This window comes from Condylura cristata, unplaced genomic scaffold (genome assembly GCF_000260355.1).
Source record: "Condylura cristata isolate star-nosed mole 26May11 unplaced genomic scaffold, ConCri1.0 scaffold00001, whole genome shotgun sequence".
Lineage (NCBI taxonomy): Eukaryota > Metazoa > Chordata > Mammalia > Eulipotyphla > Talpidae > Condylura > Condylura cristata.
The window spans coordinates 22,262,304-22,334,392 of record NW_004567102.1 but is presented as its reverse complement, the minus strand read 5'-3'; the positions used below and the strand labels follow the sequence as shown (position 1 = coordinate 22,334,392).

Below are 72,089 nucleotides of genomic sequence, written 5' to 3'. Positions count from 1 at the left end.
GTACCCTAGTTCCATATGCATAAATAAATAAATCTTTTTTAAAACCAAACAAAGGAACGGTCTCAAGTTTGATAGAAAAAAGATAGATTTGCAGCTAGAGTTTCCTCCATAGAAACGAAAGTAGAAACACACAAATGATCACAAATATATGAAAGCAAAGTAATATATATAACAGCTGAACTGAGTTTTGTTGTTGAGTGAAGCACTGAAATGGAGCAGAAACAGGATACATTGTGTGAGTTTCCTGTGTGTCCATTAATGATGAGTCTTCAGCCAGAGACCCTGTGAAAGGAACAGTGGAGCCCGCCAAGCCAGTGAGTGGTCCTCTTAGCCAACTTGATAAAGGATGGAGCTTCCAAACTCAAGTTCGGACTCTCAAAAAGGGGACTGCTGGGAAGTAGGTGCAGAGCCCAGCTTTCAGGTTGACCCTACAATGACTGAATACAGGTGGGTCACTTTCCTTCCACTTGGACCCTGCCTCTGCTTAGCTGTATACTGGGAGGACAGACAGCACCCTGCCATGTGTTGGCCAATACATTTTCTTCTCCTTCTCTCTCTTAGCTCTCCCTTTTCTCAATCCTGATGTATGTAAATCTACTTCTGTGTCTTGGCCTGTGTTTTAAGAGTGTGGGTGAAGACTCACAAACCTGGTCATTTCCTTTTTCCCTAGGTTTGCCCCATAGCAACATCACATAGGTATCAGGACAGTCTCACTATTTTAACAAGAGGGAAGGGCGAAGATGCAAGTAAACTTACTGGTTTGTTTTTGTGAGGTGATGGGGAAGTTCTTTGTAATGATCAAGTGATAGCAAAGTAGACATATTAGATTATATGCAGAGAATCAATGACGTTTATGTCTCTGAGTGTAAAAGCAAGTTTTGCAAGGGAAATGGATGAGATACTCTGGGTTATGTTGGATGCCTATTTAATGTTTGTGATTATAGCTTAAAATGAGACAAAGTAGCCTGGTTGATTTCCCCCAGCAAATCAGCTGCTCAGGCACAGGCTCTGAAAACATGGGTAATAGGATTCAATTTGAGTTGAGATTTGCTAGACAAGTGTAGTGGAAAGAGAGAAACAATGAATTGAAGAGTTGTTAGGAAGTAATAATAATGTATATTAGAATACAACTTGGTAACACAGGAAATAATGATAGGAAGGAGATAATATGTAAAGAGAAAGGGGTTCAAGAGGTTAGCATCTGAATGAATTAGAAAAATTACAGTACTGTGAATGGTAAAATAAGAGTGCTAGAAGGTGAGGCTGGTGACTAGATTTTAGGATTTCTGAAACTGCCAGAACAATATTCAGAGAAGATCAAGTGAGCAAGTGATATCCTAAATGGACTCCACCATGCGGGCAAGATCTCAGGTGTGAAGACTACGACCTCTTATTCTGACAGTGCAAGAAAAAAACTTGTTATTCAGCACTTTATTGCCCTTATAGTCACTTTACGTGTCATAAGTGTCAAAGTGGTGTTTTCATGATGATTTACTATCAACTGATAAAATGTTAGAGGCGCTACATGATTTTGTGACTTGGTCTGTCAAGTACCCCTGAGGGCCCTCTCTAGTGGTGCTTTGAGTTAAAATCCTAATGTAGGAGGTTGGCAGCAGCTGCTTGAGCATGAGTCTGATCCCTAGCCCTGGAGCTGACCCACATGGCACAGCAGACCTTTCCTGTCTCACCCACTGCTCCCCTCAGCAGTGTATTCAGTCAATCCATCTGTTCTGCTCCCCACTGTCTCTGCTGAATCCTCTCACCACCCTTGCATCTCTGGCCTGTACCCCAGTTCTGTAATGCATAAATAAATAACTCTCAAAAAAAAAGTACCCCTAATAGTGATGTACTAAAGGAATTAAGTTTTCCATCTTCTCAGGTAATAATTAACTAAAGTAAAGATTTATTTTTACTTCTGGACTTGAAGTTTTAGTTCATGTGTTTGATATGTATCTATTTTAAGACAATCCTTTTATATAAAGCATTGTTTACTACTAACAAAGTTTCTGATTGTTTTCAAAAGCAATTTTAAAATTGTTGTTTCCTTCACTATGAAGACATAATCAAGCAAATCCAGAATGTGGTAAATTCCACAAGTTAAATGTTTTCCTAACAAGTCAATAACATTTTTTTTAAAGATTTATTTATTTGTGCATACAGAACTGGGGTACAGGCCAGAGGCTCAGGGGCGGTGAGAGGCTTCACCAGAGACAGAGTGGGGAGCAGAACAGGCAGATCTACGAAGTACACTGCTGAGGGAAGCAGTGGGCGGGTCAGGAGAGGTCTGCCACGCCATGTGGTCTCCTCCGGGGCAGGCGGCAGGCGGGAATCGAACTCATGCGGAGGTGGCTTCAGATTCTCAGTGCTGTGCTTTAACCCGCTGCGCCACCAGGGAGGGCCAGTAACATTTTAATAAGAACCAAAAAGGAGGGAAGAATATCGTTGATTAAAGAAAACATAAAGGACACATGAAGCAAGGACAATGTGAGGTTACTCTTTGGATTTGAATTTTGACCCTGAGCAAAGGGACTTGTGCTCAATACATATAAAGCCAATGTTATGAATTTGGGAATTTGAGAAAAGAAAAGATTTAAATGTGAGTTGACTTGCAAGAAGACAGGAGACAACTCAAATCATTCTTTTCACTTTCAAACAGAATGAGTTTTATAACAATTTCTTGGGAGTTGGGTTGGGAACAAAGGAGTTAAATTCTTTTAGCTAAAATTTGGGGCAAGGTCAAGATATGTGGACAATCCAAAGTCCATTGGATTGTTACAAATTAACACATTTGGGGAGAGGTCCTTTTTAATGACCAGCTCTTCCACAAGGATAGAGACCTTGATTTTGGAATATGGACCTGTGGTCCTTCACAGAGTGGATAGACACCCCCGCCCCTTCTGAATGTGGTTGGAATGGTCCTTTTCCCCTGTCTTTTCAGCCTCGTCATCAGTCTTTAGATTCCAATTTACTTTAAATCAGTTACTTCTGCACATACAAGCCCTGATTTCAGAATAAGATGGAATAACCTGTATTGTTCATCATCAGAAATAACTAGCTTTTGGGGGCCTCCCTGTTGGCAGGGTTAGGTCTTGCCATTATGAAGCTGTCAGCAGCCACTGCAGCACAGGTTCGATCCCCAGCCAGGGAGCTGACCTACATGGTACAGCAGACCTCTCCTGTCTTACCACTGTTCTCCTCAGCAGTGTATTTCAGATAATCTTCCTGTTCAGCTCCTTACTCTGTCTCTGGTGAATCCTCTCACCTCCCACACCTCTGGCCTATACCCCAGCTATTGTATGCATAAATAAATAAGTCTTAAAAAAAAAAAAAAAAGCCCAGCTTATAGCAAGCGCTATTTTCCAGAAAACAAGGGAAAAGTGTCTTTCAGTCTTGAAGAAAAATCCAAAATTTTCAAACACAGATTAAGAAACAAACCTGAGATTCATAAGGAAAAATCAAATATAGTGGGCCTGCTAATCTAGGTGGCTTATCCAGCCTCCATTATATTACCTACAGTTCTGTATTCCTAAAGCAATGTCAGGATGGCTGCAGACCCTTCCCAGGGTGATCTAGCTTATGCTCTTTTTTTTTTTTTTTAAAGATTTATTTATTTATTCATATAGAACTGGGGTGCAGGCCAGAGATGCGGAGAGTGAGAGGATTCACCAGAGACAGAGTGGGGAGCAGAACAGGGAGATCGACGAAGTACACTGCTGAGGGGAGCAGCGGGCGGGGCAGGAGAGGTCAGCCTCGCCATGTGGACTCCTCCCTGGCAGGCGGGAATATGCGGAATTGGCTTAAGCTTCCTAGTGCAGTGCTTTAACCCGCTGTGCCACCAGGGAGGGCCCTCTAGCTCTATGCTCTTAGTTGATGTGAAAGGTAACTCATAGGGGTTTGGCAGTTCTGACCTTGCTTTACAGAACTGTAGATAATAAAATGGAGGCTAGCTAAGCCATCTAGGATTAGCAGACCCACAAAATATCTCTCAGCAAAACAGGTTTTGACTACATTTTGGAGAAAAGGCAGAGTAACAAGAGTCCTGTGTTTAATTCCCACCAGGTGATTACAAAAGGGTACAGAATCACCATCATTTGTAGTCACCATCCAGGCATACTTTTCCCAGCTAGCACAGCCAGAGAACAAAGCCCTGGGTCCCCTTGCATGGTGTATCCAATCAGAGAACCAGATGGAAAAGGAAAGATTCAAGAAAAGAAAGTAGGAGGTAACAGTTAAAAATATGGAGAAGTACATCCAGCCTAAATCCAGATCTGAGAAGACACTAAGACAGGAAACACTACCTGTGCCCTGTCAGGATAACAATGATACTCCCCTGAGGATGGAGAAGTGTGGTCACCTGAGGACCAGGACTTCCTTCAAAGCCCACAGAAAAGGGAGAAAAGGAAAAGAATACTAACACCAACCCCAGCAACTGTGGAGACTCACTAGATAAAACCATGGTGAAAAAGAGGAAGAGAAAGAAGAAATGTTCCTGATAAATTTTCTCAAGCCAGTTCCTTTCCAGCCACTCAGCTGGCCAGGCACTGCTGCAAAGCCCTTGGCCTGAAGTAAAAGCAGGTTCATGTGTGAAGGACTCCTGCATCCCTTTTAAATATGCCTGCAAGTTGCTTAGTCTCTCCCTCTCATTATAATTTTTTCCAAATCAAACTTTCAGAAGTTTTTTTTTAAGAATTTTTTTATTTATGTATACAAGAACTGGGGTTAAAAGCCAAAGGTATGGGGGGCAGAGGGTTCACCAGAGACAGAGTGGGGAGCATAAGAGGCAGACTGACTGAAATGCACTGCTGTGGGGAGCAGAGGGCTGGACAGGAGAGGTCTGTTGTGTGTCAGCTCCCTGGTTGTGGATCAAACTCATGCTGCAGAGGCTGTGGACAGGCTCATAGTGTTGTGCTTTAACACAGTGCACCAGCAAGGAGGGCCCCAGAAGTTTTTAATGCTCCAAAGCATGACTCTCATTAGAAAAATGTTTTTAGTGGTGTCCATGGTAGCTCAGGAGTTAAAAAACAGTGCTATCAAGCTATGGCCAGGCACTGCAGCACAAGTTCTAGACCCAGCTGTCCAGGGGCCTCTCCTGTCTTACCCGCTGCTGTCTGTTCTGCTACAGCACTCTGTCTCTGGGGAACCCTCTCACCTCCCCACACCCCTCACCTACACCTCAGTTCTTGTATTCATGAATAAATCTCACAAATCTTTTAAAACAACAATATTTTTAGGACTCAAAAAAATTATGTCCTTGTATTTATTGTGCCTACTACAGAATATTTTTCTAATAAATAATTATAAAAATTATATATAATGCATATATTTCTAGTGAATAAGTTAAACAGTGGAGGACTAAATCAAAAGGCAAATCTAAAGCTGGGATATTAATCTATTAGATAAGTGGAATGATTAAGCCTAAATTATAATTGTAAATATCACTATTAGGCCCTTCTAATTTGCCAACTACTGTGTTAACCACTTCATACATTTCATATAGTTCTTATAATAGCTTTTCCATCCAGGTAAATACTATCAAAAGTACTATCAAAAGTACTATCAAAAGTAATAACCCCATGGTTCAGGTAAGTAAGAGAAAAACTAAAGTAAAGGTTAAAAAAAAAAAGAAAATACAAAATCTAAAGTTCTACAACTAATGAGGCATATATATATATATATATATATATATACACACTATATATAGTGTATGTGTGTATATATATATATATACACACTACATATAGTATATATCTTAAGGTTGGTTCCCCTCCTTAATAGGATTTTTGTTTGTTTGAGAACCTTTAGATGTACGAAAATTGAGCAGAGTAGAGAAAATCTCCATATAATGCCTTATCCTGGATCATAGTTTCCCTGTTATTAGCTTTTTGCATCAATGTGATGTTTATTATGATTGCTAAACCAACACTAACACATCATTAGCTGCAATTCATAGATTACATTAAAGTTATGTTTTATATTGTTCCCTTTTATGGGCATTGGCATACCCATAGCTCAAGATTTTAATCCCAAGTTACAGTAAGAAGATACTTAAGAGTCATTAGAAAGCTGTTCAAACCAATTCTAAGATATTGTGATCACAGAGTTAGTGATACTTCAACTCAATCTATGAAGTTGTTGTCATTTTTATTGTACTCACATTAAGATTTTCTTGGAAACTGGAAAAAATACTTTAAAACTCAAATTGTAAGACAAGGAAGAGCCAGGATAATTTTGATGAAAATTATCCCTATCAGATATTAAGTTCTATAATAAAAATATGCCTTTATGTCACAATTAAATGCAAATTAAAAGAAATAAGTCTAGAAACAGACTTCTGCATACAGATTTTGAATTATGAAGTGATATTCCAAATCAGTGGGGAAAGTATAGTTTTCAATAAATAATGCTCTAATAATTGACGCTCCATATAATAAAGGAAAATTTTCCCATTCCCCCAAATTCAAATGGACGATATAATAAACTAGAAAAATAAATTATAAAATTTTCAGAAGTTAACAGGGTAAAATATCACATTACATATGAGCTCGAAGGATTTCTTTCTCTTTTTTAGATCCACTTTAATTTTCTTTTGCATACAAGAACTTGGGTGTAGACTAGAGGTGGTGGGGTGGGGGGAAGACAGGCATGTGAAAGTATTCACCAGAGACAGAGTAAGAAGCAGAATAAGCAGATCTACTGAAACATACTGCTGAGGAGAACAGCAGATGTGATAGTAGATGTTTGCTGTGCCATGTAAGTTAGCTCCTTGGTGGGAGCAAAATCATCCTGCAGTGGCTGGTGACAGCCTGTCACCACCAAGACTTTTAACCCCTGGGCTACCAGGGAGGCCCAAGGAAGAATTTTTTAAAGCACAAACAGCATAATCTACAAAAGAAAACTGATAAATTAGGTACAGCAATACTTGAAACTTTGTACGGCAACATGCACAATAATAAAAAAAGAAAACTAGAAGAATTTAAAATTCATAGAATCAGGACCCTTCCTGATGGTGCAGCGGGTTAAAGCACAGAACTAAGAAGCTAAAGCCACTTCAGCATGAGTTCAATCCATGCCCCAGAGGTGATCCACATGGCACGGTAGACCTCTCCTGACCCGCCCGCTGCTTCCCTCGGCAGTGTACTTCATCAGTCGGCCTATTCTGCTCCCCATTCTGTCTCTGGTGAATCCTCTCACCACCTGCACCTCTGGCCTATACCCCACTTCTGTATGCATAAATAAATACTTCTTTAAAAAAATTCATAGAATCAAAATACATACAAGTAGAATTCATGAACTACTAGATCAATAAACAGAACAAAGGGGAAAAGAATGGAGTAATTGAACAGAGGAGGAAAAAATTGAATGGCAAAAGAAACATGTAGAGATGCCAAATTTAGTATCAGAGAAATAGAAAATAAAAGCAAAATGCAAGGCTATTCACAGCTATTAGTTTGAGAAAAACTGAAGTTTGACATTGTAATGTCTTAGTGAAGATGTGAAAGAATAGAAAATCTTACACACTTCTGGGGGGAAATCTAAATCACTTCCATTATGGGAAATGATAGAGGCAGAGATTGCTAACTCTTTATTAAATCCATTTTCCTCTTTTCCTGGGCACTCAGCTCCACTACCTTCCACAGCATTCTTTGCAGTGAGCCGTGGTCATATAATTGAGAGTTACCAATTAATTGGATTTTAAAGTGATGTGCTTCTCGAGGGACAGTTGTCTTTCTAACATGGCAGTATCCAAGAAAACATAGAAAGCGTGTGTTAAAAATAGCAGAATCTCTCACAGTCTGGTAATTTGAATAGTTGTGTAGAGCAGAATTCCCCTTTCTTAACCTAATCTGCCACTTAGGTCTCTATGAAGATCTGATTACATCCCATTCTGAATTTATCTTTTTAAAAATATTGGGGCCTACTATGAAGCTATCCACAGCCACTGCAGCACAAGTTTGAACTCTGGCCAGGGAGGTTACCCACATGGTGTGTCAAACCTCTCCTGACTTGTCCACTGCTCCCCTCAGCAGTGTATTTCAGTAGATCTACCTGTTCTGCTACCCACTCTGTCTCTGGTGGGACACACCTATCCCAACCCCCAAACCTCCCCAGCCCCCACACCTATGACCTGTACCCCAGTTCTGTATACATAAATAAATAGATCTTTTAAAAAATTTTTAAAGGACAGGTTTGGAATAAACGATGAGGAAAAAAGACAAAACTTGAAGACAAACTATAAATCTGAGGCATGCAGTAGGGAAGGAGGAGGGAAAGGTCAAAATAGGGGAAGGAAGAACAAAAGGGATTATGGTGACAGTTCATGGACAATGTGGTAGTGGGAGATTTATGGGGAGTACACCAGAAATAAAATATTGTACAAAAATGAACAATGATGTAAGAAAATAAAGTTTACAAAAATAAATAAGTAACGGGTTTATTAGGAAAAGAAGACAGAAAAAGAGAGCTAGCTGCATGATCACAGTGGGCAGAAGAGCTGCTCCATCCAAGGCTTTGGGGTGAATGAAAAATAGCTCGCTATTGATCTGAGGCTCTAAAATGATGGACCAATCTGTCACTGCACTTTCACCTACCCTAAAAATGCATATGGCTGTTTATAATAACTACATATTCTAGTAATCAAAAATTCTGTTTCGAGGTATATTTAATCCCTAAGGACATGTAGAGTTGTGTGACTGGAGGAAAATGTTCAAGGATGTCATCGAAGCACTGATGATATTAAGAAAAAATTAGGGAAGAAATTAACTACCAGTATAGAGGAATGAATAAATTGTGGTTTGTACATAAAATGGAGTACTATAGAGCAGCCATAATTAATGGTTTGGACACATTTTAAAAGCAAAAGTAAAGGGATAAATTAAGCCAAATTCAAATTATAAAATAATTTCACTATACTATGTAAAAATTTAATAATTAGCATGTGAAGAACATTTAAATGTAAAACCTGATTTGCAGTGAAAGTAGGAAAGTGAAATGACAATTACAATGAAAATCACCAATTTCATACAGTAAACTAGAACTGCCATGCATAACTATGTTCCACATTACACACCTCTCTGGGGCACCACTGATGTAAATGACAATGTTTACATACTCTGCACAGTTTTGTACGGCAAACTCAGGATGGGAGGGTAAGTCTGCAGCTGATAGTTTAATTATGTTTATAATTTAAAAAAAGGAGAGAGATGGGAGGGAAAATGAAAAATTTTATAATTTAAAGTAAAAGGCAACTAAAGAAGCCTATTCAGAAGCAGATGTGGGAAAAATATGAAATTTTTAATAAAAAATATAGTATAGTCAGTGAAAATTTAGTGCTTGTTTGTTAAATATGTCTATTCACTTAATGTCTTTTTATGGTTCATCTACAACATATGTGCCATAAAATAGGAACATCAGCATGTAATGTAAAATGACTGCTCTGGTTTATAAGACTTTCTACCAAAACAAAATTCACTTCCAGCTATTTTCAAATAAAAACAGAGAGGGGATTGGTGGGAGTTAACTGATATTTTACTATAGTCATGGCTACCTCTGGTGGGATGTAGAACTTAAGACCAAATACACTGAATCTTTCATTTGCCTTATTATTTGCCCATCAATATTAAAAGAGTAAAATGAAATATGACTTAAATAGACAGAAACTTGGCTCAATTAAAGACAACCCCAAAACACAAAAAACAAAGTTCTTATCAAGAAGTAGATATAGTATGGCAGATTTTTCCAAAAATAGGAACAGCAATATCTCTCATCCTACCTACTTACAATATGATTTTTTCCTTTCCTTTCATTGATAGATGGTGTCTAGGTTGTGACACCATCCACAACCTGTTCTCTCCTCCAATCTGGACAGGACTTTGTTGTTGTTGTTGTTTTTAAAGATTTTATTTTTGTGTGGAAGAACTGGAGCATATGCCACAGGTGGATGGGTGAGAAAATTTACCAGACAGAGTGGGGAGCAGAATACGGAGATTTACTGAGATACTCTGCTGAGGGGAGCAGCAGGCAAGACAGGAGAGGTCTGCTGTGCCATGTGGGTCACCTCCCTGGCCAGAGATCGAACTCATGCCTAGGTGGTGGGCTGTTGTGGAAGCATTGAGACTTAACCACTAAGCCACCAGTGTGGCCCTTGGACAGGACTTTGTGACTGCCTAGGTTGAAATTTATGGTAGAGGAACCAAGGATAGATGATAAATGTGCCACACACATGTTCATTTTGGTTCCTTGGGACACTGTATAAGCAGTCTGAACACTCTGGGTTTGCGGTGCTGTAAGGAAGGCTAAGCTAGGCCACGTGAAGACATACAGAGAAACTCTGAGGCCACTTGGAAAGAGACATGCCTGGTCTGACCCCACTTCTTCAGAAATCACTGTTCCAGATCTCTAGCTACAATTACATATTAGGGGCCCTGGAGATGACCAACTAGCTAAGCCCTTGCTGAATTCCTTATCCACACTAACACTCAGACAACTGTTTTAAGACAGCAAATTTGGATGACTTTTTATACTGCAATAAATAAATGGAAGTGAGGAGAGGACTAGTTGCTGACCCCTGGTTTCTAAGTTTTACAAGTAATAATGAAAGCTCCCACTTTCCTCTTTCTGCTTGCATAGTGTCTTACTCTGGTCCTTGACAATATTTTGTCCATCAAGAAAGAACAAGCAATGTTTATTAAATGCAGAAATAGTATAGAGCAGCTGAGCACTCTTATCCCATCATTAAAACACTGCTTTTGGGGAAAAAGTGATATTCCCTACTCTTGCATTCTTTCCACAAAAAGGAAATTCACCACTTTTGTATATCAGTCCAGTAAACTGCCCTCCTAGAGTGTTTGCTTAAAAAGTCAAACTAACTTCATTTTTTGTGTTGTGGTGGCTTGCTTTCTTTCATACATGTGTGTGTACACACATATCTATGTAAAAAAATGTACTGACTTCAGTCTTCAAAATACTCAGTGATTTACCGGAACATTTTAGTTACTGTCTATGAAGAACAAGCATGTGTAGTCCTTATGTTCCTAAGATTCCTTCCTAAGCATTATTATTTCTCTTTCTTCATGTTTCATTCATGAAGGAATAACAACCTTCATAGAAAGGTTAGAAAACATGATTCACAAGGATGAAAGATTAAAAAATAATTAAAAAATTACCAAATCAAACATTAAAAAGATCATTAGTTTAACTGAGATTAAGAAAGTTAGTACCTGAATAATTTTCCAAAGAGTACCTCTGTAATCAGATTCACTATAACACTTGTTTGCCAATTAAAACCTCCAGTTTAAGAAACTAATTTAGTTCAAAAATGAATTTGTTGGTTTATAAAAACAAGTCCTGTTAAGCAGTATAATAACTCTCCTTAGAGATACATGGAACTTGTGACTCAAATGTCAGTAGGGTCACTTTTTACTATTCTCTCTCACTTTTTACTTCTCTCTCCCTATTTCTTGGTTTATTTTCCTTTGCTTGTTGTCACCACATACTCCCAAGGTTGACTTTCTCCTCTCCTGTTAGCGTTCAACGGAGATGTTGGCATGATAATAATTTCTCAGAAATGTTATCTACCTTTGTTGGACTGGGGTCAAGTTAACTTTATCTAAGTGTTAGTTACCCCTTGGATTTAATTATAATTTATTCCAATTATGACTTAATCCTGCTCAAGTTACCCTCACACTATTTTAGTTAATACATCTTATTCAAATTTATGCCACTTTTTTCCTTTTGTATTCCTCTATTTTGCCATCTAACTTTAAAAGTAGAAAACTCTTTTTTAATTTCCTGCCTCCTTCTACTTTTCCCCGAGTGTTTTAATTCCTATCAATCTTCATTTTCTAACATCACTCTGCTTCTTTAACTTTTTATTTATTCCATTAAATTTTTTCTTATTATTCTTTTCATTTTTATCCCTTCATCTTTATTGTTTCTAGTCACTGATTTACCTGGATCGGAGAGAAGTACCAGAAATCAGCTAAGTCATGGACCTACAAATGAAAGGAATTTGATTTTCATTTATAAGAACACAGAAAAATAACGTTGTGAGGGATGGGCACCTGGTATCATCTCCAAATTTGTCTTATTATCACGAAATGTAGATATCCCTGCAGGATACAGCTTGTTTGCTTATCCCCTATGGCTTGGCTAAGGACAGGAACTCCATTTCCCAGAATCCCTTTTTCCATATGATCCCAGTTAAGAACTGCATAAAAGAAACACACTGTATGAGATTTGAAAAACTGAATAAAGAGTGACGCCATTACGCATGGAATGTCATTGCTATCACACTGGGTAGTAACAGCAGAGGGAGCCACGCCCCTTGAGTGCTGCCTTGTCCTTTCTCTTCTCCTTTCTGTTTTGTCTCTATTGCCATCTGCTGGTACTGCTGACCAATGGCAGCCCCTGACCCACCACTGAAAGAGGATAAGGCTGTTGTCTCCAGGGAAATTACTTACACAAAGGCACTAACTGTTTCCTTAGAGCTAACAACTAGAAAAGATCTCTCCTCCAGTATTCCCTTGGAGACCCGCTTGAGCCAGTTACACTTGGTTTCTTGACTTCCTCTGCTAGCTTCAATTTATTCTCTTTCGCTGTAGATTTAGGTGAGATGTTTGATGGTGACTTCTCTGATCCTCTGGTTCCCTTTCTAGTTGTTCAGTTTTGCAACTCTCTCCCCACCTCTCCTGGAAAGCTTTTAAAATATATTTTCACCTGCACCCTACCTGCAGGAATTTTGATTTAATTGCTCTGGGAATGGTGCCTTAGCATCAATACTTTATAAAATTAAAATTGTCTCCCACAGTGCTATTATGGTTGGGAATCACTGCTTGGATCAAATGTCATTCATTTCCCAGAGCTACTGCACAATATGCAAAATCAAGGATGAAGACAGAAGTCACTATACAGACAGCAGTCAAGAGTATCTTTAAAAAAAAACTGTATTACTCCATCTAAAGATGATCTAGGATGTGAGGGCGATCTGGCTGCGACATCTGTCACCCCGTTGTTCTCCAGGGTTGATTCAGCTGATCTGGCTGGCTAGGCGAGTGTCTCCTTCCTCCTTCACCGCTCCATGTGTGTCCCTCCCAAAGCTGCACATTTGGTAGAAGAGGACAGACGGCCTTCCCCAAATAGAGATGGACCGGTCTTCTGTCCAGGGTATAAGAATAGCTGCCCTCCCCTGCTATAATCTCAAAACAAGCTCTCAAGATGATCTATAGAATGACTAGGAATATGACTACAATTCCCACTTAGTTTGCATAAAGTAAACACAACGATGTTTTATATGTTATTTAATGTATATGTTCCATTTTGATTAAATGAATCATTTAATCAAATGTTTTTATAGGTTCTCTCTCAATTACTTTTTTGACAATTTGCTAAAGACTTTGGGTTATTTGTTCTATAGAGTATATTTCAGTTGATCTGCCTATTCTACTCCTCACTTATTTTAGGATTTAAAGTAAATCTTAAAAAAAAAAAGAATATTAGTCACAGGAAGGCATACACCAAGATCTAGTAAATATCAAGCATTTGTTTATAGAATAACAATAGGTCACCTATTCTCCTTGACATTTTGACTAGTGGTACAACCATACTGAATACACTATCAAATCATATTGCACAGAAATCAAGAAATAACTAGTCCTTAGTGGGGCACATAAATTTTCAAAAAGTTAAATAAACAAACAAATCCCTTATCAGGAGCAATCTATGTCCTTTCCAGAAATTTCTCCTAAACTTACCTGGGTTTGATAAAAGATGCTCTCATTAAATAATTCACAGAATTATAATGTTCTAAGGATGACAGGATGACAGAAATCAGAATATACCAAATCAGTTATATCTTTGCCAAAGCGTTTTTTGCTAAGATCTTCAGAAAGGAAAAAAAAAATGCAACTTTAAATGTAAGAAATTATGTGTTCCAATTAGCAGGTTTCTTGAAGAAAAAGACACACGGCAAAGTCTTTGACTTTAATATCAAATTCAGCTTTAATAATATTAGTCATAGGGACACAAGGGTTTAAGTCTCAGTACTATGAAGCCACTGCAGCACGAGTATTTATCCCTGGCCAGGGAGAACCACATGGCACAGCAGACCTCTCCTGTTGCACCTGCTGCTCCCCTCAGCAGTATATTTCAGTTGATCTGCCTATTCTACTCCACACTTATTTTAGGATTTAAAGTAAATCTTAAAAAAAAAAAAGAATATTAGTCACAGGAAGGCATACACCAAGATCTAGTAAATATCAAGCATTTGTTTATAATCTCTGGGACTCATAGACCAGTTCATTATGGTTTGGCAAGCAATGTTCACCATTTTAATTTTTTTTAAGATTTGTTTTATTTATGTATACAACAGCTGGAGTATAGGCCAGAGGTGTGAGGGTGAGAAGGTTCAATAGAGACAGAGTGGGGAACAGAACAGCTAAATTGACTGAAATACACTGCTGCGGGGAGCAGTGGGAGAGACAGGAAAGGTCTGCTGCACCATGTGAGTCACCTCCCTGGTGGGGATCGAACTCATGTTGCAGTGGCTGTCAATAGCTAACTATGGGCCCTCCCTGGTGTTGCAGTGGGTTAGGACGCAGCACTGCAAGCTGGCCACAGCCACCTCAGTGTGAGTTCAATCCCCCCCTGGAGGTGATCAACATGGCGCAGCAAACCTCTTCTGAGAAGCCCACTGCTCTCCTCAGCAGTGTACTTTGTTGATCTGCCTGTTCCGTTCCCCACTCTGTCCCTGGTAAAGCCTCTCACCGCCCCTGCACCTCTGGCTTGTACCCCAGTTCTGTATGACTAAAAAATCAATCTTTAAAAAATAAAATGGATAACTTCTTTACCACCCGGGAAACCCCAAGTTTACCTTTTTAAAATAAAACCATACTCAATTAGTGCCTGACAATAGGAGAATCTTCAGGCTATTCTTTAACTGAGCAACAAGTTATCTTACAGAAAGAACATTGTTTTAAAACTTTATGTTTAAAATAGTCAATCTAGTCACATAAATGAAAATTTAAAAGGAACACCTATGATGTCTTCTTCCCAAAAAAGAATCAAAACTTAATTTGAACAAATCTGTATTTATTGCAAATTTATAGAAAATATGAAAATCAGAGGGAGGAAAATGTTAAGAGATACCATATAAATGTAATCAAGAACATTCAGATTATGGGGAATTCTATAGAACAAATAACCCAAAGTCTTTAGCAAATTGTCAAAAAAAAGTAATTGAGAGAGAAGCTATAAAATGTTTTTTAATTAGGCAGCATGGATTTACATTTTTTGTTTATGCTTTGGAGGCATAGTTCCCTCCAGGCTTGTACTGCACCAGACCCACCACCAAAAGACCCTCACTCCAGTTGCTGTGCTCTCTGCAAAAGAACCTGTAAATTAAAAACAATATGCTGGGCCCACCTTGGTGGTGCCCAGCATCATCATGCTAGCGGTAGCCACTTCAGCACAAGTTCCATCCCTGGTCAGGGAGCTGACCTACATGATGCCTCAGATCTCAGCTGTTGTGCCTGCTGCTCCCCTCAGCAGTGTGCTTTAGTTGGTCTGCCTATTCTGCAACCCATTCCATCTCTGGTTAATCCTCTCACAGCCCCTGCACCGCCAGTCTGTACCCCAGTTTTGTATGCATAAATAAATAATTTTTTTAAAAAAAGCAATATGCTAACAAATTGTACCACATGGAGTTTATATGCATCCTTAGTTGAACATATTATTAAAAATGCATGAGACAATCATAAATTTGAAGTGATTGGATAATTGATATTAAGAACATTGTTAATTTTTAGGTATGATTAGTGATATTATGGTATTGATTGAGGATAAGGATAGAAAATTTGGGAAGGAGGAGACACAGGACTGGAAACTTGGCTCACACAATGCAGCGAGCTGGAGGTAGGGGTAGAAATGATTAGTCATAACTATAGAAACTAAAAATCCTTAGATGCCAAGGCATAAACCCAAGCACAAAGTGTCAGACGGCTGTTAGTGTTATAGGTCAAAGACTGGAGGTAAAGATATGGAGGTTGAGGCCCACTGAAGAGTCTCAGGTCCCTTTCAAATTCTAGTTATCCAAAATCAACAGCAAACAGACCACTCCACAAGGGAGTGAGCCTCTCCCCCCAAAGAAGACTATATCAGTAGAGTCTCTGCATTTGCCCGGGGCGCAGTCTTTCCGCCCACCTGTGCCTATGCAGATGCTCCTTTTTGCAAACTCTCTCTCCCTCTCCCATGGAAGCAGCCTTCTGCCTGTGGGCATGTGACCTGTCCCATGCCGGGGTATCTCCTCAGTGACCTCCATCAGCAGAGGCTGCTCTCCTCAGGGCTGTCTGCCTGCAATCATGCAGGCCTCTCTCAGAAAATCAATGCCTTAAGGGGCAGCTATTTCTGCCACTTGTGTCTGTCTATGCAAATGTCCTTTATTCTTCTCCCTTTTTTATAATAAACCTGCCCCTGTGTCATGGAGAAAGTCACCTGGGAAACTCACTGGTGCAGCGGAAAGGGAGGTCTGGCGAAACTTTTCCCAGAGCACCAATAAGGACCCCACTCTCTTAGGCCAATATTTTCATAAACGATTTCAGTATGTCTAGAGTAAAGATAAACTATCTTTTAAAAACACACACCAAAGGATATTCAGGTGAAATTATACCTGATAGTTACTTAAAACAATCCAATGTGGTAGGTAGGTACATAATATTAGCGCCTTTGCCGCATAGCAAGTTACCCCACTTAGTGTCTTAAAAAATCAAATATTTATGGGCCCTCCATGGTGGCGCAGTGGGTTAAAGCACAGCACTGAGAATCTAAAGCCGCTTCGGCATGAGTTCGATTCCCGCCTGCCCCGGAGGTGACCACATGGCGCGGCAGACCTCTCCTGACCAGTCCGCTGCTCCCCTCAGGAGTGTACTTCCTCGATCTGCCTGTTCTGCTCCTCACTCTGTCTCTGGTGAATCCTCTTACTCTCCGCATCTCTGGCCTGTACCCCAGTTCTATATGAATAAATAAATCTTTAAAAAAAATCAAATATTTATCTCACAGTTTCTGTGGGTCAAAATCCAGAAGGTGCTTAACTGACATTTCTGGCTCAGGATCTCTGTCGTCATCTGGAGGCTGGAGGATCTATTTCTAAGATTAGTCTTAGAGATGGTGGCTGATTGTTGACTGGCCTATTTTCCGTATTGTCTGCCATGAGAGGCCTTATTTTCTCTCTTTTCTATAGGCTGCTTAGATATCCTCAAGTAGTGGCAGCTGTTTTTCCCCCAGCAGAATTGAGTTGGAAGATGCATTCTTTTATAACCTAGTCTCAGAAATGACATACCATCTTTTCTGCTGTATTCTATTGGTCACGTAGACAAATTCTGGAACAATATAGAGAAGGACTTTTGGTGGAGATAATAGCACGATATAAAGATGATTAGGAGTCAATTTAAAAACTGGCTACCACATTGACCCAATGGCTTATGCCAGGACTCCATCCACCCTTAGACTTCCATAACGCCAGACACTACCTGGTGGAACATAATTCAGAGGAAAGAAACATTTATTTGTGGTAAAAATCTAAAAATAAGAAAATTGTGAAGTGCTGAATGAAATAAAAAGTTGGAAGGGCTACAATGATAGTGAATGATGGTACTTTCTACTGAGCTTGGGGATTTATTTTTGTATATTTCATCTAGGATAAGATCCTGCAGGACCCTAATTTCTTTTTTCAGATTTATTTGTTTATGTATAAATAAAGCTGGGATACAGGCAGGAGATGCAGGGGAGAGGTGTGAGAGGATTCATCAAAGACAGAGTGGGGAGCACTGAAATACACTGAAATACACTGCTGAGGGGAGCAGTGGGCAAAACAGGAGAGGTCTGCCCCGCCATGTGAGTCAACTCTCTGAGTCATCTCCCTGACAGGGGAGAGAACTCATGCAGCAGTAGTCTTGGATAGCTTCATAGTACTGCATCTTAACCCCTTGCATAATCAGGTAGGCCCCTTAAATCAAAGGGACAAGTTACCATTTAGTTTTGAGAATAGATCTCTGCTAGTCATTCTCATAGCTTCCATGTGTGAGGGAACGGATTAGCTTTTCCAAGTGCACATATTTGGGAGAAGTAAGTGAAACAAGTTCAAAAGTGAGTGAAGCAGTTTTCCAACTGAATAGCACTGCAAAACAAGTTGCATCAAAAATGAGAGTACTAGGCCCTCCCTGGTGGCGCAATGGGTTAATACACAGCACAAAGAAGCTAAAGCCACTTCAGCATGAGTTTTATCCCCACCCGGCAGGTGATCCACATGGCTCTGCAGACCTCTCTTGAGCTGCCCTTCACTCCCCTCAGCAGTTTATTTGGTCAGTCGGCCTGTTCTGCTCCCCACTTTGTCTCTGGTGAATCCTCTCACTGCCCCTGCACCTCTGGCCTGTAACCCAGTTCTGTATGCATAAATAAATAAATCTTTTAAAAAAATGAGAGTACCAAGAAATACTCCAATAAAGTAAGTTAGAATGTGAAGAATTTTTCTCCTCTAAAATATAAAATGGCTTCACCTTTAGGAGGAATATAGGAAAAACATATAAGGGATCAGAACAAAATAAAGAGACAAAAATTAGCAGGCAACCTATAAATCAGACATTCAGCAGGAGAAAGGGAAGAAGGTGGGGTGGGGCAGTCAAATAGGAGGAGAGCACAAGAGTCGGTGGTGACAGTTTATAGGTGTCTTGACTGGTGTAATTTTGTGGGGACAACACTGAGAGGAGAAATCAAACGTTGCGCAAAAATGAACAATGATGTAAAAATACACAACAATGAAAAAAAAGAATTTTTCTCAGGTTGAATTTATAAGCAATATTTAACTAATATGTTAATGCTTTGGATTGATATGACACCATATTTTGTCAATAAATGAAAAGTTAGTAGTTTTAGTAATAAAAGATGAAAATTTCAAAGAAAAAACCAGTAAGTCAGAGATTCAGCCTCAGCCTTCATTGATAGAATTGTCAGGGTTATTATAACTAAATCACAATAGCCTCGTTTTTAAAAAAAAAATAAGTTTTTTTTACATCATTTTATGCCTTTTTCCATCTCAGTTTTAATCCCTATGGGCTTCCTATCATCAAATCACCCATGTGCCATTACCATAGTCCAGTGCACACCCCCAAACCCCCCCCCCCATTTTTGATCCCATTCCCCACTCCACTACCATAAAATGTCTCTGGTATAGTTGTTCATCATTATTACTTTTCCCCCTGGTCCTTTATGCTCCTGCACAATAGCCTCTTTTTATGCATCAAGAGGGAGAGTTTGTGATTTTTAGATCCTCCTCAAGGAGGATCCTCCTTAGATTTGTATATCTACGTAGTTAAGTAACTCAAAGCTAAGGTTATAATTGAAAGTTCATCCTGTCAAGTTTTTGCTATGTGAACTACACTCCTGTGATGGGTTTGAGGATTTTGGCACTGATGAGCCCTATCAAACCTGGCGGTATTAATTCTCATGAACAGCATCTCTAGTAGGCACTCCAACTACCATTTAATTAGTATCTAAGTATTTGCTTTATTTAAAGCTGTTTTAATGTCGTTTACCTAATAGCTAACTATAAAAATTAGTTGAATATATTTTGAGGAATTTGAAAACACTACTTTTGCAATCCAGAACCTTAGGGAAACCATTTTTTTTTTTTTTTTGCCTTAGATACACTTGTTTTTAATATGCCATAACCAGCAGTTTAAGTTTAAATTTTGATGTGTTACTCTAAATTCCATTAAGGCAGTTCATTTTGTCTAAAGCGCATCATGATGTTCACTCAATGTGCATTTGTGGAATTAATGTACTACTTTGTGATTCCAGTAAGTTTAAAAACTGAATAGCTTTCTCAGAGTTAGAATTTTCCCTCTTATTTCTAGTCCTACCAACAAACCACAGAAACTCAACTCCAAAAGAAAAAAAAATGCCTTTTGAAGAATATATATGTATTGAATTGATAGAAAGAAAACTAACAATCACATTTGGCATTCAATAATTGAATAAATTCTAAACATAATTTAGTCATGTAAATATAAAAAGCTACCAAAAAACAACAGAATAGAGTGTCTTACAGGGCTGATTTCTTAATACATTGTCTGATTTCCTTATGATTAAATTTAAATTAGGGACATAGTTGGCAGAGATTTCTCTAAAACAGGAAGTAAGTACTTAAATATGTTGAAACTAGGGACAAACCTAGTTGCAGGTATTATCATGTTGCAGGTTTTGCATTATGAGAATTAGAGAAACCAACTGATGACTGGTTTCCCTCAGGCTGCACTTTTGGTTGACAAGAAATGGCAGTTATCAGTTAAATTCTGTGAGATTATTTTAACCTCATTGGGGACTAGTAGCAGGGCAGGCTTTCAATGAACAAAAACAACTGAATACAGGAATTACACTAAGTTACACCTATCTAAGTCCCACTAACTTATATGTGATATGAACTCATGTTGCCTATTCCTAGAGATGATGGCTTTTTTTTTTTAAACTGTATACACATTGATTCCTTATGCAAATTAAGTTTGGGAAGGCAAAAGTTTTTCATGAACATCCAATTGGAAACTTTGACTTTTATTATTACTATTTTTCCCCAATTAACATGATTAACATCCAAAGGCATTTGTGGGTCATTTTTTTTATCAACCAGTATAGTCAATAGAACAATGAAAACATATGTAGCTGAAATTTAGGTTTTAGGACCAAAGAAGTGATTTTAGAAAACAAATCACAAAAAAAGCTATCTGATGAGTACCTAGTGGAGTTAAATCAATTAAAATTTGAAAAAAGGTAAATTTATATGAATACCATAGTAGATACTTCAAAACAAAATTATCTGAATGGTGGTTAATCAAGGCTGTCAGAAAAATTAAAGTTTTAAAATATTTTTGCAAAAATTACTAATTTTATTTCAGTTGTACATTATCAAATTGGACATTGCATTACTATTTTGTTGGAGAAATCATACTCTATTTCACCCCAAATCAACATGTGATTAAATTGAATTTGAATATAGGTTCTTCCATTATATTGCCTCTTAAAAAGAGTATATAGTTGTGCATATCAGTTTAGTTATTTCATAGATAATGCCAACTCTTCCCAGTGTTTTCTGCAAAATACTCTGGTCCCAGTCACCTGTGGACAAAGTGTTCACAGTTGTTCAGTATATTTTGCTTGCTATTGCTTCTGCTACTTTCCCAATGCACTGATGCATACAGACTACAGATTCCTATGTCAATTGTCTTCCTCTTGAGTTGGTTAACAAGGGAGAATGGAAAGGGAGACTTGTAGGACATTAAATGGCTTTGGAGGTTAGGTATTATTCTTACTCTTATTGGATCGCCACTGGTTGGTGGCGACCCTCTTTCTAAGGGTCAGTTTCTAGAGGTAGTTCTTTCCATTTGTTTGTTTTTCCCTTCCGTTAACTGCTCCCTTACTTTGCTGTTTACCTGGAGATGGTAATAGTACTACCTTTAGTTGGCTTTTCTTTATCAATTGTTTCTCAATGACCCACTCTGTATGTATCATTTCTTCCCTTCTTGGAGGCTAACCTATGTAATGGTTAAATAGTACATTGTACTCTTGGATTAAAATCCTTATTAGCATATATGTCTACCAATAAATAACAGGAATAACTTGTAGCCCAGCATTTGCTAAACATTTACTCATGATGACATTTTCCTAATATATGTATAAGAACTAACCTAGAACACATGGTATTATAAAATTCCTCACCCTAAAATATATAAAACAAAATTTGATTTATAATTTTGTTGACTAAGGGTAATTATTATAGTTGTTCTGTGTGAGACAAACATGCACTGAAGGTCTACTAAGGTATGTAAACCTGCAGCTGTTAAGTCGTTGCAGCTGGCAGTCATTATTCTGTAATAATGACATGTCCCAAATGGCTGTACTTTTTGAATTTGGTTTCTCTAATCCAAGTCTTCAACAGCAGACAATTATGCATCATCACTACCCTTGTGCTTCTTCCCCCTGGACTCCATATCGTATTTACTATCTTTGGTCTTGAAGAAAACCAAATAACCAACACCTGATTTTGGACCTCAATACCTCTTTCCTTAAAAAGCACTTTAGTGCCGGCCTTCCCTGGTGTGTGGATTAAAGCACAGCACTAAGAAGCTAAAAAGCCACTTCAGCTTGAGTTGGACCTCTGCCCCATGGTGACACCTCCTGTGCCGCTGACCTCTACTGACCCACAGTGCCAAAATTTTGTAAGATTTACTTTGGTTACTTAGAAACTTTATCCTCTTATAGTTGATAATAGTTACGTAGGGGGTGTTGCTGAGGTTATATGTATGTGTGTGTGTATATATATGTATATACATATATATGTGTGTGTACATAAATATGCAAACCCATTTCACAAACTCTACTGTTGTAATAATTAACACTGCACTTTTGATTTTCTTAGCCATACTGTGCTGGATGGCTATACGATCAGTTTTGTCTAATGAGCTGAATACAAGTGTTTTGCATGATTTTAGTCAAGCATTTACTTGTGCAACACTTGAAAGCCTTTTTTGCCGTTGGTCAAAAAACTGTTTCACAGTTGATGCTCCATCAGCTGAATACAAAGAGTGAGAAATCTTTTAAATTTTAGGTTGTTTCTGCAGTATATTTTAGCCTATCCAGAAAATATTCAAAATATTTTCTGTAAAATTAGAAAAATTTTTCAAAAAAAAAAATTAATGTATGCATACAAGAACATAGTCTAGGCAAGGAGTGGGTGGGGAGCAATTCACCAGAGACATGGTGAAGCAGTGGGGAGACAATGGGGAGCAGAATGGGTAGATCCACTGAAATAAATTGTTGAGAGGAAGAGCTGGAGGACAGGAAAGGTCCATCTTGCCATGTGAACAAGCTCCCTGGTCAGATATGGAGCTCATGCCACAGTGGCCAGTAACAAACAGCCTGTCAGCTGTGACACCTCAACCCCCTGTGCCATCAGGGAGGCCTCCAGAGATTTTAACCTAACTGAATAATTTACAAATCACAGTATTTATGAAGAGCACTTTAAGGAAGTGCATGAATAAGCAGTTCAATTCGTATGAAAGCTTTAACATTGGGGCTCCCTGGTGGCACAGGGGTTGAAGTCTCAATGCTGTCTTGCTATCTCTATACCCACATGGTCAGCAGACCTCTTTGTCTCACCTGCTGCTCTCTACTCTGCCTCTGGTGACTCCTCTTACCCTACCCTCCCCACATCTGGCCTACACCCCAGTTATATGCATAAGTAAATAAATACAAATTTTAAAAATACTTAATCATCTTGCAGTATGATGCCTAAAAATGGTAACTTTTGAAATGGCTGTATTTCAATAATTAGCTTAGCAATATATATCAAAGTGCTTAATGGGGGACAAATGTGTATTTTCCTGCAGATTCTTAGTTATTCAAACAAAATGCAGCAACAGTAAGTGTCAGACACTTTAACACTGGTCTTTAATTTTCAATTAAGGTGTAAGGAGGCATACACACACATTTATCCAAGGAATTAGAAAAACACATATTATAAAACATGTATGGCAAACAATACTTCATGTACTTTTTCAAATCTGTACTTTAAAAGAACCTCATTGTCTATGTAAAAAATGTTACTTCAAAACTCCAATTTTGATATCTCTATGGAAAAAGCTCTGTACTTGGTTAAAAAAATCTGGGGATAACATCTTTTTGGTTGACCACCATTAATACCTAGCAAGCAAATTTGTTAAATGAACAGAATGGCATTTTGAAAGAGATTGAGATTCTGAAGTCAAATTGGGGACTGACATATAGAAAGGGAATAAACCAGAACTGCCCTAGAAAAGGGGGGGCACAAAAGTAGGAATAATGAAGTCAGTCTCAAAGTGAGACAGACTCATTTCCAAACTTTTCCGTTATAAAACAAGATTGTACTACCTGGTTATGACTTAGTAATCACATTAAGTTACATGTCAGCAACATTATGGTTCCTTAGACATGCCTCCTCAAGTAAGTCACATCAGCCTACTGAGATTTGTTACACAAACACCAAATTTTAGAACACCCATCTGGTAGCCTCTTATAATCAAGACTTTAGCTCTACATAAAATTCTATTTCAACTTAAATTCTACGAAATATTACAGATATCCCTACCCATATCTGAAGTCACTTAAGTATTTGGATAAAAAGAAAATCTTATCAAGTTGTATATTACACAGGTAGTCTATAATTTTTAGCATTGTATATACAATTAAACACTGTAAATACACTTTAATATTTCAAACTGAAAGATGTTTTACTTTAATCAGGATGGTACCTTCTCTAATTTTATGGGCTATGTGATAATTGTCATTTAGTATTCAGTTACACAAAATCATCTTTGCATAAACTATATTCAATTAAAAAAAAACCAATTATGGTGGAGAAATGTGGGTATTTTGGTGGTAAGGTGTGGTGTAACACCTGAAGGAGAATCTCTAAATCAATGTTGTAAAACATTGTTACTTCAAAAACATTAACAAAAAATTAAACTAAAAATGAAAACCAAGGGTCTCTGGAGGCTCCTTACCTTCCTCTTGCCCTAGGTTCTAAGAAGGAATATATAAAGCACTAAACTGGTACATGTAAACAAAAGCAAGTTTTTTTTTTTTAAATGAAAGATGTCAGTTCATACTTTCACGCTTTTTACTGCAAAGAAAAATCACTATCTGTCCCTTTTAGATTAGTAGGAGCTATGAAAAGGAAATGTCAGATTACAGAAACATTAAGACTTCATGGGCCAAATATTTATGTTCAAATTATTTCCAAAACTTATAAAGGTATTTAATTATTTGCAAATGAAAAAACTGAGGGTCAAAATTAAGCTGTCATAAATCACTACTGATGGAGCTAAATTTCAAGCCAAGGTCTTCCTCTAATATATACATTGTTTTCTCAGTACACTGGTTCAAAATTACCTAAACTTTACAAAGTAAACTTATAATTGAAAAAGCTGTAATAAACACTTTAATGACTTTAATAAAACATGTATAAGGACCTTACTAAAAACTAAAATGCCAACTTCACTTAATCCTTCATGTTAAAAAAAACTACACTTTACTTCCAATGGTAATATGTGAAGCACAATTCATATCATTTTTTACAAAATAAATTAACTTTAAGCAAACAATCTCAATGGTAAATGCATTTCATTATTTATTTAGATGTTTAAGCTCTCGCACTAGATTTTTACAAGCTGGTGAACACTGACAAATTATTTCTCCCACAGAACTATAACCACACATTCCCAGACGGTATAAATATATGGTTGAACTAACATTAATACACATCACCATTTTATCAATTACATAATAAAACAAATTATCAAGTATCCAAATATTAAGTTACACAGCTCAAAAGGCATATAAAATATTAGATGTCTGCTCAATTCATTAGCAGAAACCCACTTCTTATTTTTTTTTTGCAAGAGAGGTTGGGAAGGAAAAAAAAAAAATCACACTCCAAACAAAAATAAGTTGGTAAACAACCTCAGATAAGTATGAAAAAAAATTACAAGTATTTCAGAAATTTTATGATTAAGAATCATTTTAGCTACAATAACAAAGCATCTCTACTGTTTAAAAAAATATTTACTAAATTAAAGAGCATATTCTACATGTTCTGCACAAGACAAAGGCAACATTTTCCTAAAAATACTTAATAGCCCCTTCCCATTCTTTTTTTCAGGCCCTCCCTGTTAAGAGTTGCACCCCAAAGTGCAAACATTAAAATTAACTGTAAGGCTTTTTTTGTCTGGAGACAGTTAAAGACATGTGCTTCTGTACAATGAAGATTTCCAAAATGGAGGTTTTAGTATAACAGCACAAAATGAGATTTATAGAAAGACATTAAATAATCACTGTAAGACTTGGTTTAAAAAAAAAAAAGGGGGGGTTGGGGGGGTGGAAGAGTTGCGCAAACCTGATGTATTACCGGCACAAATGTGGGAGATGTAAACATAAAGTGAGCAGGCAAATAACCATATAGGCCCTATTTTCTATGTTTGAAATGACTGAAGGAGTAAACCACATAAGGTCCAGAGTGTTCATAGTTCCTGGGATTTTAGTTCTGTATGATACTAAAAATATACAAGTATTGTGCTGGGTATTTTGGCACCTAATCTTTCTAAATTTTTCTTATATATGGTAAGATTCTGGCATGGGAATAGATTTAAAGACATACTCAAGACTGCATGATTTCAGGAAAGATCAATTGGTACAAATGATAAGCACATTTTAAATGCTTAACAGCAAGAATCTTTTGTCAAGTGTCCAAATAAGTTGACTGTAACCCAAATATAGAGGTTGCAATTCTGTTAACGTTGTGGCCTGGTAAAACTGCTTTTCAATACTCCTACCGAAGCTTCATTTGACTTATTCAGCAAGCCAACAGGTTGGCTAGTATGTATGACAAATTAGGTCCTGTCTTAAGTTCCACTTCCAAGGCAAGGGCATCAGGCACCCCAGTTTTATTGGATACAACAGTTGTTTCTATGACCATTGGAGTCTTTGAAACGCAGTCGCATTTTAGGGCGATACTTCTCCAAATATAAAAGTTGCTTGCTGTTAAATGCTCCACGCCGCTTTCTGGAAGAGAATTAAAGAAAATTTCTGTAACAATTAAAGTGAAGTCTTGCTATGTTAACATTTACTGTGCTACCAGTAGTTATCACTTCTTTCGTGGCAATTCACCTTTTACTAATTTGCTATCACAACACAGAACTAGACAGGTGTATGTGTGTAAATGGAAAAGTGATAATAAAAAGTCAATTTTCTACATCTTCTTTATTTAAGTGGTGGTTATAATAATTAAAACTTAAAGAATCTATTTGTATGAAGTCCAAGAAAAGACAACCTTAATTTATGGTAACTGAAGTCAGAGGTTTTCCCTAGTGACAAGCCAGCTGACTATAAGATGGCTGCTTTAATTTGGGTGCTGTCAACTTATTTTTCTTTGATACCTATTTTATTGTATGTTAACTATACCTTAATAAAAATACAAGTATTCAATCAAGAATTTAGAGTAAAAAATGTGAAGAATTTATTCTTGCCGTAAAATCTTTGTAATGAGCACCTACCTAGAATACAAAAAGGATGCAATACCTTTATTATTTTGACTTTAATCTCTTTAATAATGGTAAGATGAACTAAAATGTTTTCATAGTATGATTAAACTTGCTGATTTTCAATGAGGAAATAAGTATTTCATTAAATACTTACTGTCTTATGAACTGCACTGCATCTTCGTATTTCATGCCACCTTCAATTAGTGCTAGGGCAACAAGTACTGGAGCTCTGATAAAGAAAGGATTTTGGTAAGACTTTTCAAAATATAAGACTAAGAAACCCATTACTCCAAACATTCCTAATACAAAAGTATTTATCACCAACCATACTTCTATATTAAATATAGGAAATAAATGTTGACTATGTTAATAAATTAAGTGACCAATTTCTTTCCTCATTTTTCTAGCAAACCAAGATTTTTACCTAGAACCCAAAATGAACTATGTTTTTGAATATTATAAATAATTCTAGGGTCTGCCTGGTGGCCTAGGGGTTAAGTCTCAAAACTTCCACTGTGAAAGCCTGAGCTCAATCCCCAACCAAGGAGCTAACAACCTACACGGTATAGCAGACCTCTCCTGTCTTGCCCTCTGCTCCCCTTAGCAGTATATTTCAGTAGATCTGCCTCTGCCTGTTCTACTCCCCACTCTGTCTCTGGTGAATTCTCTCACCCCTGAACCCCCAGTTCCTCAATGCAAAAAAAACAAAAAATCGTAGAGGCTATGACATACTTTATTGGAGGTTAATTTGGAGGCTTAATCAAGTAGTGGTTCTAAGCAGTGAAGAATACTTTCCACTTTAAAAGTTTGCTTCCTTTATTATTAATGAGACTGTCATATTTGCAAGCTAAATCCACCCTCCCTTATGGATATTCATTTGACTTTTAAGCCACAATACGGCTACTTGGGGGGTGAAGGGTGGCGGTTATGGATTTATAGGGATATAGCGAAATGTGTATTTGGGCATTACTTGGGTAATGAGTTCCTACTAAATCAGAATCTCCAAGATCAAAATGCTATCAAAATATACCCTATGCAATTTAAAAGAAACATTTTAAGAGCTCTTTACCACAAAGAACTTGGACAATGCTTCCAATACCACTGATAAAACCTAGCACACATAATACTGCCCATAGAGACAAATGTAAATTGCAGTTACAGATTTATTAATTCCAGCTGAACTGGTATACATTTTCCTATTATGTTCACCAACTATTAAATTTAGTTGAATCAATAATCAAAGCAAATTGATTCACACAAGGATAACTGAGTCTTAACGAAATAAAAATTTTTTTTTTTCTCTACATAGGATCAATTACTATAAATGGATTCAGGAAATTTCTCTTACCTCCCAAGGCCTGCAACACAATGAACAGCAATACAACAACCAGGTTCTTCACGAAACTTAATTTTTACAAGACTTAACCAGTCATCAACAATCTGGTTGGATGGTGGAGCACCATCATCAAAAGGCCAATCCTAAGTCAAAAGAATAAATGTCTTAAAGATTTTTAATATAAAACCCACACCAATCTTAAGTTTCTAATACCCCAAAGTTTCAAAAGTATTTGGACATGTTTAAGCATGTGGTTTATTAAACCTAACTATCAAACAAATGCTGCATCTTTATTATAAAGGTCCTTGATTACTTCAAACCATTCCTTAGCTTTAATCCTTATTTGGAAATTAAGGTACTGTACAACTTTGTAGTTAAAGTATTAACTATTTGAAGCCCATAGTTTTTGAATAAACCTTAGCAGTACAGTATCATAAATCCAAGCCACTATTAAATACTTACAAGAACACGTATGCCTTCTTTCTCCACAGGAGTAGTGTCGTAAGTTGCTTCACATACTCTTACTATTGTGGTAACTCCATACTTCTTAAGTTCCTGGGTAAAACATATAAGACGCCAATGAAGTATTCACAAAAGCAAGTACTACTGCTCACAATTTGCCATTTTGATTTCTAATTTTCTGGTAACAAACTCATGGTATTACATATGCAATGTTCAAGAGGAAAGCAAATCTACTTTTAATAGAAAAGGGAGTGTTAAGCACATAAATTCTTAATAAATCAAACTTAAAAAAAAAAGAACATAGTCCTCACACACATGTATAAGTTATTTATAGTTAAAATTATGAAATGAAGAAGTAACAAAGAGGATTAGAGGCAATTCAGAGGTAAAGGCATCACTCATGGCTGTAAGTAATGTGACCTGCCTCAATCAACTCTTTAAATGTTTATTTGTAGTACACATTTAGTCATTCCAGTATGCATAAACTTACAAATCTCAAAAATGCTGTGTAAAAAATCCTATGCCGTTTAAAACCAAAGAATTCATTACTCATAACTCCTAGCATTAAAAAAAAATTGATGTAATTAAAAAAAAAGTATTCCCCTATTATTTGGGAAGTATTTGTTTCTGAACATCTACAAGTATGCATGAAATAAATGTGTAGGCACCCAAATGTATAGGAACTCAGCATTACAATCCTGCCTTGTAGTCAAAAGGCAGGCAGCAATGAACTTTGTCTATTTAGCAAACACCAGGAAGTAGAACTAAAAGCTGAAAACTGGACTCTACGACACTAACTTACTTATTAGACTTAAGGTATTAAAGCATGAAAAATTCTATGTGGTAGCCTTTGCCCTGTAATTTTTTACAAGTGAAAAAATTATAATTTTTTTACAAGTCCACATACCAATTTAAATTAAGCAAACTCTGAGGCACAAAGTACTACACATTAACTTACAAATCCAAACCAAGCACACGTTCTTTTCAAAATGTGTAAAACAATTTTTCTAACCTAAAGACAATGAAATTTCATTCCTGTCAGTTGGAATTACAAGGATACCACCTTAAATCTCCCAAAGTAGCATTAATTTTGTCACATAAAAAGCACCACCATTAAACTGCCATTAGTTTAAGACATTTAAAAAGAATCATACCGTACCTCTATAAATTTGTTTAAGGTTGCATTGGTTGGGTTGTGAGTAATAAGAAATCTCATGTTCTTGTATGTGACTTCCACAGGAGCTGGGCGGTTCATTCGAGCCATGTTAATTTAGTTAAAAAACACTCAATGGGGTTATGAAAGAATTCAAAAAATTGAATACAGAAATGATGCAAAGAAACTGAGTCTACTTCAATATACTCCACTTGAAATTCTCAGTGCTTTGAGTAATGAAGTTGGGAGTAATGGGAAATGAAATGAACCTCCTAAGAAGCAGCAATTCTTCAATCCAGTAATACTGAGGCAATAGAAAGGAAGTGCACTGAGGTTTACCCCATCCAGGTCAGAACTCTTGTAAAATGCTCTGTAGATTTCAATTCAACACTTCTGTGTCCAGGTTAACCACTCTTATGGGGGCTTCTTGGTGGAGTAGTAATGAATTCTACAGTTCACTTGTCTGCATAGAGGTCGTGCTGTGCCTGGCAGTAATCTCCACTGCCCTTCAGAAACTCCATAAATGTGTGACCAAGAACACCACAGAACTGCTGTTTAAAAGAAAAACAGAGAAAGAGAGAAAAAAGTTGTTTTCTAATTCAAAAGGATCATGTTATGTTTTAACGTATGAGTATCTTTTCAAATTTCAACCCAAGCCATCTTCTCAACTTTTACCTGAACCACACAAAAAGTTAGTTACAGATTAAATTAAAAAAGAAAAAGAAAGCATAAAACAAGCATTCAAACATATTACTTTAAGTGAAAATTAACTGTGTAACACATGGTTACATCTGGTGATCAATTATAGTAGTCCATAATATTCTTTTAATGGCTGGTTGTTTCACATCATTACAAACTGCATACTTTGAAGCCTTTGGTCCTTGTTTTTATTTTCTATAGACTTAACCAACACATTCTTATGAGAAAGAAGAACCTGGCTTTTAAATTTCTTCCACAAACACTGCTCATTTGGACCTCAATAATTTATCATTCCCTTTTAACAGATTTTCCTTAACTGAGTCTCTGGGAAGTTATTCAACTTGCTATATCAAGTATTAAAAGGCTGTTATTATTAATCTTAAAAATGAAATCTAATTGTCAAAAGCAAAATACTTTTATAAGTATGCTTATAATTTCCCCCAAGTTCCCAGCAAAAATCTAAGTCAACCTGTGTTAATATCAAACATTAAATGAATATTAAAATATTCAGAACTTGTAGACAGAAGTATCTGTGTTAATATTCTCTTTCACCTAATATCTTATAAAGAACTTGTGTAGTGGGGAATACAGAACTAAGGAATAGTAGATTAGCAAGGGCCCTAAGAGCCAGTCATTGTAACAACACCTTAATTTCATTTTTATGGGAAAACAACCAAATTGAATCAAATCATAACTATATTCATTTCACACCTTTGAATAGCAAAACATGATAGTTATAACTGCTAAATTTTGAGGATCAATCACATGGAATTCCAACAGATTACAGAAAAAAAAAAACCCTTAGGTTATTTTTTTTGGGTGTGTGGAAACAAAGGAACAGCCTCAGGAGGAATTTCTTAAAAGGTCATCCCATTAAGATAAACTTTCATGATTTTAAATCTGTCCAAATAAAGCCCTCAGAGGTGATTATTTCATTGACTTGCTAGCTTGGCTGAGAAAATACAGTAATCAAATTAGCATTATATGTTAATTTATGTGACCAAATAACTACACTCTACTTGCAATATAGGCTTGCAGTAATCTGGAAATCATTTCAATGAATACTTTTCATCTTAAATCCTACCCCTTCTTCCTTAGAATAAAAAGTACATCCTGGTATCTTCCCAAGGATATACAAAGAATTAATGAAAATCACATGTAAATTGTTAAGGACAAGACTCCTACACCTCATTCATTACTTTTTAACTGCCAGGTTCTACTATCTTTTATTCAATTGAATTCTGACTTGTTAAGAGTATTTCACACTGTTTCTATATTTAACAGCTAATATTTCTATTACAGCTGAGCCTAGGCCATATCTTGTATGCAGTTTCACGAAACACCAGAGGAAGCAATACAGAAATAATTCATTTAGTCAACCACTTATTTTTATAAGTGGAGCCACCCAGTGGCTGGGAACTTCTACAAGAGCAGCAGTGACCATTAATAACCAGCATCTTTCTGCTAGCCATTCCTCCAATTTCCTTCGCCTGGGGGAAGGGGGGGATCTACTGACTGTCAGCTCAGAATCACTACTAGTCCATTGCACATGATCACAATATACACGATGGAGAAAAGATCAATTTCTTTGCAGAAGCTTGAGTCAGTTGTCTAATTGCAAAGTCAAGGCAGTATCAGGAACCACTTTATCAAATAGTTGGAGTTTATTCTGCATCCTTTAGGTAGTGCATCCTAGAATAAAGGCATGTATAAAATACTGCTTACACTTGCAGATTGTCTAGACTTCTGGTTTTCAACTGATTTACTGGCATTAAACAAAATTCATGTGAAAAAATTAAGAAGCACTGCCTCTGAATCTGGATCCCAAGCAGATAGCCGTTTCTAACTATAGTGCTAACAGCAACTGAATACTCTTGGGATGGCAGAGGCTCATACCGACACAAGGTAAACCTCAGAATTCTGGCTCTAGTTGGCTACAGTTGCCACAACCCCGCAAGGAAGCAACAACTCGTTACACCAAGGATTTCAGGAACTGTTCTCAATAGTCCCGGATTAAAAGGCGCCATCCAGGGCCATTTCAGGATTGGCAGCGAGAAAGTGCATGGCGGTGCCCGGCCGGGGACTCCCTCGCTTCAGTGCAACAGTAGCTCCGGCAGTTTCCAAGGTGTCCAGACCCAGGCCATTTCTCGAATGACTAGCCCCAGAGTAAGGACAAGACTCGACTTGTTCCCATTATCCACAGCCCGAAGTGGGGCATTAAATCCGGAACAGCTCGAATTACCAGGTGACGACCGAGGGAACAGGGCGGGGCAGGGAGCCGATTTCCTCACCTAGTAGAGCCAAGCTCTAAGCCCAGCAGGGCTGCGGCTCTCGCAAAGCCCCCCAATGGCCGCCGCTCGGATCGCGCACCCACGGGGCCCGCCCGCGGCGCCCCAGTCCGCGCCGCAATCACGGGTTCACGCCGCGCCTTCAGTCAGGCGCGAGCGCCGAGGCCATTTTGTCTGAGGCGCCGGTCCCGGTCGCGGAGCACAGGGATGGCTACACCGGCTCCTGTCCCGCGCCGGCCCCCGAGCTCCAAGAGCCCCGGCCGAGACCGTTACTAGCCCTGCGGAGCCGCCCGCCTACCCCACGCCGGCCCGGGTCTGGTGGCGACCCCGCCGCCGCCGCGCCCTCCCCGTATCCGGCTCCGCAGTGACACGCGCAGCCCTCGCCCCACCCCGGGCCACGTCTCCGGTGCCCCGGCGGGCCGCTCTCTTTTGGCCAAACAAAGGGGCCTCGGGACGCCACGGGGCCCCCCGGGCCCGCACCGGGCGCGCCATACCCGAGGGCCAAGGGCGGAGGCGGCGGTCACAAAGCGGCTTTTGTGCCGCCCCGCCCGGCCCGCAGCGGTGGCCCAAACCGCCCCCGCAGCCAGGGGCTCCGCAGGGACGAGGAAGCCGGTGCCTCCGGCCAACCGCCACCACGCAGCCCCGCGGGTCCCGGCGCCCGCCTCCCCTCAGTCAGCTACCGCCGGCTGGCCGGGCACACAACCGCAGTCCGGACCCCGCCAGCACCAGACCCACCGGAACTGCAGGCCGGCGGCCGGGAGCGGACGCCGGGATCCGAACAAAGACAGAGACGAGGGACCGGCTGTGGGTCCCCGGTCCGAGAGGCGGCGGCACGACGGATACTCACAGGAATATGTTTACTCATTGAAGATTGTGGCCTAATCATACAGCCGGTCCCGAGGCGGCGGCGACACAGGCGGCGGCAGTGGCGGCGGCTGCAGGGCAGGGGGCGGCGGCGGTCGTCGTGGGGCGGCGGCGGCGTTGCAGGCGGCAGCGGGGGCACCAGACTCTACCATGCAGTGAGCGGCTCCGAGGAGAGCGCGTCGCCGAGTCGGCCCGCAGTCAAGAGAGCCAATGCGCGCGCCGAGGCGCCTTTGCGTCACAAGCCCAGCCTTTTATAGTCAGTGCGACGTGCGAAGCCGCGGCCACCAATCGCGGCCCGGAACTCCGGGCTGAACGCCGAAGAGCGGGGGCGGAGGCCCGCCTCGTGCGGACGTCACCGCGCGGCGGTCGCCGCCGGTGTGAACCGGTTGATGAATGGCGCTGTGCTGAAGTCCGAGCATCTCGCGGGCGGGGGAGGGACGGGGCGGTGGAAGGACTCTGAGGTGGGAGAAGTCTGGGGTAGGGTAGAGAGTGGAGCGGGAGAAAATACCCTTCGAGCTACTAGAATGCTGCGAGCACCCCTGGTTCTAATAATTAACACCACAAAGTAGTGCACACATGTCACAAGTGGAGACTTGAAGTTTGCCTCAAACTTAAAATACAATCCCTTTAGGGCTGGAACCGTGCCTCAGTTCCGACCCTGCTCGCCTCTGCCTTAAGTCATAACCTCAGTCAACGTTGCCAGCGGTTTACCTTGGCACCTGCATCCCTGCCATCTCCGTCATCAAGTAATATTTATGTCGCACGACCGCTCTCCCTGGTGACTCAACACCTTGAACGCCAGAGCCTTAGGCTCGGACAGGGTGAATTCTTGTTGCCAGGGGCACTTCCAAGCGGGGAGAAAGTTATCTTCGTAAATTTAGCCTATAGAAGACTGGGTGGTGTCAACTGATGCAGATAAAGCCCTGTGCTCCCCACAGTCATTTTCGGTCACGCCTCCAAACCACATACGCGGGCAACTGCAGTTGGCTCGATTTGTGGCATTTTGAAATCACATGCATCCTTTGTACAGCTGCTCACTTGATGTGTTGTCACAGATAATTAAAGGTTAGACACTGCTTAAAGGAAGCAGTTTTTGAAATTAAGAATCTTCAGTTTTGTCCAGGACCGATGTAATTCTTTGCGTTAAAGTGAAAAGCCGTCCTTTTTGTTCATTTTCAGTCCCGCTGTTTCACTGCCTTCATAATTTAGGGCCTTAAGAAGTAAAGCCTTGTCACACTTGTTCAGCACTACACAAGGGCAACTCTGTCATTTATAATCTGAAAGTCCTTTCTCCTCTGTTTTTTGGACGGCATAAACAGGACTTTTACCTGCTTTGAAGAACTTAGTTTTCCAAGAACACTGAGGCCTTTTGTTTACTGTTTTCACTGGAAAGGGCTTTAGGGATCAAATTGTGTTCTCAGTCAGTGTACTGCAGCATCTTAGGATTTATTAGAACTTCTATTTAGAGACTGCTTGCATACTTACATCTAACTTTCTTATAAACATATACTCTGTAAATGGTGTAAGAGCTTTTGGAAAAAAGAATTGAGCCAGATTTTTATAGGAACAAAAGTTTAAAATTGCTCAGCTAGGAAATTTTTCACTTCATCTGATTTAAGGAACACCAAAGAGCTTGAGAAATGTATTTTTGTTCCTTTGCATATAAATGGTCAGAGGAATAGATTTTAAAGACTTCAGTCTTAAAAGATATAGGAAGATTTATTTATTTTAAAGATTTATTTATGCATAGAAGAACTATGTAGGATAGAGGGGAGAGGGAGGAGGATTCACCAGAGACAAAGTAGGGAGCAGAACAGGCAGATCTACTGAAATACACTGCTGAGGAGAGCAGAAGGAGAGGTCTGCTGGTCATTTGCGAGGTTAGCTCCTTGGCAGGGGATACAGCTCAAGCCAACTAGGTGGGCCTTCAAGGCGGTATCACTGAGGATTTAATCACTCTGCCATCAGGGAGACCCATATATAAGAAGATTTTTTAAAAAATTGGGTTAGGGAACTCAAGTCACAAAAATATTTTGTTATATAAAAATTTAGAAACCTTTATGTGGCAAAAGACTTTTGAGCAAGCTAAAATATAAATGATTGGTGGGATAACATATAGGTGATATAGCATAGTCAGAATTATCATCATAATGAAAAGCTTGACTAATACATACAGTAGTGTAGCAATTGCAAAATGAGCAACTCTCTAAAAGATGGTGAGCACAGTGATGCAAATCGGAAAAGTGAGCTTCTCATGTGATGGTTTTTCAAAACATGAATTTGGTGGGATAAGATTTCAGTCTGTAGATGGTAAGCAAAATCAAATCAGTATTAGGCAGTTTTCTTGTAGAACTTGTGATACAAGTTGTGAGCTTTGTGATCCACAGATCCTATAATTACCATAAACAGTACTGACATGAAGTAACCGGGCAACTATGCTCATCAAGCTCTAAGAACTGATTTAAAACTCACAAGTGGACTCATAAGTCTTAGGCGCTCAGATGAGGTACCACCTATTTCTGTTATAGTTTGAAAAGCACACAGTTCAATCTTTGAAAACTGGAAATAACTGACTTTCAAGAGAAAGGGCACACTTTACTTTTGATAAGTTCACTGAATTCGATCAGGTAGTCAAGGGCCTGCTACTCTTGCAACTGCTATGTTTCTATGGGTCCTGCTTCATTGTGGTTCTCTGCTGTGCTAGAGGTGCCCACTCTTACTCAGCCCAGTAGTTTAAAGCTACTGATTCTTAGAGAATGACTGTCCATCCCACAAGTGATCCTGAGATTCCTGTGACCTGAGGACTCACAAACTTCTATAGACCTGTACTGGTAAATCAGCAACAAGCTGTATTGGCAGGAATTCTACAGACTGGGCTCACTGTATGGGCTTACATATAGTAGTCCAGATAGCCAGATGTAAGAACACACCTCTGAAAGCTGATATTGACTCTAAGTTCCAAAAGAAGCCCTAAGATAGGAGACTTCTCCCACTATAAAGTTATGTTACTTTCCTCAGCAGAACATATGTTCTTGACTTTATCATGGTAGGCCGGACTTTTCATCACCAAATATGCCAAAGCCCAATTGTTACTGGGAGATAAATAGTGTATGTAATAAGAGCATTAGGATGAAGATACTATGGAAAGTGAAACACTGCAGAAAGAAAACAGGTCAGCAAATCTTGATCATGAGCAGGGGAATCTTTACAAGAACTGCAGATTACTGAATGATTTCAGTTATATCAGACACATAAAAGGAATGGAGGATTTCATCTTTTTCAACCTCTTCAGATTGGTCAGCACTCATTTGAGGTTATGAGGAAATCTGATTAAAAAAAAATTTTTAATGTTGCAAGAGTGTTACCTTTGTAATGACACAAAAAATCAAATGAAAAAAAAATGCAAGGAATAACTACATATACTTAATTGAGTTAAGTACCCCAGTGGGATATCTGCATACTAGTGCAAAGGGAGCTCTTAAGTACAGTCCTTACTTCAGAAGTACTCTAGAAAATCAAGGATACAACCATGAACCCTATTATCATTGTAAAAATTTATTTTACTGTTGCTGCTTTTGAACAGTGTGCTTTATTTTATATTAAAAATTAATCTTATGCACCTATAAAAATTAAAAAATTAAACTTTAAAAAAAGTCAAAAGTCAATTTCAGGGTAAAATCAAACATGATTGATTTTTAGTGCATAAATGTTCAAAATTAAGTTATACTCTATTTTCAGAGACTTAATTTTCTTAAGACATTGATTTAAGGTTTTACTCAAGTCTTTTTAATAGGTCTGATGAATAATAAAAACCGTGCTATATCATCATTTCTGTGGGAATCTTCGACACAGAAATCTCCAATGAGCAACTAACTTGTTACAACAGGCCTGTGAAGGACACAGTCCATTGCCAAGAGCTGCACTTAGGCTATTGTGTTTTCTACCTGTCAGACATAGAAACTGCCAGTCAGCCATTGATTGGTAAGTGTTTAAGATGTCAATAACTATAGATAAGTGCATCTTGCTAGATTAGAAACATTTTATTGTCAAATTCAGCAATGAAAGGCAATATTTTCTCTGTAATATGGTTAAGGGTATTTTGGAAAAATAACTAATGTCTATGTTCATGAACAATCCTTTCTAGTAAATATTTATTATATCCCTTTTCTGTCCCTCTACTTCTCATTTCTATAATCAACTTAAATATACTGTTAAGTTTCCGATGAAAATGCATTTTCACATTAGAAAACTTAAATACAATGTTTACTCCTATGCATAGTCATTTCTTAAAATGAAATGAGCAGATTAGTGAAAAGAACATTTCAACTTGTATGCTGAAAAGAACTATTTCCTTGCAACATTAAATAAAAGACTTATTGTGAACCTATCATAATTCATAGCATTTTCATAGCCTGTCATTATTATCAACGATTCACGTACTTGTACCTAGAGAAATATGGTTTGAAAAACTTACTTTTAGTGAACTTGAGAAAGTTTCTTTTGCTGTTAGATAGCCTGAATAAAATTCACTTGAGAACTGAAAAACAGGAGGGCCATGTAGCCATGTAATTGTTTAGAACATGTTGAATTTATGCCACAGTCTGAAGTGAGACAAAAATAGCTTAGGAAAGGAGAATTTAATCTGGCCAGAGAAAGGGAATGGAGTATAAATAAATTTTAAAGGTTGGTTATGCATGCTATGGGAAAGCTGTCACTTGACAGTTTTAATTTACAGAGTTGGCATTTAGGCTGCAGATAATCCAGACACTGACCTAAGAAACATTACTGGGATAAACCTTACATAAGGAGAAATGTTCTTGAATAGTATCAGGCAAATATAACATTTAACAAAGATGCTTCACTGGTCATGATTTTACCTTATTCTAACACAATTGTTTTTTAAGGTGGCATATTCAACAAACATTCTTGGTGTATTTTTATAGCATTGTTCATCACTGGAAGATACTGAAAAAGAGAACCGGAATACAGAAGCATTTTGAAATTTTCTTTAAAATTCATCATTACGGCATTTTTTTTTTTTTGAATTCTCATAATAGCTACATAGTACATAGTAGCTACTCAACCAATATTTTTTTGGATACGATCTAGTTACTTTCCCATCTGAAATCTTTCTGGAACATTCCATTCCCAGTTTTCCTAAGAGAATTTCATCTCTCAATCCCCTTTAATGATGACCTTCATTGGGATTTTATTTTAAATCCTCCTGGCCTCATTCTATGTGTTTCTTCCTCCACCCCCCATCTCTGGCTGTCCGCTTTGCTTTCCTCCTCAACACTTACTTGCTAAATGCCTGGCATATGCCAAGCACTCTGCTACCTTATGAAACAACATCAACATTGTTTCTGCATCTAATGAAGCTTATATACAGAAGAGGAAAAGGGGGGAAAAAACAACAAGTAATTAAGCAAAGAATATAATTATACATTGTCCTACGTTGCTGTGAAGGAGGTAAACAGAATAGCTGGGGTGACTTTAGGCAGAGAAGTCAGGGGCGGTGTCTCCCAGGAGACCCAGTCCTAAATGACAAGAATGAATCACAAGAGGGGGAGGAGAGAGATATTCTTGGTGGAGGAAATGACAGTACAAATATTGAGGTGGGAAGAGTTTGGTGGTGTTCAAGGTGATGAAAAGCTGATAGGCTGCAGCAAAATAAAGGAAGAAAGGCTGGAGTAAGGCTGGCAATTTGTCAGACCTTGCAGGCCATAGTAAAATTTTAGATTTAATTTAAGGACAATGAGCAATAGCTGTAAAACAGGAAATTAAAAAAAATATTTATGCATAAAAGAACTGCGGTGTAGGTCAGAGGTGCAGTGGGTGAGGGGATTCCCCAGAGACAGAGTGGGTAACAAAACAGGCAGATTTACTAAAATGCACAGCTAAGTGGATCCAAGGGAGAGATCTGCTTTGCCATATGTGGGTTAGCTGCCTGTGTGGGGGGAGTGGACCTCAGGTTGTAGAGATGATAGAGCTGAGCTTTAACCCCTAGGCCATTAGTGAGGCCCCAGCAGGAATAATATTTTTGAGAAAATTTTCCTATTCTGTGGAGAATGAATTGGTGGGAGCCCTATATTGGAATTGGTGTAATGTAGTGAAATTCTTGATGTTTGAGGTTTACTGCCTTGTTAACTAGATGGCAATATTGGTGTTGACAATTGTGAGGATAGTGGAAATGTAGAAAAGTAGGTAAATCAAAGATAAGAAAGTGGAATAAAGAGATTTGAATCACAGTATGCCTCATGCCTTCCAAAAATTGTTGTGAATACACAAACAAAGCTATAAAGCCATTCTTATGTCTATTTTACCTGATTATGCTGTATTGTGTAGGTACTAAGATAAAATTTCATAATTAATGTGACTATTTTCATTAGCAATATGTCTAAGGAAAAAAACAGAAGTTTTAAAGAAATAAATGTAGTCCAAATTGCTCAGAAAAAGATTTCTGAGGATTTTTGGGATACAAAGGAGTGAGAACATTTAAAATTTGTATACATATGTCTTCAGAAAATAAATTCCTGGTAGATAGCTAGTACAGTAAGAAAAGCTAAAACTCGGCCCTCCCTGGTGTCGCAGCGGATTAAAGCACAGCACTGAGTTCCAACCCCCCCTGCCCCGGAGGTGACCACATGGCGTGGCAGACCTCTCCTGAGCCACCCGCTGCTCCCCTCAGCAGTGTACTTCGTTGATCTGCCTGTTCTGCTCCCCACTCTGTCTCTGGTGAAGACTTTCATCGCCCCTGAGCCTCTGGCCTGTACCCCAGTTCTGTATGAACAAATAAATAAGTCTTAAAAAAAAAAAAAGAAAAGAAAAGCTAAAACTTACTGTGCTCTTGTTTGCCAAGGTGTGTTAAATATATAATGTGATTATCAATTGATACCTCTACATAAATATATACATATATATATATATATATATATAAAACTAATGGCATTTTTTTTTCTGTTATTAAAAGTATCTTTTAGTTACTTTAAGATGGAGAAATGCTTACTATGGCATGTTAAGTGAAAACACTCAGGATACAAATTACATTATCTGCACGATGACTATGTAAGAATGAAGGAAAAATAATGTAAAACTTACAACTATGTAAATATTTTTGTAAAAATTTAAGTTAAAAGTAGAAGTAAACCAAATGTTAACTGTTATAATAGATATTTAAAATGCTTTCCGGGTGTCATTAGGTGATGTGGCGAACAATCTTTTTCTTTACAAGTCTGTATGTTTTCTAATTTCTTCCCAAAATTACTTTTAAAGTGGTGGTGGTGGGGAGATTCCAAATGAATGCTTTATGGAATTTATTACTTTTTAAAAAAAGATTTATTTAACTATGCATACAAGAACTGGGGTGTAGGCTGGAGGTGTTGGGGACTGGGGTGGTGAGAGCATTCACCAGAGACAAAGTAGGGAGCAGAACAAACTAATCTACTGGAATACACTGCTGAGGGGAGCAGTGGGCAGGTCAGGAGAGGTCAGCTGTGCCATGTGGGTCAGCTAACTGGCCAGGGATTGACCCCATGCTGCAGTGGCTGTGATAGCTTAATAATGCTGAGAGTATAGCCATATGCCACCAGAGGCCCTGCTTTCTGGAATTTAATCATTATCCATTATTCCTAGTAATTTTAGAATATTTTCAAAAAAATAAGTGTCTGGAATGTTACATGTCCAAAATATAGGCAATTTGAAATGTTTAAGTATGATGACTGTATACAAGAAAAAGAAGGGATATTTACATGGCATTTAGAAATTGAGACTTATAATTTAACCCAAGTAGAGACTGCTCTGATAGTGGTCTGTAATTGCTGTAGCAGAGATGGAGGCACCAAATTGCCTTGGCAGCTGTCAAAACATCACAACTATCTTGTTCTAAGCACAAATTCCTGGATAATTAATCCCATTATAATTTTCTAGTAAGAGGGATTATTTTTTGCTATCAGACATGTGAATGTAATGCCTGGCCAGTGAGAAACTCCCTGGGAAACTTGAAATTAAAGGGACTATGACTGTCTTCAGAGAATTAAATAAAAAACCCTTCCACAACAATGGTGTTTAGATACCATATCTGTGATCATAAACCCAGAAATTGCCGATAAATATATTAGTAAATTTAGAAACATCTAAAATTTGAGTCAAGGTGACTTGGGTATAATCTAAGGGGAAGTCACACTGGAATGTGACTGTAAGCTGAAACGGAATCAATTTTATTGCATCTGTCTGGAGGAAGAGTGTGAGAATAGAAGGACAAGGATGACTAGATGGAAGAGCAAAGTCTATAGATTTGAAAATTGTCCGTGTTTATCCAGCAGTGTCTAGAGAAGCATCATTGAATCTGTCACCATGAATATAGCAGGTGTTTTAAAGATATACCTTAGGTGGTATTAATAGCATCAACTGACTTTTTTTTTTTTAAAGATTTATTTTAGTTGTTTATGCATACAAGAACTGGGATGTGGACCAGAGGTGCAGGGAGTTAGAGGATTCGCTAGAGATAGAGTGGGGAGCAGAACAGGTGGCATTTACTGAAATACACTGCTGAGGGGAGCAGCGGGTAAGACAGGAGAGGTCTGCTGCACCATGTGGGTCAGCTCCCCTGCTGGGTATTGAACTCAGACCATTGCAGTGATAGCATGATAGACAGGAGACTTAATCCCTGGGCCACAAGGGAGACCCCCAAACTGGCATTTCATTGAGTGCTTACTATGTGCTGGATTTTGTATCGAGCACTGTACTAATCCTTTTGGGAATCTCTTCAGGTTGAAATTATTTTCATTATACATACCAGGACCTGGAGCCTCAGAAAGTTTAAAGTAACCAAGTATTAGGTGATACAGCTGGGATTCTAGTCCCAGTGAATTCTACAGAATTAAATGCCAGACTTTCTGCTTCCATTACCCTACTAAACTGTTCTCCTTGCCTTGAAATAACCCTTAAGTTTATTTATCTTCTCTGTTCAGCAAAATACATTTTTAATTATTAATTTGGATTCCCAAGTATTCTGAACCTGGAAAGGAATTATTCCATTATCAATGTCTTTTCATTCTTAGTCATACTTCAATGAATTTAGTAAAAGTGAACCTTTTACTTTTTTTTTTTTTTTTGATGCTATCCAATCTGTTATTTTAATTCTGTTATTCTTTGTCTGCCCAGCCTGGACTGTTGTCATTAAGAAGAAATAAACTATTCATACTATTTTTCAACTTCATTTAATAGGTTTTAAATAAAAACAATGCTTATGGTTTTACAAATATGTGAGCCTGTTTTTGTTGATGTATCAGTAAGCCCCTATCAGGAGAATTTAGTTGCTGCCGCACTTGTCCACAGAGTTGGAAAGGAAACTGAATCATTCTTTACAACATCAGATGACATTCAGGGAAAGCATGTCTACAACAAACTTATAGACCAACAGATTTTATAGCTTTGGGAAATTCACATTTAACACAAATTATTTTAGCCACGTTGCTTTCACTTGGTGTTCATTGTGTAAATTCACTGTTTATATAAGTAATGATGAAACTGGGATTCTGTTGAATAGCAAGTCCCTGTGGTTTATGAGTGTCATCATGATCCTCTTTAATTGAAATTTCATGTCACAAAGGAGTCTTTATATTTGCAAGAGATTTTCATTAGTGTTATTTGTAAATATGAATTGTTTGATGACATTTTACTAGATAATTTTCTACTAATGGACCTTGAGGAATATCTCATACTCTGTAGAGTTCTTTCCACTGAGAAAGGGAACAGAATGAGCAAAATTACCCTCTATGTTGCAATGGAGTTTTCCACCATGGCTATGTTCTCTCCAAAGGTAATTCTTCTACATTTATTTAGTATATACTAAAATGTACACCCTGACAAATACTCTGAGCATTATCTGACAACCACTTGACAGGTGAAGCTCATTCCTTATCTTTATTCCTTTCTTGAAACCCACATTTCACCTTCTGTGGAGGCTTCTGAGATAGTCTGTCTAGCTGCCTTCCTGACCTCTGGGAGTTGGTTCTTTTAAAGCTATTATTTATACCTTTTCTGCCATTCTCTTACACTCTACAGTACAGAGACATTTAATGGACTTATTTCAACTTCCAAACATGCAATGATGACTCTAAGATGTACTTCCAGTAAAGTCTCTTTGATATGGATCATGGGTATTATGTTAGTGGGAGAATGACAGGAATACGCCCTAGGGGAGAAACAGATATTGTCAAAAACAGTGATGTAAGAAAATAAATTATTTTAAAATGTCTATTCTCTCCTGAATTCCAGATATCTTCATGTGATAAACCCAAGTATCTCATACTCAGTATAGCCAGAGTTGAATAATCTCCTCCCTTCCCCTACGGTACCTGTTTATCTAACTGCTATTCTTTTCTTTTATAGTATCCTCATAAAAGAAAGCTGGCAATCACATAGACTCCTCCCTGTTCTTCACTTCTGTCAAACTGACTAATTTTGGTTGAATATTGCAACTAAATATCTTAAATTGTTCCCCATCTACCACTTCTCACTGCCCAGAGCCTCCTTTTTTCCTTCATTCCCTCCTTCCCTCTTTAATCCCTTTAACAATGATTACTAAGCCATTCATAACTTCTTGCTTCAGTTTGTAATCTTTCCTCCATGTAATCCATCCTGCATTATATATATATATATATATATATATATATATATATCACCTTTCCATTCTCCCACTTCAAATCTTCATGTGCCTATCCATTAAAAAGTTCAAATTCCGGCCCTCCCTGGTGGTGCAGCGGATTAAAGCACAGCACTAAGAAGCTAAAGCCACTTCCACATGAGTTCGATTCCCGCCTGCCCCAGAGGTGACCACATGGAGTGGCAGACCTCTCCTGACCCACCCGCTGCTCCCCTCAGCAGTATACTTCGTCGATCTGCCTGTTCTGCTCCCCATTCTGTCTGGTGAAGTCTCTTGCCGCCCCTGAGCCTCTGGCCTGTACCCCAGTTCTGTATGCACAAATAAATAAATCTTTAAAAAAAAAATGGACTATCTTACCATAAAACACGGAAATAAATATTTCTAAAAAAATTAAAAAAAATGTTCAAATTCCCCTTCTTTTCCTAGCTGCTACCTTCAGAGGTGGCAGTCATCTCCCCTTTGATGAAATCTGTCCTCATAATCCACAGGAAGCTCAAGATCCTGAGAAAGTAGGCCAAAAAGTTCATCCTGCACCAGTCAGACTGATAAGTCAAAGTTAAGGGTAACTGGTTGGAAACCTGGAGGCATAGATAACAGAGTGTGCTGAAAGAAGGTTCTGGGCCAGATCTTGATGCCCAATATTGGTGACTGGAGCAACAAGAAAGAAAGCACATGATGACCTTTGGCTGCTGGAGTTCCTAGCACACATGAAGGAACTGGAAATGCTACCGATGAGCAATGAGCTCATGGTGTGGAGATGCTCACAATATCCCCTCCAAAACAGCAAAGCTATGTGGAAAGAGCAGTACAGAATAACCTATTAGTGTGCACTTGTATTGTATTAATAAACTGCAAAAAAAAAACAAGGAAAAGAATAAAATGTCCAATTTTCTCGCTAAGACATTTAAAACCCTTCAAATCATGACTTTGTTTCACAAGTCCTAACTCCTGTTCCACTTTTACTTTTCTAGTCTTTTGAAATCAATTGTGATTTCCAAAATATATGCAAAACTTTCTCAGTACTTCACGATTATGCATATGCAATTCTTTTTACCTGAAAATTCTGCTTTCCCTAAGACTCTAAAATTAATCTCTCTCCACACAGGCACTCCAGTCTCTATGTTTTCTTAGCACCTTGTGCATACTGTTGTTAGAAAATTCATTGTGTTTTAAGAATTTTTGCATTCTCATTTTTGCATTCTCATTTTTGCACTCTCCACTTATCTCCTTCATACCCCATGTCTTATTAATTTCTCTGTGCCTAAAATAGTACTTGCCACGATAAGTAATTAATGAGCAGCTAGAATGTTTTGCTACATGTCATTTCATGGTTGCTTTAAGAAAGTGTGGGGGGAAATGCTGGTGTTTGGTAGTTCATAGAAACTCTGAGAAATAAGATCAGGCACCAGGCAATGAGATTAGAAGGTGAAATCAAGAAAGTGATGACGATAACATGCTGACTTATCTTGGATAGTATCATCCCAGAGGACAGATTGTTTACTATCCTTTCCCCCTGCACTTGAATGATACTCCTAAGACTATTAATAGCTCACATTTCTTTTAGTGTTTATAATAATTTAATTTTTTATTCCTTGAAGTGAACAACAGGATGAAAGAACTGACAAATAGTTTCAGTGACCCAGGAATAAATTATTGATTTAGTACAGATTCACCCAAAGTGATAGTGACATGCTGATCTCTTTGGCAGAGACTTTGCACAGATAATTCTAGACTTCCCCTGTTGTAGCATATCCCCTTTTTGTACTACAGTGCAGGCAGAGGCCATATCCAGAGAAAATACTAAACATGGAAATCAAATGTTTACTATAATAATTTAAAATTGTTATATTATTTTAAGCAGGGTTAGGTTTTTAGATTTGCAAAAATGTGAAATTGAAAACTAGGCAGTCTTTGGGAAATGTAAGGAAAATAGCTCCTTTGTCTTAATTTTGTTGGTTATACTGGTGAAATTTCATTAATATTAAAATGTAATAGAAAAAAGTATGGCATGAATTCTATTGACTGGTGGGTGGTAACCTTTGCATATACTGAAATTGCTGACCAATCAGTGGTAGTGAGAGTTACTTAAGAACAGACTTTACTGTACTTACAATTTCTTTTAATATAATATCCTTTTTGAAAGCAGAGAATCCTGCCAAGAGGCTATTAGTACCTGGCAGGTACAAATAGGACTTAATTAAGGATGATAATCACATGCTACTTAGGGTTTGTCCTTTAGTCAGGCACAAAAATGATCACAATAAGGAAATTATTAAAAATGATTTTTCAAGATTCTTAGTTACTTTTTATTATTGGACTCCTGGATTCAACATAAACATCTTTCATTTTAAGTGACTTTCCATCTTTTCAAAGCACTCTATCTACATGGCCAAACTCCATACCTAGTCATTGTAAAAGGAAGGTGTGAAGTGTCTTTTTGGCAAAGCTTAGATTTAGAAGTTATTAGAATGGCGAAAGGTAGCAAATGTAGTAAGGGGATGGAGGGTGGAGTTTTCCAAACATCTGATGAAAGAATGTTAGAGCCATGCAAATATAGAACTGGAAAAACCTGGATTCCATCCAAATTATGTGTCAGGGATCAGAGCTCTGGAGAGGATAAGTGACTCATCTAAGTACTCACAGAAAGTGGCAAAGTTATCTCAGAGCCAAGGGCAAGTCCTTTTAATAGGAAAGTATCTTGCATTTCTTTGCAGCTTAATTCCCTAAATGATTTCCTTTATATTGCCTGATGCAAGCTTACCCTAAGAAGGCATTGGGAGAACTGGTTATTCTATTTTACTTAAAGAGAGATGAAAACACACTTAGTAAATGAAACACACTCAGTCAAAATTGAAAACTATGCTCAAACTCACTTTTCCTTTCACAAAATCAGGAAACTTTGGGTTCATTAAATAAATACTCAAATCCTTCCAAAACCCTGTAGAGGCACCTGGGATGATTCTGATTCACAAAGAGTGGTCTGTGAAATTTAGGGTGCTCTAAAGTTATTGCTAGGCATGATGCAAGCACGCCTTCGCTAATAGAAGGTAGGGATGTCACGCAGAGAGAAAAAGTCATTCATTTCTAATGCAGTGAGGCACACAAATTTCTTTGGGGTTCCAAGAATTATGATTTCAGAAGCACCTCTAGTAATACTTCTAATATTATCATACCATTGATATAATTTGATATCAGAGACAGGTGGACACTTTTGGTCAAAATTAATTTCCAGGATTTTATCTCTTTTGGGTAAAGATCTATTTTGCAGAATATGACAAGAAAAGTGAATTTTAAAATGCTCTGATTTCCAGGGAAGTCTTACAAGGTCCTTGTGTTTATTCCAAAAACCTTACTCGATCCTTTAATGATGGAGACGGGTGCCTTGGTGACCCATGCCTTCACCTCCACTGTCTCAGTGCAGTGAGGTTTCTATAGGGTCCATTTTCCTACTGAGTAAACAATGTTTTCCTTTGAAGAATAAAGAGTCAGTTAACATAATTCCTCTATGACTAGAAATGAACAGCAATTGATATAGGAGTGGAAAGATGAAAATAAATGGTGGTACACAGTTACCGGGAACACATGGAATAACTTCTGCCTTGCTTGGCTCTGTTCTGAAAGCAATTACACGTTAAAATCTTTTACCAAAGCCATACCATATATGTCAGTATTGTCACTACTACGTCTAGAAACAGTAATCTTGTATAGTTCTAACAAATTTTCTGAGAATGTACTATGAACTAGCAGTGGTCTAAGGAGGTGGGTAGACAGCCATCAATAAATAAGACACTGCCTTCAAAAGTGACCCATATATTAGCCCTCCCTGGTGGCGCAACAGGTTAGGATGCAGCACTGTACGCTAATGCAGCAGCTTCAGTGCGAGTTCATTCTGTCCCAGAAATGATCCACATAGCGGGGCAGACCTTTCCTGACTCGCTAGCTGTTCCCCTCAGCAGTGTACTTCGTTGATCTGCCTGTTCTGCTCCCTGCTCTGTCTCTGGTGAATCCTCCCACCTCCACTGCACCTCTGGCCTGTACCCCAGTTCTATATGCATAAATAAATAAATCTTAGAAAAAGAAAAAGTGACCCATATGTAAACAGTTGTAACACTGCAATAACATGAATATTAGATGTTTTCTTTTGGGGTGCTACAGGAACCTGGGTAGTGATACCTAATTCTACCTACGGGTCAGAATGTAGAAATGACAGTGAAGCCAAGATCATCTACCAAAAGAAGGATTAGAGTCTAGAAGAAAGTGTATATTGATTTCTTGTACCAAGTTTTAGACCAGATTTTCCCAGTGTTAGGGTAATTGTATGAGAAGATAATATATATTGACATTTTCCAGAAGTATCAGAAGTTTGACAAGAGAGAAAATTCTACTGAAATGAAATGTATAGGGACAGAAGAGACAGAACTGTAACTAAATACACTTCCGGTAAGAATTATAAAGGAGTAGGATCATTTTATAGCGTCTGAGAGAAGTCTATTATACATTAGCCTGGATATTTATATTCCACCATCTGCTTCTAAATATCTTTGGTATATATAGATTTATATTTTGAACTATCAAAATATTGGGGTAGTCTATGTCTGAAAGTTCCTAGATTGTAAGTGGTGATTTCTATTTATACTTAACAAGTTTCTTAAAAGAAGACCAACTAGAGTCCTTCCAGGTGGTGCAGCAGATTAAAGCACAGCACCAACAAGCTAAAACCACTTCAGCATTGGTTCGATCCCCGCCTGCCCTGGACGTGACCACATGGCGCGGCAGACATCTCCTGACCCGCCTGCTGCTCCCCTCAGCAGTGTACTTCCTCATTTGGCCTGCTCTGCTCCCCACTCTGTCTCTGGTGAATCCTCTCACTGCCCCTGCACCTCTGGCCTGTACCCCAGTTCTATATGAATGAATAAATAAATATTTAAAAATAAAATAAAATAAAATGCTCTGAGTCAAATGAATTAATTGTACCCCATTGCAATTACCAATTACATTTGCAACTGGGAAATAGTTTTTTTTTTTAAGCTAGGCATATCTTAAATTTCCTTTTCCATTCCACTTTTCTACAAACACTGAGGAAATTTTAAATCATGCTGTCCTTTCCTGTTCCTATACACAGACATTTGAGGAATCTGCAGCCTGGACAAATGCTTTCACCAGAATCCTAATTTTGGACCTCCAGTCTCCAAATGGACCCATCAGCCAAATCTGAATTTCATGGTTTCCAAATCAACTGTGTTCACTACTGCCACATCCCATACCTCCAAGGGAATTACCTTGGTCACAGGAATGAGTGCAGCAACAGCCTCCTCCCTGAGGTGTGGCAAATCTGATTATAGACTGGGGACTCCTTGGGGAATGCTGAGGAAACTCCAGACTCTGGGGAGAAATGTCATGTTACCAATACTCAAACAAAGTATAGCTTCTGTCTTTTTCCAGCAGAGGCTACCAATGCCCATCCTGTGACACCAGTCCACGATATATTTCCCTGCTCATGGGCACCAGGCACTTCTGGAGATGGGACCACATGACAGAGAGAGCTGAGGCAGGACATGAGTACTATGCCAGTTTGTAAACAAGCTGCAGATGTCTGACATTCCTAACACTTGCATCTGTTTCCACAAAAATAGACTCACTGGGTGGGAAGGAGGAACTGTAATGGGTTATTCCCCCCAATTTCCTGCAGGCTGCACTTACCATGTTCTATCCAAAAACTAAATTTCTGTTGGGTTGGGGACTCGGTCTTGGGAGTATCTCGGTGTGTCCAGTCTGCTAGAATCTCACAGACTGGGGGCTTTAAAACAATAGAAACTTGGGCCCTTCCTGGTGGCGCAGCGGGTTAAAGCACTGCACTGAGAAGCTAAAGCCACTTCCACATGAGTTCGATTCCCACCTGCCCCGGAGGAGACCACATGGCATGGCAGATCTCTGTTGACCCGCCCGCTGCTCCCCTCAGCAGTGTACTTTTTCGATCTGCCTGTCCTGCTCCCCGCTCTTGTCTCTGGTGAAGTCTCTCGCCGCCCCGAGCCTCTGGCCTGTACCCCAGTTTTGTATGCACAAAGAAATAAATCTTAAAAAAAAAATTACATACAGCATCAAAAAACAATGATAACTTGATAAAAAATAAATAAAAAAAAACAATAGAAATTTATTTCTCAACATTGGGGTGGCTGTAGTCCAAGAACAAACTGCCAGTGCTGCTGGATGAGAGCCCTCAGTGGGGTTGAAGATAGTTCATTGTGTCCATAGGAGATGAAAGGGACCAGAGAGCTCTATATCACATTTTTTGTAACACTAGTGCCATAATGGGGGCTCCACCTCTCCAGACCTAATTATGTCCCATCAGATTGGGCATTAGGATTCCAATTTATAAATTTTAGAGCAAGTAAACATTCAGAACATAGCTTGGGGGGAACATGTGCCTTATTTCCATCCAAGCTTATTGAAAAGAAAATTGGTTGAAGACATGGAGAACGTGGGGAAGGATGTTCCCAGAAAGCCCTCACCTAACGCTACATTTTAAAATAAAATAAAAAAAAAATCAACAAACAAACAAAAACCATCAAACTCCAATTCCCCCAATTCCAGTACATTCAATTCTTCACCAGAAAATGACTTCAGCTGTCACTCCTTAGTGGTGGGCACCAAAGTAAAAAATGTGTGCTAATGAGTAGAGAAAACTGACAAATCTAGTTACACTGTGGCACTAAAATAGCTATACTAGCGACTAGCGACAGGATTCCAGTTCAGCTTTCACTAATCTGTTTGAGCCAACAAGAACTCTATTTTTAGCTCACCCACGTAATTGGTTATTTATAAGGAGGAAGCACAGTGACCTTTGACTTTCACTATTAAGGATAGATCCATAGAGACTAAAACTGTGAAAACCATTCACTCACACAGACAATTCTACTCAAACTGGAGTAACAACCAGTGCCATATTACTTGGAGACTCAGAAACATGCATTTTGGGAGAGAATTTCAGTCTTGTGTTAAAAGTAGAGCTTTGTTATCATCAAAAAATTGTGCTTACTTAGGTCTTATCACAAAGTTGCTTACTGGATTAGGCAAAATACATAGTTTGAAGTTGAACAGTACACTTTGAGAGAAAAAATGGTTTGAATTTAATAATATTAACAGATATTTCCTTTTCCTTACTGCATCCAACTTTAGGAGCCAGTTAAGAACACAATGTGGTACATTTGTATAAAGAATTTTATTCAACTATTAATATTACATTGCTCAGGCATATTTATTGAGCAGAGATCATGGCCATGAAATGATGTTTCATATAATAATGAAATTTATAAGACATGATCTTAGTTTTGAAAAAACGTACTTGTAAATTCATAGGGGAGAAAGAAGACCTGGGGAGAAATATATGAAAATGTAAATAATATCTATTTTTGAAGTAGTATAGATTATGGATATTTTAATTTCTATTTTATATTTTTCTTTATCTTCCAAACTATCCAAGGTGACTTGTATTGCTTTCATATTTGAGAAAAGAACATATCAACTGTTTAAAAGGGCAAAGGTAATTATGACCAAATATATAAATTACAGTCAATATTGATTACAGGTTATTAAAAAAATATGGCTCATTTTTCAATGACTAGATTTTTTTTTGGTTCCTTTTTTAAATAATTTTATAATAGTTTATTTTTACATATTTGTGTGCATTTTCCCATCTCATTTGCAATCCCCTAGGGCTTCCCATAACCAAATCACCCATGTGCCATCAACATAGTCCAGTACATTTCCCTCCCCCCTGTTTTTGATCCCATTTCCCACTCCACCCCCACAAAATGTCTCTGGTATATAGCTGTTCATCATTATTATTTTCTTGCCTGTTTCGTTATATTCCTGCTATGAGAAAAACCATCCAGTAGTTTTCCTTTTCTTCTGGCTTATTTCACTAAGCATGATCTTTTTCAGCTCCATCTATGTTGCTGCAAAGGACATGTGTTTTTTTTTTTTTTTTTGGTTTCTGAGTAATATTCCATTGTGTATGTGTACCACATCTTTTTAATCCAGTCTCAATGACTAGATTTTAACTCTGTTAATAGCAATCTATGAAAGGCCCTAAAGGCCTTTCATAGGCCTTTGGCTTTGGTCTATCATACAGATTCAAAAAGCAGTTAACCACAAGTTATCTATATGTGGTTCTTATTTTCAAATTAAAAGTTTTTTTTTTTAAAAACTTTTTTTTACATTTGTCTTATGCTATGTTATTCCTAGGCCATAACTTCATTTATTCAGTTTCTTCTGGGATACATTTTACTTATATACAACCTGCACTCTTGGTTTAGGAACAATCTGCTCTTTTTCAGTAAGAATCATCCCAATGTGGCAGGGAGAGCATATGTATGGCTTATTCCAGCCATGAGCTCTGTAAATCCCATGGTTTATCTTGGGGGACTTTGCTCACTAGATGTACTCCAATGACAGTAGATTCCACATCTAGACCCTTAAGCTCAACAATACTGTCTTTAGTTTTAATCTTGTGTACTAAGCAGTCAATACTGGTACAGGCACCTACTCTATTCTACTCCCACTGCTGGAAATGGGTACTAACTCTATCATTGTAGTGAGGGAACTGCCCATCTTGCTTCTGTGAAGTCACATCTTTCAGATATAGAATGATATTGGATATGTGCACCCTCAGTGACTTAGGCAGGTCCATGAGTGCTCTTGAAACAAGCATGAAAATTGAACATCATGATTTTTTTTTTTTTAAGTCATCCACACAGCCCAGGGCTGCTGGCAAATCAGGAGAGACAGGAAAAGTATGGGTCAGCTGGGGAGACAGATTATCTCAGGTCTTCTGTTCTTGAAATCTGCATATCTATCCCAAACTTTTCCTTTTTCCCTTCTCAGACTGCTTATCTGTTAATGCGTGAACATAGTACAACTTGAGGGAAATGTAATCCACATGAACATCATGATTTTGAAGGGTTTTCTGAGTCAAGTGAATAGTGGGTCATTTTCAGGGATCATTTAAACCATCTTATGGGAAAATAGAAGTTAAAAGTCTTTTTTCCTTCGTTAAACCTTTCAAATTTGTCAACATTTGTACTGGTTAAAGGCAATTAAGTCAGGAGTTTATGGAATGTTAATAATCCTTTTCTGAATTTCTACCATGTGGCAGGCTGTGTGATAGGAATGTAAGGAAGAAGAAATGGCATCAGGCACTCTGGAGGCTCACAACCATAAAGGAGAGAAATCAGGAAACAGAGTTTATTTTGTAGAAAAGTGGCATGAGGAAGTGTGATGCTGGTACTTCCTAAGTGTTTAGTGTTTGCACAGCTATTCTCAGCCCTTTCTATATATTAATTCATTTGAGCCTCAGAAAAAACACTATAAGGAGGGTCTTTGGATTTTCCTCACTTTGCAGTTAAGAGCACTGAGGCACAGAATTTTTATGTCTGTCACACACAAGTAAGTGGTAGAGCTGGATTTCAAGTGTGCATGTGTAGGTCCAGATTCATTTGAATTGTTATGCAACATAACCATTCAATAAGTAGCCAAACAAATGAGTAACAGTATCCCAGAGTGTGCCATAAGGTAGATGCACTAAGGGAGAGTAGAGTAGGGAATTTAAGTCTGACTGAGAAGTCATTGTGGTACACTGAGTTTCATAGCAACAGAGCTAGGGCAAGGGAATGCAATGCCACTGGGTCACTCTATGTTTTGCTGAGGAAAAATAATTCAGTGTGTACAAAGTATATCCTAAGAAACAGAGAGGCAAAATGTAATCATAGTCATGTTTTGTGCAAAATTGCTGAGAGAAACAGCAGAAGAAGCGCCCAGACGCTTCATTCAAAGTCTGAGTTTTCTAAGAGAGGTGGAAGACTACGTGTTAAAAAAGAAGGGAAAGCTTGAAGACATGGCAAAAGACATGGCAAAAGACCTTTTATGAAATAGAAATAAAAAAGTTTTATATCTTCTAAGAGGGAAACAAAAAAGGAGTTCAAAGATCCCAATGCACCCAAGAGGCATCCTTGGGCCTTTGCTTTTCTTTGTTCTGAGTAGAGCCTCCAATCAAAGGAGAATGCTGTGGTTTATGCTTTGGTGATGTTGCAAAGAACTGGGGGAGATGTGTAATAGCACTGCTGCATAGGACATGTAGTTTTATGAGAAGAAGGCTGTTAAGGTGCAGGAAAAATATGAAAAGAATATTCTTGCATACTGAGCTAAAGGAGAGCCTGTTGTGGCCAAAAAAGGAGTCTTCAAGAATGAAGTGGAAGAAGATGGTGATGAATGAGTTGGTTCTAGCAGGTTTTTTTCCCCCCTTGTATATAAAGCATTTAACCCTCAGTAGACAATTCATGCCTTTTAAAGAAAAAAATTACGAGTAAGTCTGTGTGAGATTTGCTTTTAAACTGTAGAGTGTCTTTTTCTTCATGGTTAACACACTATCAAATGTCTTTAGATAACACTGCCCTTGTGGTGTTTTCCGTAGCCATTAACTTGTCTGGTACAGCAGGAGGTTGTCAGTTGAGATGGACATTTATAACAGGTTCTTGGTGCACAGCATGAATTGTAATATTTATATGTGAGGATGGTAGTTTTTCATCTTCGTTTCATAGTTGTTAAAAAATACTTGTATTTGGATGATTAACAATTTGAGTATATATTGCTGATCTTTTGAACTTGTTCTGAAAATTGCTTATTCATACTCTATTTTTTTAGATTTCCTGTTATTGATTTTCAGGTCTTTGCAAACTATAAACAATAACAATTAATATGAAGGATAATGATTATCTCTGGGATTGAAGTTGGAAGAGGAAGAGAATTTAGAAAAGATATCTGAAGAATTCCAAAGGTATTGCAAAGTTTATTTTCTTAAGCTAGGTAGTGGGTGAAGTATATTTATAGACTTATTCTTTATTTCTTTGTAGTCTTATGTTATATAATTTATCAAATTTTTTAAATCAAAGTGTGGTTCAGTTCAGTAGCATCATTATCACCAGGGAACTTGTTAGAAATGCAAAATTGGCCTGTATTTTAGAATCATGGACTCAGAAACCCTGGGAATGGGGCCCAGAAATCTGTTTTAACAAGCTTCCTAGATGACTCTGAGGCAGTTAAGGTCACTGAACTATTGTTGTAGTGAGAAACTAAAGTACATTTTGATGCTATCTTAAAAGTATGAAACCTGAGATCTCTAAATATTCTTTATTTTCTTGCATACTATTCCTCAGAATCTGCAGTATTTTATGTCTGGACTAAATTTCAAATCTTACTATTAATTAATTGTTTTTACAATGCTGCTATTTAAATATTGGAACAAAGATTTGCCTGGTGGGTCAGGGGTTAAAGCCTCATTGTTATGTGGCCTGAGTTTGATCCCTGGTCAGGGAGTGGACCCACATGGCGCAGCAGTCTCTCCTATCTGGCCTGCTGCTTCCCCTAGCAGTAAGTTTTGGTAGATCTGTCTGTTAAGCTTCCCACTCTGTTACTGGTGAATCCTCTTATCCTCCTACACCTATGACCTGTACCCCATTTCTTGCAAGCACAAATAAATAAAACAAAAACCTTAAAAAAATACTGGGACAAATAATGTCATCACTGTCTTCAGTTGAAATTTAAACAAATTGAATTTCTTTTAACTTAGACTATCCACATTCAACATTCATCTATTGTAATTCAGTCGACAAATGTCTCAATATTTGTATGTGTATCCTTTTATATGAAGAATGGAAATCCCTCTAACAATACTTGCTAAGCTTTTGAGACACAAATTCTTGAAATCTTGGTGCTAAAGACACCTAATTAAAAAGGCCTAGCTTTCTTTCTCTTAATGTCAGTTCCCATCTGGAAACCTGGGAAACACTATCTCCTCATTTCCCTGCTGGTAAAAAGGGCAACCTATTCTCCAAAGAAATTTTGATGGTGATGATCAGGCAAAAGTTGCTGACATAAGTGCCTGGAAATTTGCATATACATTAAATGTCAGCAAATTTTAAAAAGTTTCCCTCCTATTTTGCAATATAATTTCAGAGATAATTTATCTTTCTATCTCATTATCTCTGCTTGGCTGTACAAGCCTAGCCTCAGGTAAACTCTGATTGATGTAGGTGAGATTTGTCTGTGACACCATGTCGGCTTTTTGTTCTGTTAAGCCCCTGCCTGGGCCTGCCTGGGTTTCCATAGCAGGCCTCTCCCATTCTCCCCTTCCTCAATAGCTGTGACTCTCTGGCTTCTGTGCTGCGGAGGTGTCTCCTTCCTCAGCCCCACAAGTCTGGATGGCCATCTTCTCCTCTTCCTTTCCACTTAGCATCTCCTTGGGGTAAAGGACCCTTCTGATGCCTCTCCCTAGCAGCAGCTTCTGCAGAAGTTGTGCCTGGGGGGCTTCTGGCAGAGCAGAATCTATAGCACTTTGGCAAAAATAGCAGGTGCGTGGAGGAAGGCGCCGATGGGGCATCAACCAGTCAAGTAAGTCAGCTGAGCCAGACTCTGGTCTCTCCCTACCAGAGGAGAAGTGCCAAGGCGGGTGGCTCACAGCAGGGGAGGCAGACTTTATCTGCCTCCTTTTGCAGAGGTATGGAAGATGGCTTGGGAGCTGTGGCATGGGCACCAGTAATGCTGGAACCTTTGCAGAGCTCCTTGGATCACTGGATGAGAAGATATTGACAAAGGAAAAGCAGGGACTGACACTGCCTAGCCACAGAATAGAGTGATGATTTGGAAAAAAAATTACACTTCATTCTATTGAAGGAGGCTAAGTTTTGGAGCTCTGTCAGTTGACTCTTAAAGGGTGGTTTAAGGTAGCGAATCTCTGATGTTGGAAGCACTTTCAAGAGGGTTCAGACTGATGGATGCCAAAACCTATTCCTAGAGATCCAGATTTAATTGGTTTGGGCCTGGGTGCTGGTTGTTTTAAAAACTTGCAGGAGTCATTCATTTGGTTTTCTAACTTTATCAGGCATTAGAATCACTGATGGGGCTTGTTAAAAGGAATTAGAAGGCCTCTGGTGTAGTAAATCTGAATTAGGGCTTGATAATTTGAATTTCTTTTTTTTTTCTTTTTAAAGATGTATTTATTTATTTGTGCATACAGAACTGGGGTGCAGGTCAGAGGTGCAGGGGTGGTGAGAGGATTCACCAGAGACAGAGTGGGGAGCAGAACAGGCAGATCGACAAAGTACACTGTTGAGGGGAGCAGTGGGCCGGTCAGGAGAGGTCTGTCCCGCCATGTGGTCACATCCTGGGCAGACGGGAATTGAACTCATGCTGAAGTGACTTTAGCTTCTTAGTGCTGTGCTTTAACCCGCTGAGCCACCAGGGAAGGCCTGATAATTTGAATTTCTAACAAATTACCAGGGGATACTGGTGATGCTTGCCCTGAAACCTCCTGTTGAGAAGCATTGATCTGGTGAAAACTTAAAACCACTTTGTTAGACAAATTTTGCCATTACCCTGGAAATATCACCATCTTCCTCCTATTTTTAAAATATACTTTATTTTCTTTAATTTATTCTTCTTTATTATGGCTTGTCTGTGAAAACTTCTCATCTTAGTTTTTTTTTTTACTTAGTTCCCAAGCCCTATTTTCATAACCTTTTTTCTCACCAAAGTCACTCTCGAACTTGTTTGATATGTGAGCTTTATAATTATAAGGAAATAACATTTTCTTTTTAGAATTCAGTTGAAACAATAATACAAATTCCTAGAATTATAGTCATAGAGAATTTCTCAGAGATTTTAAAATCTGGAGTGCTTTTGAAGGAAGTGAATATAAGTTCCTCCAACTTGATAATGCTAAGTTTGTCAAATACTTAAGATTGTTTATTTTTGTAGTGATCCTTATTTCCTATAGGGTAAGAAAATTCTTTTGAGCATTTGTTATCCGTAAGGATAAAATATAGCTAACATGTTGTTGTGGAGAAAATCACTTAAATTATCTTTAAAAGTGGGCAAAGGGTGCTCTCCCTGGTGGCGCAACAGGTTAAAGCACTGCATTATGAAGCTCTCTGAAGCCACTGCAGCACGAGTTCAATCCTTGGCAGCCAGGGAACTGACCCACATGGCATGGCAGACCTCTTCTGACCCACCCACTGCTCCCCTCAGCAGTCTATTTCAGTTGATCTGCCTGTTCTGTTCCCATCTGTCTCAGGTGAATCCTCTCACCCACCACACCTCTAGTCTGCCTGTACCCCAGTTCTGTAAGCTTAAATAAATATTTTTTTTCTATTTTTAAATAAGTAAATTTTTTTAAAGGTGGGTAAATGATAAACAGTTATATATTCCCATAAGATTTTGGGGTTCGGATGGTTTCTAAGTGCACTGTTTTAATCCCATCTTTTTATACATTGTACTCTCTCAGCAAAGTCAATGAGATATCCTTAAACCTTTCTGACTGGATTTCAAATACCAGCAAAGCAGAGTAATAGGATGACCTGGGCCCAAAATAAATGTATATATTGATTTTTAACTAGGCTTAATGTTCTGGAAGGCTGCCAGCTTTCTGCCCTTTAATATGTGTGGGTCACAGTCCTTGTGAATACCTCATCAAAGCTGTCAGTATGTTTGTGATGTTACTTTGGGTATTACATTTATTTTTATAAATATTTCTATATTTATTTTCATTATCATTCAATTATCTTATAATTTCATCCTTGGGGAGATAGTAAAGGCACATATACACTGACAAACACTACTGATTTTAATTATAGACTAAGTGAAATTTATTTACTGTTTAATGAAGGAAGAAGATGTATATTATTGCTGTTTTTAATCTTTCCAAATCCTCTTTCACCCCAGACACCATGACCTCTATCTCATTGCCTGTAGTACTTGGTGCAATGTTATTTATAAATGTTTAATAAGTACTGGTTGGACTTACTTAAACAGTTCCCGATTTTATGTACCCTGTGTCACTTTTCTGATAGTCTTTCCACCCAGTGAAGAAATCTATCAGATACCAAAGTTTTAAGTCAAATGACCTCAGAAAAATATTTTCCTCCAAATTAGAGTAAACTTGGATCTAGGTAAGATTGCAATATAACAGATCTATAGTGAGAAAAATTCATATTATTTTCTCTTTCTTTTCAAATAGTCTTGTTAAACCAAATGCAAAATAAAATATATTTAAAAATATAATTGCTATACATATATATATATATATATTATTTTAACAGTTTATTTTTACATCATTTTATACAATTGTAATCCCAGCGGGTTTCCCATCACCAAGTCACCTGTGTGCCATCACCGTAGTCTGTGCACTTCCCTCCCCCCCAAACCCCCCCCCCCCCCGTTTTTTGATCCCATTCCCCAATCCACCTCCACAAAATGTCTCTGGTATATTGATGCTCATTATTCTTATATAATTGCTAATTGCTATACATATTAATGCATATTTAGTTTGGGAATAATGGTGATATTTGCATTGTTAAAATGTTTCTTCAAGAATTTGCTACATTTTGTTTGCATAGCTAAAAAATATCTAAGTGTATTTCTCCACACATCTCTTACTGAAATTGTGCATCATGTCTATTTTTATGACTCCTTTACCAGTTTTGCGAGGTCATTTAGAATTCTAATCTTGCCCTCCAAAGTAATAACCACTTATTCCAATTTGCTATTATCTATAAATTTAATCAACATACTCTCTAGTCCATCAACCACACAACTGATGAAAATGTTAAATAGCCTCATATCTAAGATGAAAGAGTGCACACTATAGTTTAGTAGGCACTCTTCCTTGTATAACCTCAATACAAATGTCCAATCAAACTATTTTTCAAATAGATGTATATTAGCCTTTATTTTTTTAGGTAACTGAAGTGTATGAAATGAAGAGGGAAAGCAGCACAATGGCCTATTGGTAGGGGGCTAAGATGGGGGGCTAGGGGGGAGTTGGTGGTGGATGCACTACACTGGTAATACCTAATGAGGGTGTCCCAATACTACCTGAAAAATAAATAGAAATAAGGAAATAAATAAACACTCTATAAAGTGTTTTAAAGAAGAAAATCAGTATCTGTAGATGGTGATGCTCTTATAAGGTTAATAGTTCTTCAAAGACAAAGTCTGGTGAAGAATATCTGTGTCTAGCCCCTCTTCTCTCATGCCAGTGAGTCTATACTGCATCAGGAACGTAATGCATTAATAAATGCATTACTAGTAATAACTAATGAACCATAAGCAGATATAATGTGATCCTTAGCATAAGAAAACTATTGTGTGCAATCTTGTCTTTTCCAGATGACATTTTTTGATAACTTGTTCCCAAAAGAAAGCCATCTTGGACCTGGATACTGATTTTAGAAAGTCATGTGTTTCTGGCCCTCCCTGGTGGCACAGCCAGTTAAAGCACAGCACTGAGAATCTAAAGCCGCTTCCGGATGAGTTCCATCCCCGCCTGCCCCGGAGGTGATCCACATGGCGCAGCAGACCTCTCCTGACCCTCCCCCCCACCCCCTGCTCCCCTCAGCAGTGTACTTTGTCCATCTGCCTGTTCTGTTCCCCACTCTGTCTCTGGTGAAGCCTCTCACTGTCCCTGAGCGTCTGGCCTGTACCCCAGTTCTGTATGCACAAATAAATACATCTTTAAAAAAAAAAGAAAGAAACTCATGTGTTTCCATCAAATTTATGACAGTGATATATATTTTTTTAGATAGATTTCTCTTCTAAAATTTTTTATTGATGTAACATTGGTTCACCTCCTAGTTAGTATTTTGGAAGTTTAAGATCTCTCTATGAGCTGTAGTCTCTGTATGCACCAACAATCTTCCAGTCTAATCCATTGTGTACCCTCCGCACCATCTCACCCCTCCCCCTTCGCACTCTGGGTGCCTCAGATCTGTAGTCAGCTTTTAAGGTTTGGTTTTGAAGTTTGTCTTTGATCCTTTGTTTGGTTTCTCTATATTGCACAATAAATGACACCACCCAGAATTTATCTTTCTCCTTCTGGCTTATTTTGGTCAGCATAAGCAACAATAGGATCTTTAAATTCTCCTCAGAACTTTTTGTTGTTTCTCTCCTCTAACTTCTCCACTTTCACATTTGCTTTTCAGTTGAGTGCTATGCAGAGACCTAGGCCTTTTAGGAGATCCGATGAAGGAGGTATTGAATACATAACATTTTTGTTTGGGTTTAATGATGTATATTTACCTATTTTGTAGTTATTCCATGTATAGTTAGCTGCTTTGGTGTAGAAATGGTTTCCAGAAGGAGTCCTCTCATCTTTTGTGTTATGCTGACCTGTTCATAGGATGTTTGGAGCCAGGAGCAGCTTTGTACTGGTGGGATGTAAGTAGTGGAGAAGAGTCAACATTTAAGAAATATGGATTCAAAAACCAGCCTGGAAATTCTTCCATACTTTATGGCCATATATGAAGAACCAAGACTTAATAGAGATCTACTTAAATTGCATAATATTTCTGAAAATTTTCATGATATCACTGATAAAGAACAAGGGATTAAAGATAATTTTTGAAATCATCAATAATAAAAAATTTCAAATTATGTATTTAGAGGAAATACTGAATCTCATTTCTAGTTTTAATTTGTTAACAATTGTAAGATTGTTACATGAGGCCAAAGAAAGGCAGGAAAAGGTGGAATAGGGATGTGTTAGGAAACTGATTAATAAAAATTTTATTCTTTTTTCTGAATATTACAATGACTATGGCATTTTGCACCTTTTACAGTTAGCTTTTTCATTCTAAATGAATGTTTTATTTTCATAATGAATTTGCAGTTTTAAAATCATTCTACTTAAAGAGAACCCCCAGATTGTATAAGTTTCAGGTCTCACAGAACTTGTGTTTGCCCCCTGATTCCAACCATTCCCCTATGAGTAGCAGTGTGATAAAGTGATCCATTGTCCAGCATAAGTCCTGATTCATTTAAACCTATGTCCTCCTCTTGCATGTGATTAGATTAGGGGCTGCCCATCTCTATCCATGGCTGTGAGACAGGAAACTCATCATGGCCCCATTTCTGCGGGCTGGTGTGAAGTGTAAATAGAACCAATACAGGAGGGAGGCAACATTGAAAGAAACTCTGAGCTGAGGGAGCTGGACTTGAACCTGGTCTGCTTATGGGAATGCAAAATACAGGGTCTTTCATACCTAAAATAGAGTAAGTGCTTACAAAGGCACTTATTAATTAAGCTAATCCTATAGCTTAAAAAGTAAAACCAGTTTAAAGTGTAAACACATGTAGGAAAACAGTGTCTACTTTATCTTAGACTTCCCATCTGTGTAGCAGCCATTATGATCATTACATCTTCAGCACTTCATTAATTGGAAGCTATGAATAACATTAATTTGGATGCTTTACAATTTAAGCAGCTAATTTATTAAATGCTGTTTAGCTAAAAATCTTAATTTATTCAATATGAAATACAGAAAACTAGGAATAAGAAAAAGTGAATTCATACAAACTTTCAGAAATTTTATTGTGGATTTTTTTTGGTTATTTTATATATCTACTTTTAAAAAATCAATATTTCATTTTATATACAAGTTTCTTTATTGCTTTCTTCTCTTATTCCATACCCCCAGTGGCTTACCCACAAGGATCTCCACATCTAATAAACTCAGGGGTCTCCCTTTCACATCATCATTACATGAATGATGCCCCTGAAAATGGGCAATGTGGAGCCCATGCGACTAAATGGACAGCTATTTGTGTCTGGGTGCCTGAGTTTCTAGATAACCTGGAGCATCTTCTAGGAGCATCCATTTAAACTCTAGGCTTGGGAGTAAGAGGTAGGACAAACCTTTCCTGACCATCTGCCAGTAATATATAAATCCAATGGTGAGCCTTTGTGCCTTTTTCTCAGCTTAGCTTTGTCTCTAACTATATCCCACAGCTCTCCACTTACAAGGTTACACCTATTCCTTTTCTTCTCCTTGGGATAATCTGCTGACTCCAGTGGATGAAAAAGAGTATTAAGTAAATTAACCTCATGACTGTTTAAGTGATTGCATTTCATCATTACATCATTTTGCATGGTTCCAATTTGACTCCCTTCTGCCAGATTGTGTGGATTGATTTTTTTATCTGCTCATTTTCAGTAATCCATACTATTATTATCTTTGCTCTATCTCTAGCAATAGTTAATTTTCATGATTCTAATTTTCATTTGTCAGAAAATGAAATATTGTTTATAATCTCATAAAGTCACCTAAATAATGGTGAACAGCCAAATCACATAATCATTTATAGTAGCAAACTATCATATTTCTCCAATAGTGAAAATACTAGCTTATTGGTTACTGCAGGTATATTTTTACACTTAATTTATGATTTTTAATCCTCTGATGGTTTCTGCCAAACTCCTCTTATGCACATATTTTACCAGTGTAGGATGTGTGTAGATGGGAGATCATTTAGAAAAATTGTACCTCATTGGATGCTGGTGGTATAAACTTGGGAACAATAGACAGTGCAATAAAGTTGGTTACTCTTCCCTCCTACCTAGGGTCTTGAGGCTCTTAATTTTTTAACTATTTTTTTATGTTGAAAGAACTGACTCCTCAGACAAGGTATTAGAGAAAGTATAGCAAATAAAACAATTTTTCAAAAGGTTAGGAAAGTGGGCAGAAATAGAGGGAGAGAGGTAGAAGTGGAATACTAGGTGGTTAAGAAAAGGGGCAAGCGAGGCATGAAGGAGTGAGGAAACAGAGACAGGGTAAGGCAAAACAAATTGGGTGATTATTTTGCTTAAAATTCTGAGCATATCTTCACTATGCCCTTCTTTTGCTGGTGTGTTTGAAATTTTATGGGTCAGTAAGAATCTCAATGGCTCACTAGACTTCATGAGCCAATAATAGAACTTTGTTACCCAGCAACCACTCTAGCTTTAAGATGGAAAAGAGAGAATACTTAACTCTCTGTTACTTGCCTTATTCTCCTACAGCGATGCTTCAGGCTGGGGTGAAGGGTATATGGGGTCCTCTAAGAGCTGCCAGTACCAATCCATTAGTTCCATTTCTGAATAAATGCTTTTCCAAATCCAGCAGAAATCTGACTCCATGGCCTGATCATATTGTGGTTAGAATCCCAGCACATGAATTGGCACTGTTGCTGGGAATTGTGAGTCACTCATTTCAGGTTGTTCTTCGTGATTAATTGAGTCTCTGCCGAAGAAGAAAAGCAATCTGTTAGGTGAGCTCATCACCATCATCATCATTGTCTAAGCACTCACTTCCTGAGAGACCATGTAATGTGTATGAAAAGAATCCTTGTCAAATTCCAGGAATCTCACTGTCTCCTTTTGTGACCTTGGACAAGGTCACTTATGTTCTCTGAGCCTTAGTTTTCCTTGGCTAAAATGGAAAATGGCTCCACAGAGCTGGTACCAAAACTTAGTTAACATACAGGAAATATTATGTAGATCTAGGCAAATGAAAAATTACTTTGAAACACTGTAGGCATAGTATAAGGCAGACTGGCTATACTTTAGGGTACCAGTTTAAGATTATCCTCTGGAATATAGTAGAGGAAAAAGGAATGACTTATAAAAAAGTAGATTACCATTCATAGATTATATATTCACTCAATAAACATTTAGCTGTCACTATTCTATGCAAATCTGTGAAGCACTATGGGGATGTGAGGATATATGATATATAGCTCGTTCTTAAAATAATTTATAACCTAGAAGTGAAGATTGGACATAATGCACAAGATACCATGTACTCTGTGTAAAATGTATCCATACAGTTAATAACAGAACAATCTTGACGAAGGCTTATTACAGAAGGAGAGCCACAAAGCCACTTCCAACACGTGCTACTACCAACTGTGTGCAGAGCTCTTAGCGTCTCTGTTTGGTATTTCCAATGCAGCAGAAACTCCCTGAGTTAAGGCAGGGAAACTGAATTTATATGCATGGTATGGTGCAGAACAAGAAGTAGCTCAGAGAAGCAGTGCCCAAGAAAAGATGATTGAAATGAGTTTGAAGCAGCATGAAGTATATTGTCATGGTTGATCATAAATAAAAGACTGAAGCGTGGTCAATGTCAGGAAGAATGCAAGTAATACTTCCTATGGGCACCTTTAAGATAAATAAAAACCCTATTTGGAAAAATTTTTGTTCAGATAACAGTCTCATAAGTGGGCCACTTCTATATGTAACTGAATTATTTTGGAAAGATTAAGACTTACAATTTTTTAAAAAAGATTTATTTATGCATACAGAACTTGGGTACAGGCCAGAGGTACAGGGGTGATGGAAGGATTCACCAGACACAGAATGGGAAGCAGAACAGGAAGATAGACTGAAATACATTGCTGAGAGGAGCTGCAGGCAAGACAGGAGAGGTCTGCTGCACCATGTGGGTCAGCTCCTGGCTGGGGATCAACCTGAGTGAGCTGAAGTGGCTGCAACTAACTTCATAATGCTGAGCTTTAACCCACTGCACCAACAGAGAAGGCCCAAGACTTTTACAACTCTTAATGAATTGAATTTCAACTTTGTTATTTGCTCTTCTAGATTCCAAATCTTTTTTCTTAAGGTGAAGTTCATGTACTAGACTTTTATCTACTGGCACCAAAGGAGCAGTTTAATTGATAATGAAGAGATCCCTTGATTAAGGGATGCAATTTTTCCTTAATCCTTCACATCACTAGAACTCAAAATTTAATATTTGTAACATTCAGGGTCCTAGTCCAGAAAAAAGAAGTCATACCAATTATTTAAGGGAGAAATTACATAGGTATCTGCTAGATATTGAAAGGGCAAAAAGGAATATACCTAACAGTTGTTTGTAATTGTAGGAAGCAGTAACAACCGCTAGGCCTACAAGAACATGGAAGAGTTTAGGTTGTTAAAACTTACAAGCTTGGAGAAGGAAACTGTGAAGGACAATCCAGACTTTTGAGGTGTGGAAGCGGCCTGAATAGTGTTCAGAGATTATTCTGAGAAGAGAAACTCAAGAGTATATTCGTTAATGGCCCAATCCAAAAGACTGGGTCCTTTACCCTCTCGGTAAAGAATTCACCAGAGAGCAACAGCTGTAGCTGACTTAGGCAGGGCTTTATTAATGAGACTCATGTATTAGGGAACCAGTGCTGGAAAGAATTAGTCTGACTTTTTTTTTTTTAAAGATTTATTTATTTATTCATATGGAACGAGGATACAGGCCAGAGATGTGGAGGGTGAGAGGATTCACCAGAGACAGAGAGGGGAGCAGAACAGGCAGATAGACGAAGTACACTGCTGAGGAGAGCAGCGGGCGCGTCAGGAGAGGTCTGCGGCGCCATGTGGTCACCTCCGGGCAGGCGGGAATCGAACTCATGTGCAAGTGGCTTTAGCTTCTTAGTGCAGTGCTTTAACCCGCTGCGCCACCAGGGAGGGCCTAGTCTGACTTTTTTTAAAGATTCATTTATTCATACAGAACTGGGGTATAGGCCAGAGGCGCAGGGATGGTGAGAGGATTCACCAGAGACAGAGTAGGGAACCAGAAAAGGCAGATTGATGAAATACACTGCTGAGAGGAGCAGTGAGCAAAGCAGGAGAAATCTGCTGGACCATGTGGCTCAACTTGGGGGCGGGAGACAGAACTCACAGTAAAGCGTCTGAGTCTCCCTTGCTGCGCTTTAACCCACTGTGCCACCAGGGAGGGCCTAACCTGATTTTTTAAAGGGAGTTAGAGGAGATATTTAAAAGGTAGGTCTATGAGTCAGATGACAGCAGTGCCCTTTGTAGCTTGTTGTGGTTGGGCTATCCTGGGGTTACATTCCAACAGTACATGTAGGCCCTCAGCCTTCTCCCTCCTGGAAACTGTGAGGTAATCATTAGTCAGGATCTAATGCTCTCTGTCTAACATGGCACTTCATGGTCAATGTGGTGGGCTGGAGAACTTGGGCAAAGATTTAGTCTTTGCCATGATTTAGTCTACCTATTCAAACAGGACTTGGGACAACTCATTCTGCCAGCTCATACTTTCTTCAGTTCAACTCCAGTTAAGAGGGAACCCAAATTTCTGAAGACACTAGTATCTTCAGGAAGCAGAAGGTGACTGGCTTTGGAGGGGCAGAAAAAAGTGATAATTTGATTCAAGGATCTTTAAGTTATACTTTCAGAAATGCTGCTCTAGTTTTTCCAAGGTAAGTCTTTGAATCAAGTTAGGACAAGAGATTGTGAAATGCTAAACTCCACTAATTTAGTTCTCTGAGACAAGCAATTATGCTTATGTATTAATTTTGCTTTCTTAATTTTCCCATTTAAAGAAGGGTTGGTATAAAGAAAGCCATTGTATCAGTAAATATTGTGGTTGAAAGTTTTCCATTATGATATTCATTCTCTGTGACTCTGGCATTTATATTAATTCTTCCTATGACTTACTCTAAGGAAAAGTCTGTATTTTTTCCCATGAATTTGTATAATTTCTCTTATTATACAAAAGGGAAGAAAGAAAATAGCACCTTAAATCTCTTTTTTGCATTGACTACCAGAAAGTTCAGAGTTCATATAATGGAATCTCTTCCAAAATTTGTGTTTTAATATTTTTAACATAATTAAAACTACCTCATATACTTTCAAAGTACTTTTTCATATAGTACCTTAAATTTCCTCACTGATTAACTTATAACAAAATAATAAAGTTGGTGTCCTTTTAGATGAAATTCATCTGCTGTGATATGGGACTTAATATTTTGTATAGTTGTACATTGTTAATACGTCTGTCAAACTTCTTTGTACTTTACAGACCAAATTAAAACTCTTTTGGTAATACCCTACTTTTTCTACATTTAATTTATTTCTACTGTTCCTTTAATCGTCACTTAGAAATGACAATAAAGCATTATTATGCTAAGAGTAGGTGATCAGCTAAAACTTCAGACATAGGATGTTCTAGGCCCTGTTTTAAGGGGACTTTTGGAGTTTGATGTAAGTCCACTTACAGATGTCATATTGTCTGCAATACTGAGGATGAATATAATAGTGAAATAGAGTAAGTACTTGGAACCTTACTTTATGTATTTATTTTTAAGATTTATTTTACTTATTTACACATACGAGAGCTGGGATATAGGCCAAAAGTGGGGAAATGGGAGGGGCTGATAGGATTCACCAGAGACAGAGTGGGTAGAAGAATAGGCAGATTGATTGAAATATACTGGGGAGGGGAGCAGCAGGCAGGACAGAAGAGGTCTACTGTACCACATGGTTTAGCTCCCTGGCCTGGGATTAAACTCATGCGGCAGTGGCTGTGGATAATCTCATAGTGCTGAAACTCTCCTTGCACCACCACACTTTGTTTTCTGATTATTTTAAAGGTGATTTTGCCTATTATAAAGGAGATTATAACACCATCTCTTTGTCTGAACCCCCTTACATGGTAATTGAAACTCACTGCACTGAATCTTCCACTGCAGCAAAAACTATTAAGTATCTCCCTCATTGCCCAAGGAATAACAACTGTGTGTAAAAATATATGAGCACATATTGGTTTTCTGGTCATTAGTGATCTTTATATTCTATTAGTCTTGTGTTCCTTTAATATAGATGATCTAGTGTAGAGGACAATCTATCTCACAGTATAGTTTATTTTCCTTCCTGTGCGCATATGAAGTCTGTCAGGTCCAGTTTCTGGACCTCTTATCTTTGAACTATGAAAATTATTCAGTAAATTCAATTTAGTAGTGGACACAATAGTTTAAATGTGTGGTATAGCTCTTGAAATGCTTTGGAAAAAATGTGCTTCAAATTCCATAAAATCATAAAAACATAAATAGAAGGTTGAGATGAGAACAATATGAGTTTGGTGTGGGAGACAAAGGTATCAGTTGCCAACTAACAAAAGCTACAGCTAATGTCATGTGATCCAATTCCTGAAACAGGATCCAAGAGAGCCTGTGGGAAAGAGCGCTTGAGAGGGAGTCAGGTGACTTGAGTCCTAGGTGGGGCTCTACCGCTAAATAAGTGTGCCATCAGTTATTTCATCTTAATAATCATAGAACCGGGTTAAATCTTGTTATATGACTCCCTTTAGTCTAAAATCTGTCCCTAAGTGTTCTATAACCTAGCCATTGTAGGTAAAATTTAGAGTTACCTATCTGCTGAAAACTATCTTGATATCTGGAATCCATTTGAGTGCTAGAAAAGGCAGCAAAAAGCCTGGAATAGTCAGAAAATGGATGAGCATAATGCAGTCAATTAACGAGTTCCTCCCGGGAGTCAGAGAGGGGTAGGCACATCCATTTACTTTGTATCTATACAAGTCAAGGGGAAGTTTCTGTAATATAGGCCATTTGTTTCTAAACACATTCTGTTAGGAAAGAAATAATTTTGGTGGTTATAATAATTTTGGTGATAATACTTACAAAATTTAGTTGTGGCATTTAGCCACATGTCATTTGTCCTTTTTACAGGTGGTATTTATGAATTTTCTGTTTTGATATTATTAGCTACTTTGTGCATTTCTACACAGAAGAGTAGCTTCCTCCTCCCAATGTACATGAGCTTCTGAAAGAATGTTTGGGTTAAAAAAAAAAAAGATGAATTGAGAGTGATAAAACATCATGTTTTATTTTACATTCATGTTTATAAAGCAAATATTTTGTTAACATATAATAAGCTAGTCATAATTTTCTGTTCAACAACTTAGAAATTATTTTCTTGATCAGTTTTAAAACTGATTTTTCATCTAGCACATTCCCTACAGCACAATGTCTAATGAAGTGGTCTTTTCTACCATGTACTTACAAGGCCAAAACCCAAAAGAATATAACCATAGTCACATTGACAAATTTATTAAGGGGATCAAAATCTTTTTAGATTTCCACTATCACTTTACTGTCTATTTTTCCTAGTCTTTGACATCAAAAATTGAGATCAATATATTTCAGCATCTAAAAGTAAGAATCACATGAGCATCTACTGAGAAAACTTTCCTAGTTGCAGAATCAAGGAAGACTGAACATAAAGATATACACAGAGAAGAAGAAAGAACAGTGTCAATGAAATCTATACTAGAGTATAATGATGCAAGTGATCCAGTCGCTAATTTTTTGTCTGAGAGACAAAAACTTGCAATTTTATTTGTAATTTTAAAATATGTTAGACTCAAATATTGAGGTTCCTCAAGAGATGACAGATGGCACATTAAATCACCCCATGGTTTGTACAGTTACAGGGTAGAAATGATTTTCTGCTGAATTTTAATGTGTTGAATGTTTATTTCAATTCAAGTGCTTCTTTCAATGTCAAAGTAAATTATGGCAGCAAATGTCTTTAACTACATAGGATGGACCTTAATGGCACACTGACACCTGAATTTCTGGAACTAATAATTTATTTATAGCACCTTGTAATTTTCTCAATTATTTATTTGCAAATCGAGTGTAAAAGTTGTTAGTTATAGTCTCAACATTGAATGAGAATTATCACTCATGAATTATTTAATAGTTTACCTGTGTTTTAGTAGAATGACCTGTCTTTCATTTACATGGCCTACTTTTTAATTGCATTGAGGCACTAATTTGACTATAATTGAGTTACAGAACAGGAAACCGGCTTGTGCCAGGTAGATGGGACAAACTTGGCACATACAGTGTCTTCATTCTGTTCGTAGAAAGTCAATTCTGATAAACCAGTTTATCATCACAGTATTTCCCTCACCTGGTGAGACAGGACACAGTATAGGTTCACTTTCATTACCTGCAATTATGAAATCCAAAAAGTTATGTAAAAGGGAAGTATTTTAGAAACTTTAAATTTGACCTGACTTGAACTCATTTAGCAATGAGAACTGCTGTATTGTGGTGTCATTTTTATACTCCTTATTTATCTTTCTTGGTTTGAATATTCATATACTTAACTACAGGAATAATAATGTGTTTGGTGATAGGGTGTGATCCAGATAGAGCTGGCAGTGTATATACAGTACATATACCCTATTTTCTTTGTGAAAATCTTTGAATTTCAAAACATTTAGATCCTCAAGAGTACCCTTTGTTTGATCTGTTCTCTTCATGAGTACTCTCAAAGCTGAGTCTCCTTTTTATTTGTTCTGCCATTTTCTGGGTACATTCATGATTATTAAGTTACTGCTGCAAGTGTTAAAGACATATCCCATTCTGTCCTCTCTGTTAGAACATGGCAAATACTGAATGACTTGCTGGAAAGAGTCCTACTCATGGATTTAAAGAGAACTAGAATTAAATTCTGGTTGGCTGCTTGCAGCTGTGTGACTTTGGTGCAGTTATTTAACACTTGAACATGACATTTGTTTACTTATAAATTTTAATAGTGACACCTAAGCCCCTCCCCATTTTGGTCTCCATTTTAAAAAAAATATGAAATCTGGAGAAGCAGAGTATGGTCAACCCTATTATTCCACTGCTAATTCTTTCTTTGCAATGGGAATGCCTAAGATGCTAATTTTATACTTAGTAATTATCAATTTTTTTTTTACTGTCTTTTCTACCAAGGCCTAGCGTGTGAGTTTAGGAACCAGTATTTAGAAAATTACAATCAACAGAATTGGTTTTGCACTTATTTGGAAAGTAAATTAGTAATCTAAGATGCACT

At 38.1% G+C, this 72,089-nt stretch overlaps 1 protein-coding gene across 2 annotated transcripts; it reads right to left on the bottom strand.

Moving 5' to 3' along the window:
• Positions 1-25,180: 25,180 nt before the first annotated feature.
• Positions 25,181-34,613, bottom strand: PTP4A1 (protein tyrosine phosphatase type IVA, member 1). 2 transcript variants are annotated; one of them, XM_004673599.2, is made up of 6 exons: positions 33,899-34,613; positions 30,071-30,615; positions 28,912-29,004; positions 28,462-28,592; positions 27,268-27,342; positions 25,181-26,634 (listed from the first exon to the last, which is right to left on the bottom strand). In XM_004673599.2, the coding sequence occupies exons 2-6, from the start codon at positions 30,173-30,175 to the stop codon at positions 26,517-26,519; spliced, it is 522 nt and encodes a 173-aa protein (XP_004673656.1). In that variant the 5' UTR covers positions 30,176-30,615; positions 33,899-34,613; the 3' UTR covers positions 25,181-26,516. The 2 variants fall into 2 exon arrangements, with proteins under 2 accessions (XP_004673656.1, XP_004673657.2); XM_004673600.2 differs by having other exon boundaries at positions 30,071-30,612; positions 33,899-34,101.
• Between the last annotated feature and the right edge of the window lie 37,476 nt (positions 34,614-72,089).

Excerpts from the sequence above, each read along its gene's own strand:
- PTP4A1 (XM_004673599.2), bottom strand. The coding sequence starts at position 30,175 with ATGGCTCGAATGAACCGCCCAGCTCCTGTGGAAGTCACATACAAGAAC. Across the intron at positions 28,593-28,911 it reads AAGAAGGCATACGTGTTCTT|GATTGGCCTTTTGATGATGG; the intron begins GTAAGTATTTAA and ends CTTTTGACTTAG. Across the intron at positions 26,635-27,267 it reads GCAGTGCAGTTCATAAGACA|AAAGCGGCGTGGAGCATTTA; the intron begins GTAAGTATTTAA and ends ATTCTCTTCCAG.